The sequence below is a fragment of the Ahaetulla prasina genome, chromosome 6, assembly GCF_028640845.1.
Source record: "Ahaetulla prasina isolate Xishuangbanna chromosome 6, ASM2864084v1, whole genome shotgun sequence".
NCBI lineage: Eukaryota > Metazoa > Chordata > Lepidosauria > Squamata > Colubridae > Ahaetulla > Ahaetulla prasina.
The window spans coordinates 112454983-112526825 of record NC_080544.1 but is presented as its reverse complement, the minus strand read 5'-3'; the positions used below and the strand labels follow the sequence as shown (position 1 = coordinate 112526825).

The 71843-nt window shown below is 44.9% G+C and overlaps 1 protein-coding gene across 4 annotated transcripts; it reads left to right on the top strand.

Annotated features, from left to right (window-relative positions):
* Positions 1-17312: 17312 nt before the first annotated feature.
* Positions 17313-50561, top strand: BCL6 (BCL6 transcription repressor). 4 transcript variants are annotated; one of them, XM_058187891.1, is made up of 10 exons: positions 17314-17580; positions 30623-30756; positions 32874-33046; positions 34702-34923; positions 38677-39648; positions 41704-41885; positions 43698-43865; positions 46320-46450; positions 48433-48570; positions 49516-50561. In XM_058187891.1, exons 3-10 carry the CDS (start codon positions 32886-32888, stop codon positions 49657-49659), a joined length of 2118 nt encoding a protein of 705 aa, XP_058043874.1. In that variant the 5' UTR covers positions 17314-17580; positions 30623-30756; positions 32874-32885; the 3' UTR covers positions 49660-50561. The 4 variants fall into 4 exon arrangements, with proteins under 4 accessions (XP_058043878.1, XP_058043874.1, XP_058043877.1 ...); XM_058187894.1 differs by lacking the exon at positions 17314-17580 and adding an exon at positions 19646-20369; XM_058187893.1 differs by lacking the exon at positions 17314-17580 and adding an exon at positions 20491-21119.
* Positions 50562-71843: the final 21282 nt, after the last annotated feature.

Genomic DNA, 71843 nt, shown 5'->3' with positions numbered 1-71843 from the left:
GGGTGTTTGTATGTAGGTCTTTGGTTATTCAGGTTTTCTCCCGCGTAAAATTGGAAGTGTCTTGGCGATGTTTCGACAAAGTCTCATTCGTCATCTTCAGGCTTCAGCTTTGCTCCCAGAAGCACGAAGCTGAAGCCTGAAGATGACGAATGAGACTTCGTCGAAACGTCGCCAAGACACTTCCAATTTTACACGGGAGAAAACCCGAACAACCAAAGACATATATATATATATATATATATATATATATATTCTTCAAGATATGTTGTTTTATTTATGACAATGTTTGTGTATACTGTTGTGACAAAAAGAAATAAAGAAAGAAAAGAAAAAACAACTTGTCTCCAGAAGTTGTAAATGCTCCAAGACTGGAAGTTTTTAAGAAGAGGTTGGATAACCATTTGCCTGAAGTGGGTGTAGGGTTTCCTGCCTGGGCCGGGGGTTGGACTAGAAGACCTCCGAGGTCCCTTCCAACTCTGTTATTTGATTTGATTCGATTCGAGTCTAGTATAGTCTAGTCTAATCTATTATTATTTTCTATATTCTATTCTCAATAACACGGAGGCCAAATCCTGCAAAATCAGTTTGCTTTCAATGATCTTAAAACCCTTGGCAAACGCACAGATTTCATTACGCACCATCATGACAAGTTTGTTTTTGCCGATATTGCAACGGGTCACGTGAAGAACCCCGTTTCGCTCCTTCTTAGCCAAGGGAAAAAAAAGAAGGGAGCCAAAGAGCAAAGAGATGGTTAGCTTGATGACAATAAAAAAATAAAAAAAATAAACCTCCATAATTTTTTTTTTAAAATTACAAGCCCACGTGATGTTTACCAGCCCTAGAGCAAACATGCAGTGAACGTCTCAGTATCAAGCAAGATAAAATCTTTTTTAACACCTCCTGCAGCCTCTGGCTGATGTTTCCGATGCTACAATCACAGGGGACCAACGCACAAAAAGGTGTCACTTTCCCCCAAAGCGTGAAAGACACATCCTTTCCTCCTCTGAAACCCACCAGGGCGCTGCCAACAGTAACTCCAAATTCACCCTCCATCCCACCAAAGAACGGAGCCAAGTTTGACTTCTCGAAGAAGGGAAAAAAATTATGATGCTGCTTGGCTAAAATTCGCCGCGAGAACTACCACACAAAAAAAACACCAAACACAACCAGATTTAATTTGGAACCTCAACTACCCCAGGAAACATACATTATGAAAGCAGCTGAGTTGAAACACACCCCTCTGACGGCTTAATTGGCGTTGACGGGGGTTAAGAAGAGTGTGAGGTTTCATCCCATGTGCAAACTCCATGAGGTTGTATAATATTGCACGGATGGCGTTGGTTAGCAAACAGGACTCATATTTCTAGAGGAGAACGATGAAACTTTGGGGTTCTAGATTGAAAGAGAATAACAGGGCTGGAAGGGACCTTGGAGGTCTTCTAGTCCAGCCCCCTGTTTGAGCAGGACACCTTAAACCAGTGGTCACCTACCAGTGGTCCGTGGACCACTGGTGGTCCACAAGAAAATTTTGGTGGTCCGCAGAAAAATTATTTGCATTTTTTATATTGCACTAAAGACTATTTATCTTTTTTAAAAAATTCATATGAGTGGTCCTCGGGGATTTAAAATTATGAATTTAGTGGTCCCTGAGGTCCGAAAGGTTGGAGACCCCTGCCCTAAATCATTCCAGACAAATGGCTGTCTAATCTCTTTTTAAAACCCTCCAGTGAGGGAGCACCCACAACTCCTGGAGTGAAGTTGTTCCACTGGTTAATTGTTCTAACTCTCAGGAAATAAATAAAAGCAGCTTTTCTGTTTGAAAGTTTCTCGGCCAAGTTGCGAGCTGTGATTTGCGGCCCAGGCAGGCGTAGCACACGGCCTCTTTGGATGGCAATAATCAGGAGATGAGAATCCAGAAGTGGGTGAGAGGGGGCGTGTGTGTGTGTGTATGTGTGTGCTCGTTTGTGTGTGAAGTGCTATGTACACAACCCAATTTGGTTTATTGGTGGAAATGTACAGCGTGTCCATCAACAAAACACGAATCTCAGCTCACCCTGAACGGTGAATGTTTCCCTCCCTATAATAGTTTTAATTGAGCATGTTCCTAGCTGATTAAAAGACGTGTTTTTGGTTTAAGAGCAGGTTATGTGCCACGTAAAAGTTGGCCAAGGAAGAAAAACTGCCATTTAAGTCCTGACTCGTACCCTACCAAGACCGAGTGATTACATGTCAGGCAAATTGCATTTCTTTTCATTTTCTTTTTTCCTTTTTTTAAAAAAATGGCTTTATTGAAGTTCAAAAAAAAAAGTAGGAATGAAAGATAAATAAGGGGAAAATAGAATTGGAAGGAAGGGAAGGTCAGGAAGGAGGTGAGATCAAAGGGAAGAAAGGAAGGAAGGAAGGAAGGAAGGAAGGAAGGAAGGAAGGAAGGAAGGAAGGAAGGAAGGAAGAACGAAGGAAGGAAGGAAGGAGGGAGGGAGGGAAAGAAAGAAGGAAGGAAGGAAGGAAGGAAGGAAGGAAGGAAGGAAGGAAGGAAGGAAGGAAGAAGGAAGGAAGGAAGGAAGGAAGGAAGGAAGGAGGGAGGGAGGGAAAGAAAGAAGGAAGGAAGGAATACAAGAAGAGAGAAGAGACCGAAAGAAAAGAGAAAATGAAAAAGAGAGAGAGGGAAGGTTAAGGAGGGAAGGAAAACAGGAAGGAAGGAAAAAAGGAAGGAGGGAGGAAGGAGAAAAAAAGGAAGAAAAGTGAGAAAAGAGACAGAGAAAATGAAAAAGAGAGAGTAGAAGGAAGGGAAGGACGAAGGAAGGAGGGAGGGAGGAGAAAAAAGGAAGGATGGCAAGAAAAGAGAAGAGACAGAGAAAAGAAAGAAAAACAGGAAGAGGGAAAGGAAGGGAGGAGAAAAAAGGAAGAAAGGTGAGAAAAGAGACAGAAAGAGAAAAGAGAAAATGAAAAAGGGAGAGTGGAAGGGAGGGAGGGAGGAAGGAAGGGAGGAGGGAGGAGAAAGAAGGAAGGAATGCAAGAAAAGAGAAGAGACAGAGAGAAAAGAGAGAAAGAGAAACAGAGAAAGCGGAAGGAAGGAAGGAAGGAAGGAAGGAAGAAAATGAAAGGAAAAGGAAAAGGAAAGGAAAAGAAAAGAAAAGAAAAGAAAAGAAAAGAAAAGAAAAGAAAAGAAAAGAAAAGAAAAGAAAAGAGATCCAGATCAGGAGAGGTTTCTCCACCAACCGTCCTCGTGCAAACTCACTTCAATCCTTTGGAAGACTCTGAAGTGAGCCGGCTGGCACCCTCAGCCAGCCCTTTTAAGAGACGGTGCCCAAGGGCAAATCCGAAAACCTCCGATTTGACCAGCGGGCAAGGAGGCTTGGCAGCAGCACCCTGGTGTTGTTGTGTTGTTGTCGTTGAGGATCAGGCAGCCTGCCATGTCTTTGAGCCCCAACAGCTGACGGCATTTTGTGTCTCACACCCTGCGAGGCAATCCAAGGGCGCCAGTGGGACTCAGTGGGACTTGGCAACCCCACCCCACCCCCGTTTTCAGGAGAAACCAGCTTTGGCCATCAAAAGTGACAAACCTAGAGCCCACCCCAGATCCTGGCTTGTGGAAAATCACACTCTTTGGCTCCAGCAGAGGCCTGATCTCTCTGAAATCACTTTTGCCCCCAGAAGTTGTGGGTTGCTCCATCGCTGGAGGTTTTTAAGAAGAGATTGGACAACCATTTGGCTGAAATGGCATAGGGTTTCCTGCTTGGGCAGTGGGTTGGACTAGAAGACCTCTGAGGTCCCTTCCAACTCTCTTTATTCTGTATTCTGACAGGGGGTTGGACTAGAACAGGAGTCTCCAACCTTGGCAACTTTAAGCCTGGAGGACTTCAACTTCCAGAATTCCCCAGTCCGCCCCCCTTAACCTCTTAAAGCGGAGAGATTGCAGAGGAAGGGATTACAAGAGAGTAAGCTTTGCTGGCTGGGGAATTCTGGGAGTTGAAGTCCGCCAGGCTTAAAGTTGCCAAGGTTGGAGACCCCTGGACTAGAAGACCTCCAAGGTCATTTCCAACTCCCTTATTCTCTTATTCTGCTATTCTTTGTTGCTGGCTTCTGGGCATTGATTAGGTGCTACCCCCATGGCCTGTGATTCAATGCAAAATAAAGATTTTAAACCCACAACAACACACCTCCCTCAGCCTACAAACCGGAGCAAACGGGATTTAAAAAATTTTTTTTGCACCGAGCAGAACTGTTCGACAAGAGATGCTTCCATCCGTACTTTGTCTCATGCACTTCAGTTTAAATTTTAGCTGCATCACACGGAAGGACGATATTTCCCTTAGCAACCAACTTTTATGATTTTAAATCGGATGATACAGTTGGGCTTTTTTTATCCTTCCCTTCCCCACCAAAAAAAAACTTGACCCAGGTTTGCAGAAATGGTCCAGCCAGACGGTAAATATTTTAGGCTTAATTTAAGATACAAATGTAATGTGATGCTAATTGGCGAGGTATTAAAACAGGCAAAAATGTTGAATTGGTTGTCCAGATCAGGGGTCTCCAACCTTGGTCCCTTTAAGACTTGTGGACTTCAGCTTTGCTGGCTGAGGGACTCTGGGAGTTGAAGTCCACAACTCTTAAAGGGACCAAGGTTGGAGACCCCTGGTCCAGAGTCTATTTACCCCTACAGGAATTTTGATAAAACCAAATAAAATTCTCCAAAAAGGTTGATTCATAAAATAATATACCGGGATAATATAAAAGGGATTTTGAAAAACAAAAATCTCTTTTATATTATCCCGGTATATTATTTTATTAACCAACCTTGCGCGCTGCCCAGCTTTGCAAGGGCCCCCTCTTGCAATTTTGCATGCCCTTCAAAAGTTTGATTTGTGCCGTGTGCCAAGCCCAAAGCTGCCAAGGGGGTTGTTTGTTCTAAAAATCGTTTCCAGCCTTCACAAACTGCCCACCGAGACCATCAAGGACTAGCAGCTTAACCGAATTTTAACTGAGACTAATCAAGAAGAGCAGCCAAGAACTAAGGAGGACACTCCTGACCGTGAGAAGAATTAACAAGTTGAACGGCTTTCCTCCAGAAGTTGTGGGGTGCCCCATCCCTGGAGGTTTTCAAGAACAGTTTGGACAGCCAGTTGTCTGAAATAATATAGGGTTTCCTACTTGAGTAGGGGGTTGGGCTAGATGGCCTCCAAGGTCCCTTCCAACTCTCTTACTGTTTTGAAAGTTGCTCCAGAATTAAAACACCTTCCACGTGGTCCTTCCACAGCTGTTGGCTTGTTGGTTTGTTCCGAAGAAAATCTGATAATGATCTTGCCCCATTCTCTGGCAGAACTTCGCTCTTTGCTCTTTACCCAAATGGGAAACAGGTGGGGGTATTTTTTTCGGGGTGCGGGTGGGGTGTTGACTGAAGGCAAGACAACTTAATCCGAGTGGCAACACCGCAATATTAATTTATGGGCTGCTCCAAGCCAAAGGGCACCGAACAGAAGTGCCTACAAAAAAAAAAATAATAAAAGTGGAAAGGGACCTCGGAGGTCTTCTAGACCAACCCCCAGCTCAAGCAGGAGACCAGTGGTGGGTTTCAAAAATTTTTACTACCGGTTCTGTGGGTGTGGCTTGGTGGGTGTGGCATGGTTTGGTGGGCGTGGCAGAGAAAGGTTACTGCAAAATCCCCATTTCCTCCTGATCAACTGGGACTCGGGAGGCAGAGAATAGATGGGGGCAGAGCCAAACAGAAATTTTACTACCAGTTCTCCAAACTACTCAAAAGTTCCACTACCAGTTTTCCAGAACTGGTCAGAACTTGCTGAAACCCACCTCTGCAGGAGACTCTATCCCATTTCAGACAAATGGCTGTCCAGTCTCTTCTTAAAAGCCTCCAGTTTTGGAGCATTCGAAACTTCTAGTGGCAAGTTGTTCCACTGATTAATTGTTCTAACTGTCAGGAAATTCCTCCTTAATTCCAGGTTGCTTCCCTCTTTGATCAGTTTCCCTCCTTTGCTTCTTTGTCCTGCTTTCTGGTGCTTTGCAGAATAATTTGACTCCCTCTTCCTTGTGGCAGCCCCTCAAATATTGGAAGATTGCTATCATGCTAACCCTAATCCTTATTTTCATTAAACTAGATCCACCCAATTCCTGCAACCGTTTGTATGTTTTAGCCTCCAGTCCCCTAGCCATCTTTGTTGCTCTTCTCTGCATTCTGAGTCTCAACATCTTTTTTTATATCATGATAAGGGGGTGAAATCAATCTGGAAAGGGCCCCCCTCCTTTAAGAGAGAGCCTGGGGGCCTCACCAGGGCCACAATCCAACCACACACTCCAAATTCCCTGAATTTGCACCAAATAAGGAACTTGGTCCCACCAGTAACTGCATCTCCCTGATTGCTCTTTGCAGCCAAACGAGATTATTTCTCCATTCAGGTGCGTAGTGAAAAATCACTTTTTGCAAATCTAGAACGAACCCAGAAGGCCCCAATGCAAGAATGGCGATCTTTTATATATATATATATATATTGTTTACAAAAAAATATTGTTTACATGATTTATCCCGGGATAATTTGGCCTGCGATTTTTCCTCCCTCCACCCTCTCCTGGGTCATCTGATGTGCATTTTATTGAGGGAAGGGTTTTGAAGACCAGCATTTAATTGGGATTTGGTTCGGTCTCTGCAAAAAAAATGGATAAATGGAAGTGAAAATTTGGGGGTCATCCACGAACGCTGTGGAACACTGGAGCATTTGCAAAGCTAGAATTTTAGATTGCTGAAAACAAGGAGACAAATTTAAGTTCTGCATGCCAGATTAATTGCTATCTTTGCTTTAACCCACAGCCAAACCTCTCCGGATAGTTTATAATAAACCCTTAGAAAAGAAATTAAGAAAAAAACATACAATTTAGAACCTTAAATTAATTTTAACATTTGAATAGGACTGCTTTATGTCGTTTTTATATTGATTGCATGTTCTACCACCCAGGGGACCTCGCAGCCGAAGATGGGCGGCTTAAGAAATAGGAAATAAATAAGTAATTTCAAATCAGACTTGATTCAGAGTCTCATCTTACCAAATAGGCAGCAGCGAGGCGATAGCCAAATTTAAAATATTGCTCTAGAGGAGTTGAGCATTTGCAAAGCTCGGATTTTAGAAGAAGGTGATGGAAAATGGAAAATGTGAGCTCTTTGTGCCAGATTAATAGCTATAAATTCAATTGAAATAAAATTTTGAAGCTTAAATTATTTTGGGCCCAAATTAAATTATATATACAGGTAGTCTTTGACTTTACAACCACAACTTAGTCCAAAATTTCTGTTGCTTAGCAAGACAGTTAAGTGAATTTTGTTCCATTTTACGAACTTTCTAGCCACAGCTGTTAAGTGAATAAATGCCATTGTTAAGTTAGTAACATGGTTGTTAAATGAATCTGGTTTTTCCTCTAAAAGCCATATTAATTATATATAATATATAATATTGATATTATATGTTAATATTATATATATGATATTATGTAATTATATATAATTATATATATATATAATTAGCATGACATTTAGAGGTCTTCTGCGTAGTAGTAATAATAATAATAATTCAGAGTTTTGGACAATCATCCCCATCTAGATTTTTTCTCAATAATAATGATAATAATGTCATCATTCTTCATCAATATTTACTTTCAAATGGCAGTTAATGACAGGAATCACACTTTGCAATAGGTTTTTTTAAAAATTATTTAAAAAAGGCAGACATTTTGTCTACGGGTAAAATTAAAATTGAAAAAAGCAGGCAGTTGTTCACTTCGGCATGCGAAATGATTTCATTTTGGCTTTCTCCCCCCCTCCCCCCAGCTTGTTTTCATGACCAAAGTGCACATAATTATGGTAAGTTGGCTTATCCAGAGGTTTATGGTTAAGAATGGAAAGAAAAGCTTTTTATTGGGGCCGGAGTTTGCAAAACCTATTTTGCTATTTTACTCAACTCCACGATTCCACCCTCCAGGCAAATGGACGGATCCTCTAAGTGTTCTTCAGGAGCCTTAATTTAGAGTCGGAATCGTATGCCAGGATCTCAGATCTCTTTGCTGGATTACTTGCAAGGAATACGGAAACTGCTCTTAGGTGGAGATTGATTGGATGGAAAAATGTCCATAACAAGTTTTCCTCTTGCTCTCTGGGGCCCCCTCTGGCCTGCGTAGAAATTGTTTCTCTGGTCAGGTTGGTAAGCCTTCCATTCCGACACTTAAACGGATCCCATGAGAAGGGAAAGTCCAAGGCTGGGAAGGGAGAGGGGATGAAAAAAGCAGGAGACCATGAGTTCAAGTCCTGCCTTAACCATGAAACCCAGCTGGGTGAGATTTGGGCCAATCACCAGGAGATGGGGAGTTCTAGTCCTGCCTTAGGCATAAAAGCCGGCTGGGTGACTTTGGGCCAATCACCAGGGGATAGTGAGTTCTAGTCCCACCTTAAGACATGAAATCCGATTGGGTGACTTTGTGCCAATTACCAGGAGATGGGGAGTTCTAGTCCCGCCTTAGGTAACAAAAGCCAGCTGGGTGCCTTTGGGCCAGTCCCTCCCTCCCTCTCTCTCACCCCAATCCACTTCACAGGGTTAGTGTTGCAGGGAAAAGAGAAGGAGAAAGGCTGCACTGGGTATATTTTCTGCCTTGAGTTATTTGTAAAAAAATAATGAAGGCAGCATAAAAATTAAAATAAATAGAAATGCCAGTGTTGCAAACGAGAATTCCATGTCAGCTGGGGATTTCGAAGGACGGGCCCGCAGGAGTCCGCAGGTTGCAGAGTTCTGCAATTTGAGCTGGACACAGCTAGCGACTGGGCAAACTTCCTGGCACCAAGACAGAAACAGATGATATTTCTGTCTCCCTTCTGTCTCTGGGACATTTGTACAAACCCTCCTCTAGCCACCGGCGGTGGGATTTCCTGGTGGTGCCCCATCCGAGGCTTAACAGGGCTCAACTGTGCTTCGGTGGCTGAGATCAAACAAGGGCAGACCGAAGACAGATGAAGAGAAAATACAGACGAGATTTCTTGAGTCTGCCTGGCTGACAATTTCCTGTAGTCTGGCAGTAGGGAAGCCCAAAATTCAGTGGGCCAATAGTTCTCATCCTCTAGAGTTTTTCTGAGTAATAATACTCATCGTTCTTCGGTCTTTGGTTGTTCGGGTTTTCTCCCGTGTAAAATTGGAAGTGTCTTGGCGGCGTTTCGACGAAGTCTCATTCGTCATCTTCAGGCTTCAGCTTCGTGCTTCGTGCTTCAGCTTCCTGCTTCGAAGCTGAAACCTGAAGATGACGAATGAGACTTCGTCGAAACGTCGCCAAGACACTTCCAATTTTACGCGGGAGAAAACCCGAATAACCAAAGATCTACATATATATATATATATATATAGTTATAGTTATAGTTATAGTTATAGTTATTAAAAATGGGCAGATATTTTATCTATGGGTAAAGTAAAAAGTTAAAAAGCAGGCTGATTTGGTGTTTTTTTTTCTTCTCATTTTGGCATTATGAAATTACAACACGTTGGCTTTTTCCCTTCGGCTTGCTTTCATGACCGAAAAGCAAGCAATAACATTTAAGTCTTAACGCTTATCTGGAGGTTTAAGAATAGATGGAAAAGCTTGTGGGAAGCCCAAACTTAGATGCCAATGTTTGGATTCTGTCCAAGAAATGGAGGCTCTTATACATATTTTGTTCGTTAGGGCCCCGGCAGAGAGAAAGAAAAGGCGAAGGCCAAAAGCAAACAGCCACCTTGAAACGTGCAGTTGAATAAAGACGGCCATTTGGGGGGAAATCAGAATAAATAGGGTCTTCTTGCTATCTAAGCCTGCCTAGGCAAACAACGTTTAATGGGGTTCGTGTAAATATCGACTCACTCACAGATACAGAGAAAAGAGTGAGACAGAGAGAATGAGATAGATGATAGATGATAGATAGATAGATAGATAGATAGATAGATAGATAGATAGATAATAGATAGATAGATAGATAGATAGATAGATAGATAGATAGATGATAGATAGATAGATAGATAGATAGATGATAGATGATAGATAGATAGATAGATAGATAGATAGATGATAGATAGATAGATAGATAGATAGATAGATAGATAGATAGATAGATAGATGATAGATAGATAGATAGATAGATAGATAGATAGATAGATAGATAGATAGATAGATGATAGATAGATAGATAGATAGATAGACAGATACATAGATAGATAGATAGATAGATAGATAGATAGATAGATGATAGATGATAGATAGATAGATAGATAGATAGATGATAGATAGATAGATAGATAGATAGATAGATAGATAGATAGACAGACAGATACATAGATAGATAGATAGATAGATAGATAGATAGATAGATAGATAGATAGATGATAGATGATAGATAGATATAGATAGACAGATACATAGATAGATAGATAGATAGATAGATAGATAGATAGATAGATAGATAGATAGATGATAGATAGATAGATAGATAGATAGATAGATGATAGATAGATAGATAGATAGATAGATAGATGGATAGATGATAGATAGATAGATAGATAGATAGATAGATAGATAGATAGATAGATAGATAGTCAGTCAGTCATAGACAGGCAGACTAATATAGAGATAGATTGAAAGATGATAGAGAGCATGATGGATGGATGGATGGTTGATAGATTATTTATTTAGTGTATGGCATCTACAGATCTCATTCAATCAGATTTGCAACCCTAATAAACACATTATTCATACACACAAACACAGGAATGACAGACACAGATAGATGATACATAGATATAATAAATATATTTACATGAACTCTCTACACACACAGATACATACCGCTACGTAGACATTTTAGATCTGAAATTATATATTTATATCTATACACACACACACATATATATGGAGGCTCTATTAATATATACTTTTCATATATACTATATATATGTATATAAACATATGTATGAGATCATATAGCTATATATTTTATCTGTTTATATATATATATATATAGGTCTTTGGTTGTTCGGGTTTTCTCCCGTGTAAAATTGGAAGTGTCTTGGCGACGTTTCGACGAAGTCTCATTCATCATCTTCAGGCTTCAGCTTCGTGCTTCTGGGAGCACGAAGCTGAAGCCTGAAGATGACGAATGAGACTTCGTCAAACGCCGCCAAGACACTTCCAATTTTACACGGAGAAAACCCAACAACCAAAGACCTATATACAAACACCCGTGAAAACCTCAGAAAACAAATATATATATATATATATATATATAGGTCTTTGGTTGTTCGGGTTTTCTCCCGTGTAAAATTGGAAGTGTCTTGGCGACGTTTCGATGAAGTCTCATTTGTCCTCTTCAGGCTTCAGCTTCGTGCTTCTGGGAGCACGGCTGAAGCCTGAAGATGACGAATGAGACTTCGTCAAACGCCGCCAAGACACTTCCAATTTTACACGGAGAAAACCCAACAACCAAAGACCTATATACAAACACCGTGAAAACCTCAGAAAACAAATATATATATATATATAGGTCTTTGGTTATTCGGGTTTTCTCCGCGTAAAATTGGAAGTGTCTTGGCGGCGTTTGAAGTCTCATTCGTCATCTTCAGGCTTCAACCGTGCTTCTGGGAGCAATGTGTGACTGCAGCTGTTTCTTCCTTTTAACTGCTAGTGGGGTTTGAACTGATTGGGTGGGAGCTTGGCTGTGCTCTGATTGGATGTGGGTTTTGGTGCTCTGATTGGCTGGGGTGTGTCCTGTTTGGGTGGGGGCTTGGTTGTGCTCAAATTAGTCTGAGTTGCAGGGGATCTGAGCTGGTGAGCTGCACTGCTACTGTTTGGCTTCGTGTTCGTGGTGGTGCTACATCTTCGTAGTGGGTGTCAGTCTGCTGCATGTATGGATTGGAGGGTTTGAAATGGCTAATGTTGCAGCTGCGGTCTGGCTTCTGGTCCTTGGTCGTGCTTCCTGATCAGTGTGGGTTTGGGTGTGCTTTCTGGGTGGATGTGTGGTGGTGACATCCTGTGTGGACCTCGTGAGTGTGGGTCTGGTGTCATTCCTCGTGTTAGGGACACGTTTGTCAATAAGGGCAGGTTTCCAAATGGCTGGTAGGCGGAGGTATCAGCCATTTGGAAACCTGCCTTATTGACAAACGTGTCCCTAACACGAGGAATGACACCAGACCCACACTCACGAGGTCCACACAGGATGTCACCACCACACATCCACCCAGAAAGCACACCCAAACCCACACTGATCAGGAAGCACGACCAAGGACCAGAAGCCAGACCGCAGCTGCAACATTAGCCATTTCAAACCCTCCAATCCATACATGCAGCAGACTGACACCCACTACGAAGATGTAGCACCACCACGAACACGAAGCCAAACAGCAGCAGTGCAGCTCACCAGCTCAGATCCCCTGCAACTCAGACTAATTTGAGCACAACCAAGCCCCCACCCAAACAGGACACACCCCAGCCAATCAGAGCACCAAAACCCACATCCAATCAGAGCACAGCCAAGCTCCCACCCAATCAGTTCAAACCCCACTAGCAGTTAAAAGGAAGAAACAGCTGCAATCACACATTGCTCCCAGAAGCACGGTTGAAGCCTGAAGATGACGAATGAGACTTCGTCAAACGCCGCCAAGACACTTCCAATTTTACACGGAGAAAACCCGAACAACCAAAGACCTACATACAAACACCCGTGAAAACCTCAGAAAACAAATATATATATTTGTGCTCAAATTAGTCTGAGTTGCAGGGGGATCTGAGCTGGTGAGCTGCACTGCTGCTGTTTGGCTTCGTGGTCGTGGTCGTGCTACATCTTCGTAGTGGGTGTCAGTCTGCTGCATGTATGGATTGGAGGGGTTTGAAATGGCTAATGTTGCAGCTGCGGTCTGGCTTCTGGTCCTTGGTCGTGCTTCCTGATCAGTGTGGGTTTGGGTGTGCTTTCTGGGTGGATGTGTGGTGGTGACATCCTGTGTGGACCTCGTGAGTGTGGGTCTGGTGTCATTCCTCGTGTTAGGGACACGTTTGTCAATAAGGGCAGGTTTCCAAATGGCTGGTAGGCGGGAGGTATCAGCCATTTGGAAACCTGCCCTTATTGACAAACGTGTCCCTAACACGAGGAATGACACCAGACCCACACTCACGAGGTCCACACAGGATGTCACCACCACACATCCACCCAGAAAGCACACCCAAACCCACACTGATCAGGAAGCACGACCAAGGACCAGAAGCCAGACCGCAGCTGCAACATTAGCCATTTCAAACCCCTCCAATCCATACATGCAGCAGACTGACACCCACTACGAAGATGTAGCACGACCACGAACACGAAGCCAAACAGTAGCAGTGCAGCTCACCAGCTCAGATCCCCCTGCAACTCAGACTAATTTGAGCACAACCAAGCCCCCACCCAAACAGGACACACCCCAGCCAATCAGAGCACCAAAACCCACATCCAATCAGAGCACAGCCAAGCTCCCACCCAATCAGTTCAAACCCCACTAGCAGTTAAAAGGAAGAAACAGCTGCAGTCACACATTGCTCCCAGAAGCACGAAGCTGAAGCCTGAAGATGACGAATGAGACTTCGTCAAACGTCGCCAAGACACTTCCAATTTTACACGGAGAAAACCCAACAACCAAAGACCTACATACAAACACCGTGAAAACCTCAGAAAACATATATATATATATATATATATATATATATATATATATATATATATATATATATATATATATATATATATATATATATATATATAAACACATCTAAAATATAGATTCTCTGTATGTATGTATGTATGTATATGTTTGTATGTGTATATGTATACATGTATAAGTGTGTGTGTGTGTGTGTATGTCTTGGCATATTCGGGTCTTTTCCCGTGTAAGATTGAGAGTATCTTGACGTTTCGACGAGGTCTCACTCATCATCTTCAGGCTGGTGCTTTCAGCTTCATGCTTTTTGCTCGCACAAGCACGTCTCAACTTTGCATGGGAAAAGACCCAAATGTGCCAAGACCTACATACCGATACCCGTGAAAACCTACGAATATATATATTTGTTTTCTGAGGTTTTCGCGGGTGTTTGTATGTAGGTCTTTGGTTATTCGGGTTTTCTCCCGCGTAAAATTGGAAGTGTCTTGGCGACATTTCGACGAAGTCTCATTCGTCATCTTCAGGCTGGTGTTTACAGCTTCGTGCTTCTAGGAGCAATATTGTTTATATAAATACAGAGAATCTATATACCTTATCTGCTACATATTCATATGTATATGTATATATGGTCTGGTCTGGTCTGAACCCAGGGGCAACCCACCACTGATACATACATATAAATACATACATACGTATGTATGTATGTATATAGATATGTAAGTTTGAATCCAAGTAAGGGAATGGCTAGCTGATGAAAGCTAAAAAGCTTGAAATAGATCTATACTAGTCTCTCTTTATGTCTTTATCAGCAATATATATTTTATATAGAGAGATATATGTATCTTCGCACAAGCACGAAGCCGAAAGCACCAGCCTGAAGATGAGTGAGACCTCGTCGAAACGTCGCCAAGATACTCTCAACCTTACACGGGAAAAGACCCAAATATGCCAAGACCTACATATATATATGTATATATATGTGTGTGTGTGTGTGTGTGTGTATACATATACATATACATATATATATATATATATAGGTCTTTGGTTGTTCGGGTTTTCTCCCGTGTAAAATTGGAAATGTCTTGGCAACGTTTCGACGAAGTCTCATTCGTCATCTTCAGGCTTCAGCTTCGTGCTTCTGGGAGCAATGGGCTTCGTGCTTCTGGGAGCAATGCTCCCAGAAGCACGAAGCTGAAGCCTGAAGATGACGAATGAGACTTCGTCGAAACGTTGCCAAGACATTTCCAATTTTACACGGGAGAAAACCCGAACAACCAAAGACCTACATACAAACACCCGTGAAAACCTCAGAAAACATATATATATATGGATATATGGACATATGGATATATATATAGATAGATAAATTTAGGAAGAATTCTTAAATTTGCTGAGAGGCTGAGGTTTGGAGGAACTCTTAGTATGACTTAAACTATATGGAGAGATTCTCCTAATATATATAAATATATACATGTATTAGGGGAATCTCTCTCTCTCTCTCTACTGTATTTTAAGTCATCCCAGGAGTTCCTCCTAAATTCACCCTCTCAGCAAATCTGGGGGAAATTTGTTCCCTGAATCACCCGTTTATTTTTAACCGCCTTCTCCGAAACGGCCGGCTGGCAAAGAAAGTAGCCGCCGCGATTCCCGAGACTTTTGATCATCTGGGCTGAAAATAATAATAATTTAAAAAAAAAAAAACCAACCAAAAACACCTTTCTCTATTCCTCCCCCTCCCAGCCAGGGCTGCGGGCTGCCAGGCCGCTCCACGCGCCCCCTCCCCGCCCTCCAAAGAAGCGACCCCCTCGGGACTCCTCCGGCCCCGGTCCCTCCTCGGGGCGCCCTTCCCTCCCTCCCTCCCTCCCTTCCCCCCCTTCTGCCCGGCAGGGGAGGGGAAGTCGGCGGGTTATTTTTAGATCTTCCCATCATCTCGCAACAATGAAGCGGTTGACCGTCCCCTAAATAAACAAACAAGCCCGAAAGGGTCCGGATTCCGACGTGCAGCCGAGCCCGGCTCCAAGGGGGCAGGCGAGGGCGCCCGGGGAGTCGGGGAAAGCAGAAGAAGTCAGGAAAAGGGGGGCGCCTTCTTTCCCAGGTTCCACCTCTTCCCACCCACCCCCCTCCAAGACCCCCGGCCGACCCCCGAGCTGCCCCCTTCGGGCTGCCCCTCTTGCAAAGGGGCGCGCTCCAGGAACTCACCCATCCCCACGTTGCAAAGAGGGTCAGTGTCCCCCCCCCAAAAGTGTCTGAGCTGCCGGAGAAGGTTTCCCCCCCCCTCCGCCCCAAATCCCTTTGGCATTACCTTAAGCGCTCCGCGTCCTCCAAACGCCGTAGAGGCCATCCATCCGTGCCCCCGGCCGCCCTTCCATGGCTGGCACCCGGCACGGCTGGCCCCGCTTCCTCCTCCTCCTCCTCCTCACCCGGCGCCCCGTACAAAAGCGGGGCGAGGCTTCCAGAAAGGGCGGTCGTCGCTCCGGCCTGCTTCGCTCTTGCGTCCCCTCCCCGCTTCCAGATTCCACTCTCTCTACAAAACACGCGGGGTGCTGCGGCGGTGACCGGTCCCTTGGGAGTGGGATGGGGTGTGTGTGTCTCATCTGGTCCGACGAAGAAGACACGCGAATCCTTCGGGAAGTCCCACCACCACGCTGGGGTCTCCGCAGCTTCTTCTCCCGGGGTGGGCTTCGCTCTCCGACCGCCGAGCCCGACCGCCCTTCTTCGGGGAGGGAAATCTCTCCTCTTCTCGGCCTCTTTCTCTCTTTCTCTCCCCGTTCCCACGACCCTCCAAAGCAAAGCAAAGCCTCCAGGCTCCGTCCGTCCGTCTGCCTGTCTGCAGGCGGCTCCCGACAGGCGAAACCTCCCCCCCCCCAACTTCCCAAATAAAATCCCAGCCGCCGGAGCGGGGCCGATCCTGCGTCGGGTTTCTTTTCTTTCCTTGCCCAGGTCTGCGCGGATAAGGACTCCTTTCGGGGTTTCTTTGAACGTGAGAAGTAGCTTCCGACCAGCCTGGCTTCCTGCCTTCCTCCTGAAGCGCAAATCCGGATTTCTTTTCACCACCACCCGCCTCGCCAAGGGCAAAAAAACTCCCTCCCTACCCCGCACCCCCCCCCCCCAACCATCCCGCCGCTGCTTTCTCTCCGGGCGGCGGCTGCATTTGTTTGTCTGAACACGAATCCAAACTTTCTCTCTTCTCCCCCCCCCCACTCCAAGCCAAACCTGCCTAATTCTAGCCCCCCCGACCCCAGCTATCCCATGCCTTGTTCGGGACCCGCAGGAGCGATCTCCAGCCCGGAGGGGGGTCTTTTTAAAAAAAAAAAAAAATTAAAAGGGAGGGGAGTTTATGGGGAGAGGGGGCCCAGTATGTGTAGGGTGTCCGGGCTGGGAGTCGCCCCCGCCCCGAGGAAGGAGCCCGGATCCCCGGATTTCTGTTATGTCACCGAATTCGCAAATTAGTTCTCAGAATTCCGAGGAGGGAGGGGGGAGCAAAAAAGGAGGAGAGAATCGAACTCTGCAACATTGTATTCAGGCCGAGCCCTGACGTCACGGGAGGGAAAGCGCCACGTGACTCGGCCGGAGAGGAACGTACCACTAGGCGCGGGGGTGTCCGGGCCTCTTGGATTTCGACGCGACCTCCGGATCCCGGGATCGAGGGGTCTCCCCGGCTCGGTTTCGATGCGGGGTGGAGGGTAAAGATGTCGAAGCGGGCGCCAGGAGAGGTTTGGGGTGGTCTCGGGGCTTGCAAAGGCAGCCTTCCACCCCCGGACCCTCCCCGGGCTGCTCGGCGTGGTAGAGCCTCCAGCTCAAATTCCGAGAATTGAGCCGTGTTGATTCTTAGAACTGGCGTTCTTAGAAGTGGTGATGCAAGGAGTTTCTAGGAAAGCGCGCCGACCAGGTGATTCGCTCTCTCGCGCTCCGCTTCGCACTGCGACGGCCGGCCGGCCAGCCAGCCAGCCAGCCGGGGGATGCTTTAGGATAGCGGCTTGGGCGGGCGCGCAATTTGGGGATGCGGGGGGGGGGAAAGAGAGAGAGAAGCGGCTGCTTTGTGCGCGCTGCACCTTCCGCGGGCATTGAGTTGTTTTTTCCCCCCCTATTTTGGTGCGGGGGACACGTTCATCTCTCCCAAAACCCCGCTGGAGCCCCGGGCGGGATTTAGGCTTCCACGCTGCCTCCAACCCCCGTTCCCTTCTTCCCTTCCCTTCCCCGTCTTCGCGCAGCCTTGGCCGGGCTTCTGCCTTCCGCCTCCCGGGCCCCCCTTCCAGTCCCCAAGCGCGGCAGGTGGAAGGCGGCGGGCAGGGAAAGGAAGGAAGGAAGGAAGGAAGGAAGGGAGATACCAGCCATGGCCAGCGGTGCCCGGGCAGGGAAGGGAAGGCAGGCCGGCCGGCTGGCTGGCTGGTTGATCGGGGCCGGGGGTTGCTGGTTGATTGGGCGGCGGTGGGGAAGGGGGATTTAATTAATTTTTTTTTGGTTGTTTTTTTACCTGCCCGGTTTATCAATTCCTGCCGGTCCTTAATTGCACTCGCCTCATTTCGGCCTGGTTGCTCGGCTCGGCTGGGCAGTTTCGTTTCGGGGGCGAAGGCGGCTGGAGAGCCGAGGAACGCGGGGCGGGTGGTGGCGGTGCTGGCAGCGGCATCCGAGGGTGTTCGAGCCGAGCAATAAGGGGACCCAGCCGGCCTGGCACGGCAAAGCCAGCGGGCATATTATTTATTACTATTACTATTATTATTATTATTATTTGAAATTGGGTTTGCTATGCAAGCGGAAAGGCTTCCAAGCGTCGCTTTTTTGCAAAGCGGGGAAGGAAGCTGCGGCAGCGCATCCCACCCGGCCGGCCGCGGCCCTTCTTCCCCTCGCCGACAGCCGGCTGGAAGGGGCCCCGAATCCGGCGGCCTCCGAGCCGCGGCGCGTCGGCGCCTCTTCCCAGGACCAGGCGGCGTCCTTTGAGCCCGTGGCTGCGGCCGCCCTCTCGCCCAGGCACCTGCCCGCGGCCCTCGCCTTGCCCGCCCGCCCGCTCGCTCAGCCGGGAGAGGCGCCGGGGCGGAGAGAAGCCGGCTCGGCTGCCTCCTCCGGGCAGCCTCCGCGGCGGAGCTGGGCTGCTCGGGCCGGGCCTCCGCGGGGGCGCCAAGAGCCCGAAAAAGCGCTACGGCCGGAGGAGGAAGGGCGGGGGGGATTTTTAAAAAATCTTCTTTTTTAAAACATATTTTTTTGGGTGGGTGGGTGGATGAAATCTTATTCAAAGGTCTCTGGCTTTGGGAAGGTTGCACAATTGCTGTGCGCATTTCGGAGCGGAGCGAGCGAGGCGGCCGAGACGGGCAAGGTTTAGGATGCGCAATTAGGGAGCGCAAGTAGGGAATGTCAGCGGCCCTTGCAGTTGTAAGCCAAGGTTCCCTCGTTCGTACGAATCGCCCCGAGACGGAACACTCGTGTCCTCTCCACCGCCGATTCCCTGCCCCGAAGTATTTCCCAACTGAGCGGCTGCGTTCACACGACGCTGGGTTTTGGCTTCCCGGAGAAGCCCCGCTTGCACGGTCCGCGCAAGCGACCCAGCCGAGCGGGGTTGAAGGCCCCGGCGAAGCGGCCAAAGCCGGCTGCTGACCCTGACCCGCCAGACACCGAAGGCTGAAAGGAGCCGGTGTTAGGAAGGTCGTGTGAACCCAGCCGCTCGGGAGGAGAAGAGAGGGGGAGAAGAGTCCCGAAAGAGGCCTGGCGGGCGGACGGGCGGTTCCACGTGGAGGGAGGACCCGGGCCGAACTTCCCGGGCAGCCGTGGCTCGCGTTCCCACGTTTCTCTCCGCCGCAAGTCCAGATTGAGACCGAAAGAAGCGGTGGAAACCGGGGCAGAGAAGGCGGGGAGGGACCCCGCTTCGAAGCGGGCTTTCCAGACGGCCGGTGGGGGGGGGGCGCGTTGTAACGGGTGCAAGGGAGCGTCCCGGAGGCCGGAGCACCCGCCTTCGCTGCTGGCTCCCGATTTTAACTCCTGGTCCCGCTTAACCATGGTTAGCTGGATCGAATCAGTGTTTGCGCTCGGGGCTAGACGCCGCAACGATGCTCGGCTTTGCGCAACACGCCTCTGTTTTCCCCAGCCAGGCGTCATGAAGCGCTTCGGAGACGCAGCGCTTGCTGCGTTTCTGGATCTGAACACGCAACTGCCGCGTTCACACGACCCTTTAAACCGGGGGAGGGGGGGGAAAGCGAGGAGAAATCCTCTCTCGGCTTCCAGAGTTGTGTGAATGCGACCAAAAGAGGGTGAGAAGGGCTAGGAAGCCGGGTTCGTATAGCCCCTCCAAGACCTGCGACGGCCCTGGATACCCGGGAAGGTTGCACGTCTGGACGGGACCAAGCGGATGTTTATTCGGACGGGGTCTTTGGGTTCCCCGTCAAACGCGGCTTGGGAAAAGTTGGGGCTCCTGATTCGGAGGACGGGGAATACCCGGGAAAGCGCGATTTCCCAATCGGGCGCTGCTCCCGCTTCCCAAGCAGCCCTTTGACGAACGTGTGAAAGCGCCTTTTTTAAAAGCGACCCAGCCCGTCCGCAATTCGGGGCGGGGACCGCTCTCCGGCCCCCGCTTTTACCCCGTTTTGACGGCTGAGTCACTCAGGCGTGAGTCAAAAGGACTGGAGAGGAATCCGACCACTTTCTCCGCTGATGGAAAAGTTGCCCGTCTGAATGCCGTACACGTGAAATGTAAGGGAGGGGTTGGGGGTTTTCAATCGACCCTCTTGCAAACCTTGGGGGCGGGCGGGGCAGTTGTGCAAACTCGGGGAGTTTTTTCAAGCGGGAGGCGAGTGCGAGGAGCAACGCTGCCCTCTGGTGGCCGGGTGTGGAAGAACACCCTCTCCTGCCCTTTCGCTTTTCAACGCTTCGGGCCAAGAGGGGGAATTAAGTCCTTTCTGCCCCATTTTTCCCCCACCCCCTCCCCATATTTCCCCCACCCACGTGACCCCAGGAAAGGGATGTCAGGTGTGGAACATGGACCATTTAAAAAAAAAACAACAGAATTTCAGAGTTCCCTTAGAGGGTAATCGCAAGATGTTGGGGGCATTTATTGTAATTATCGCTTATTTATTAAATTTATATGTCGCTTATCTTAAATGTCCCCCTCTGGAGCATGATGGTGACTTTGTCCTCTTCCCCATCTTGATAAGCACGAGGGGGGGGGCTTCGGTTTCTCGGTCTGTCTGGCCCCAAAATACAGGGACTCCTCCTCGACTTACGAGCTGGCATTTCTGCCACAGGTTATGACGGTCATAAGTCGAGGCCTACCTGATTTTTGCTTTTTTATTCGGGCACTCGGAAAGCAACTCAGTGTAACCCTACGGGCGGCTTTTGCTGGAAATGGCCAGAAACTTGCAAAAAAAAACAAACCCCCAAAAAACACCACCCACCAGTAAATCACGGACGCTTGACCGCAGAACCCTGCAACTCGTCGTAAAGGTGAACCGGTTGCCAAGCAGTCAAAATTGGGTCATATGTGTGTGTGTGTGTGTGTGTGTGGACATGCAGCCATCACAACTCTGGATGTGGGTCATAAGTAGCTTTTGGGGGGGGGGGAAGAGAATTCTGTTGTAAATTTGCTAAGCAACTGGTCATTAAGCGAGGACTACCTGTAAACCCTTCGCTGGCGAGGGAAACCAAGGCTGGGACTTGCTCCAAGCAAAGGAGGGATTGAAGCAGTGGCTTGCCTTTTTTTAATGCTGGTTTATTCGAAGGACAAAGCTTGTTTCAAGTGGGTTTGTTGAGAAATGCGTGCGAGATCTGACCCAGACAATCCTCAAAATTCAGGATTTGATCTATAAAATCAGACCGGGGGTGGGGTTGATTCTCACTTCTGTTTTAAAAGCAGAACCAGATGTTCCTTTTGTCTTTTATATATTTCTCTCTATCTTTCTATCTCTCATTCTCCTTTCCTCTCTCTCTCTCTCTCTCCATCTCTCTTTGTCTTTCATTCTCTCTCTCTCTCTCAATCTCCCTCCCTCCCTCTCTCTTTCTCTCTCCATCTCTCTTTCATTCTCTTTCTTTCTCTCTCTCTCTCTCCCTCCCTCCTCTTTCAATCTCACTCCCTCCCCTCTCTCTTCCATCTCTCTCTCCTCTCTCTTTCTCTCTCTTTCTCTCCCTCCCTCCCCTCTCTCTTCCATCTCTCTTTCATTCTCTTTCTTTCCTCCCCTCTCCCTCTCCCTCCCCTCTCATTCTCTCTTTCTTTCTCTCCCTCCTCCCTCCTCTCTTTTATTCTCTCTTTCTCTCCCTCCCCTCTCATTCTCTCTTTCTTTCTCTCTCTCCTCCTCTCTTTTATTCTCTCTTCTCTCCCTCCCCCTCTCTCTCATTCTCTCTTTCTTTCTCTCCCTCCCTCCCTCTCTCTCTTTCTCTCCATCTCTCTCTCTTTCATTCCTTCTTTCTTTCTCTTCCTCCCCCTCTCCCTCCCTCCCTCTTTCTCTCTCTCTCTCCCTCCCCTCTCATTCTCTCTTTCTTTCTCTCCTCCTCCCTCCCCTCTCTTTTATTCTCTCTTTCTCTCCCTCCCCCCTCTCATTCTCTCTTTCTTTCTCTCTCTCCCTCCCTCTCTTTTATTCTCTCTTCCTCTCCCTCCCCCTCTCTCTCATTCTCTCTTTCTTTCTCTCCCTCCCTCCCTCTCTCTCTTTCTCTCCATCTCTCTCTCTTTCATTCCTTCTTTCTTTCTCTTCCTCCCCCTCTCCTTCCCTCCCTCTTTCTCTCTCTCTCTGTCTCCATCAAATCGAAATTCAGCCCGTGTGTCCTTTTGCTGAGGCTTTTAAATTTTTAATTGTCATTCAGGGTTTTTGTAGCCATCCAAAGACAGCCTAAAATACCGGCAGCCTCCAGAGTGGAAATTCATGAAATATTTAGTCCGTCCGACGGTGCAAAAATTAGGGAACGAGACGAGGGTCATCCTTTTATGTGTTTATCTGCCTTTTTTTAAAAAAAACAAACAAACAACAACAACAACCCATAATTTCTATTTCAGAAATACCAACCCTTTAAAAAAAAAAGGACAATAAACAATTTATGTATTTTAAAGCAGGCATAATTGTTCCTGCCTTCTTTTTCCCTTCTTTTTTCACAAGTACGTATGAACAGCCCAAGGGGGAGGGGGGGGAAAAACAGATCCGTTCGCCGGCAGGATTCTTTGCAAGTTTAAATCCGAAAGGAAGGGTCCCTGTGCAGTTAATTATCAGGTCTTGCAGGAACCGGTGGATCTAAATTAGCCGAGGGAAACCGTTCCTCGCTGCTTAACGATAAAGAAAAGGAGGGGGGGAAAACACACACAAAACCACTTATTTTAAGCCAGAAAAACAGCTTAGGGAACCGGTGTTCAAAAACCGGCAGAAATGCTGACCTATAATTTTTCTGTTAATTGGTTATTAAATTTGCGGCCCACGAATTTTGGTGGTGGGAACACCCAACGGTGGGGAAAGCAAAAAAAAGATGAAAAAGAACAGTCCAGAAATGGGAGTCGGTGGCAGGGAACCACCGACGTGTAAGGCGAGACGGGTATGTGGGACGGCGAGGATTTTGCTTGGGAAGTCACAACGCACAAGAGTCAAACTGGGTACTTCATCACTGGAGTCTTTTTTAAGAAGAGATCGGGCAACCGTTTTGTCTGGAATCGTCCAGGGCAGAGATCTCCAACCTTGGCAACTTTAAGCCTGGAGGACTTCAACTCCCAGAATTCACCATCTCTTGTTTCTTTTTCCTCTTAACCTCTTTAAAGCGGAGAGATTGCAGAGGAAGGGATTACAAGAGAGTAAGCTTTGCTGGCTGGGGAATCCTGGGAGTTGATGTCCTCCAGGCTTAAATCTGCTAAGGTTTAGGGTCTAGGGTCTCCTGCTTGAGCAGGGGGTTAGACTAGAAGACCTCCAAAGGTCCCTTCCAGCGCTATTTCTGATAATTGCACCGAGGGCATGGCGCTTCTGATTTCAGGGGCCAACCAACAAACGCACAACAGCCAAAGGGGACGAGATTTCTGGTTTTTTGAAGGATTTGTGCAGGCTGTGATTTAACCCGGTTGCCCACAGTTTGGGGTTAGTTTGGGAGGATCTCAGCCTTTAAGGCAGAGCCAGATTTTCCTCCCATAGATGCGGTAGCCAGAAATCGACTCCCAGAATTGGGTGGATTCGTTTGGTGGTATGGGGGAGAAGGAGGCATCTCACCCAGGGACACCTGGGCACTGATGTTAAGCCATTTTCCAGCTCTGTAGCTTCCAAGGGAGACGATGGCTTAAGTCCTCTGTGGAAGGAATTCAGATTTCCCGGAGTAAAATTAGATGGGATTATGGCGGGGTGGGTGGGAGTGGAGCTGGTTATGACCCTCAACCTGACAGGGAAACTGAGGGCCGTTGGATCTATCTGTCTGTTTGTCCGTCCATTCATCTTCATCCATCCATCCACCTATCCATTTGCCTATTTACCTATCCATCCATCCCCATCTATCCGTCCATCCATATCCATCCATCTGTCTGTCTGTGCCCATCCATCCATCTATATCTATCCATTTAGCCATCTATATCATTTTATTCATCTCATATAGATATCTGTCTGACCGTCTGTCTTTCCATCCATCCATCCATCCAGGCTTCCTTCCATCCATCCATCCTACATCTACCTATCCATTTAGCCATCTATATCTATCTATCCATTGATATCTGTCTGTCTGTCTGTCTCCCTCCTCCCATTCTCTCTTTCCTTACATCCATCCATCCATTTAAGCCATCTATATCAATTTATTTATCTCATATAGACATCATCTGTCTATCTGTCCGTCCGTCTGTCCTTCCATCCATCCATCCTACACCTATCTATCCATTTAGCCATCTATATCTATCTATCTATCCATCTCATCGATATCTGCCTGTCTGTCTGTCTGTCTGTCCGTCCCTTCCCCTTCTCTCTTTCCTTCCTTCCATCCATCTCTATCTATCCATTTAAGCCATCTGTATCAGGGGTCTCCAACCTTGGCAACTTTAAGCCTGATGGACTTCAACTCCCAGAATGCTGGGAGTTGAAGTCCTCCAGGCTTAAAGTTGCCAAGATTGGAGACCCCTGATCTGTATCAATTTATTCATCTCATATAGACATCATCTGTCTATCTGTCCGTCCGTCTTTCCTTCCATCCATCCTTCCTTCCTTCCTTCCATCCTACATCTATCTATCTATCTATTTAGCCATCTATATCTACCCATCTTATTGATGTCTGTCTGTCTGTCTGTCCCCTCTCCCCTCTCTCATTCCATCCATCCATCCACCCAATTTCTACAGCCATCCACCTCAGATCAATGATGGACAGACAGCTCACGATTAAAGAAATCCACACATCATTTATTCCTAAACTCTGCTTTCAGGAGGGTAAAATCCAGCCCCGAGGCCGAGAGAGGAGCTGGCAGGTGAACCATCAATGATAGGTAGTCCTCGACTTAACGACCACAATTGCATCCAATTTTATGACTTTTTTTTTTAGCCACAGTTCTTAAGCAAATCATAGCAAAGGGAATTGTCAGGTTGTTGAGTGAATCCGGCTTCCCACATTGACAATGGCGATCACGTGACCCAGTTGTAAATACATGCCTGTTGCCAAGCTCCCAAATTTTGATCACATGACCACGGGCAGTGGGGTTGGAGAGGACGTTGTGACGGTCATAACTTTGAGGACCGATCGTGAGTCATTTTTTTTTCACCGTCGTAATTTTTGCACACTCGCTAAGCGGATGGCTGTAAGTCTTGTATTTCTATTTATAGCCCACTGAATTCCCAAAGACTCTCCAAAACAGGGGTCTCCAACCTTGGTCCCTTTAAGACTTGTGGACTTCAACTCCCAGACTCTGGGAGTTGAAGTCCACAAGTCTTAAAGGGACCGAGGTTGGAGACCCCTGCTCCAAAACGTTTATTTTTTCTGCATTCATCGCCCCCCAAAAATTTTCCTTTGGTTTTGGGAGGAGCTCGGGGGAGTCAGGGTCACTTGTTGCCGGGCAGAATTGTGGCGAGGGGAGGAAATGAGGTGCTTTGATAAATTGAATTAAACTTTGATGAATTAAACTAAAACTCTCAACCATTAAGTTTTTTCCCATCTCTAGAAGTTGTGAGTTGTAGCTTTTCCTCCAGATCAGGGGTCTGCAAACTTGGCTCTTTTAAGACTTGTGGACTTTGCTTCTAGAATCTAGGCTGGCTGAAATAAACTCTGGGAGTTGAAGTCCACAAGTCTTAAAAGAGCCAAGTTTGCAGACCCCTGCTCCAGATCAACTTTTAAGATGGGTGGATTTCAACTCCCAGAATTCCCCAGCCAGCCTAGAATTCTGGGAGTTGGAGTCCAAACCCATCTTAAAAGTTGGCCAGGTTGAGAAACTGTTTCCTAAAATTCCCGGAGTTAAATTCGTGACAAGCTTTTTTCTTTCTTCTTGACAGTTTTGGACAGTTCCGATTTATGCTCAAACCTGTCAATTTCTAGGAGGGTTTGAGTCGGGGTGAGTGGGTGTGGGAGGGTGCATTTGTGGTGAATTTTTCAACCCATGAACTGCAGGCTTTGAGATTTAAGCTCTGATGTCTATATATAATTGCTTGGATTGCAATTAAGGTATGAATATGCTAAGGCTTGATGGACCAACTCTCCTGGCTGCGTTCACACAACCTGTTCAACCAGGTCAACCAAGGAACCAGTAGCTGCATTGATTCCTTACTCCAAGCCTGATTAGCATCGGTGGTGGTTAATTTTTTTGAAATGTTTGGTTCAACCCTCAACCATTCGTGGTTCGGGGCCTTGGTTTAGGAATGAGCGACTGGAGCAGGATGTGAAACGTGTTGAGCGAATTGTGAGTCTAGGATGAGTTGTGGCTGATGGGTGAGGGGGTCTGGGCGCACAACATTAGCATCCTTCTTTTGCGGTCTTCCTGAGCAAAAGAAGCTACTTGTTGGTCCTCTTGCCATGGCTTCTCTTGGGTTATTTTGCAACTTGAGATGCATTTAGTGAGACAATCATCGTGGAACATCGGCTGCATTTGGGTTTCCCGTGTGCATGGATTACTACAATGCGGTTACATGGGGCTGACCTGGGAGACTGTTCGGATGGTTTGGATGGAATGTGGTGGCACAGCTATTTAGGGTCAGGCCCTGCCATGTCCATGTGTGTTACACATTTGCTATGGGTTCCACAGGTTGCTAGATGGGAGTTGAAGTTCACGTAGGCTGGCTAGGGAATTCTGGGAGTTGAAATTAGTCTTGCTGGTTGGGAAATTCTGGGAGTTGAAGTCTATTCTTCCTGGCTGGAGGATTCTGGGAGTTGAAATCTATTCTTCCTGGCTGGAGGATTCTGGGAGTTAAAGTCCACTTATGCTGACTAGGGAATTCTGGGAGTTGAAATCTATTCTTCCTGGCTGGAGGATTCTGGGAGTTAAAGTCCACTTATGCTGACTAGGGAATTCTGGGAGTTGAAATCTATTCTTCCTGGCTGGAGGATTCTGGGAATTAAAGTCCATTTATGCTGACTAGGGAATTCTGGGAGTTGAAATTAGTCTTGCTGGTTGGGAAATTCTGGGAGTTGAAATCTATTCTTCCTGGCTGGAGGATTCTGGGAGTTGAAATCTATTCTTCCTGGCTGGAGGATTCTGGGAGTTAAAGTCCACTTATGCTGACTAGGGAATTCTGGGAGTTGAAATCTATTCTTCCTGGCTGGAGGATTCTGGGAGTTAAAGTCCACTTATGCTGACTAGGGAATTCTGGGAGTTGAAATCTATTCTTCCTGACTGGAGGATTCTGGGAATTAAAGTCCATTTATGCTGACTAGGGAATTCTGGGAGTTGAAATCTATTCTTCCTGGCTGGAGGATTCTGGGAATTAAAGTCCACTTATGCTTACTTGGGAATTCTGGGAGTTGAAATCTATTCTTCCTGGCTGGAGGATTCTGGGAGTTAAAGTCCACTTATGCTGACTAGGGAATTCTGGGGGAGTTGAAGTCTATTCTTCCTGGCTGGAGGATTCTGGGAGTTGAAGTCCACTCATCTTAAACATTGCTACACTGGAGAAACACCCCTTCAGATACTTGAAGAAAAATCTTTTGTGCCCCAAAATATTTCAAAAGCGAAGCCCACGTATCTCCTCCCCTCTCTCTATTTTAGCCCCCCCTCCTGACAGAAGGAAGCTGTTAGCACCTTTTCTGACTCACAGGGTTTATTCCAAAGCTGCAAGAAAATTATTATTATTATTATTATTATTACTTCTGCTGGGATTGGAAAAATCAACTGCAGTCCACCTCGTCCCATTTGCTGATTCATATTCAGCATGGGATCGATTCTGCTGCTGGATTCTGATTGTTTGATGTGAAACGTTTCCTCTTATTAAATGTTGCCTTTGGGTTTGGTGAAGGTGATGCCTTTGTAGAACGAACAAGCTTTTCACCCAGGTCGTTAACAGGGTGGTTCCTTGACTTACGACCACAATCGAGCCCCGAATTCGGTGGCTAAGTGAGACAGTTGTGTGGTTCTCCTAACAGTGAGAGCAATTAACCGGTGGAACGGCTTGCCACCAGAAGTTGTGGGTGCTTCATGACTGGAGGATTTCGAGAAGAACCTGAAGAGCCATTTGGAATGGGATAGGGGCTCCTGCTTGAGCAGGGGGTTGGACTAGAAGATCTCCAGGGTCCCTTCCGGCTCAATTCCGATTGAATGGAGTCTGAGCCCATTTTACCAATGTTCTTGCCACCGTTGTTAAGCGAATCGCAGCAGTCGTTAAGTTAGTCGCACGGTTGTTGAGTGAATCTGGCTTCCCCATTGACTTTGCTTGTCAGAGGGTTGCAAAAGGGGGGGGGGTGTCACGTGACCCAGGGGACACCCCCCCCCCCCGGGCTAAGACATACTATTTCCATGTTATTCTGCTTCCATCGAGTCTTCAGGTGCCGAGTTCAACTCAAGTCTTTTGTTTGCATCTGGTGGGCAGCCGATGACGGGCACAGATAATTTAATTTATATAATCGTCTATACAGGGGCGCCCTCTTGTGGACAGAAGCACCACTGCAGCCCAGCAGGCAGCAGTTCTCGCTTTGCGGATGAGGTTTTTTGTTTTGTTTGTTTAATTTCAATTCTTCAACAGAATTGAAGGCAAACAGGACAAGTTGGTCCCGAGTGCGAAAAGCGGGGGGTGGGGGTGGTGCGGAAGCAAACAATTATTTGGAGGGGAAGTTGGCTAGAAAAAGGAAAGTTTTCGTCTGCAATAGAATAGAATAGAATAGAATTTTTATTGGCCAAGTGTGATTGGACACACAAGGAATTTGTCTTGGTGCATCTGCTCTCAGTGTACATAAAAGAAAAGATACCTTCATCAAGGTTCAACATTTGCAACACAATTGATGGTCAATATATCAATATAAATCATAAGGATTGCCAGCAACAAGTTATAGTCATACAGTCATAAATGGAAAGAGATTGGTGATGGGAATGATGAGAAGATTAATAGTAGTGCAGATTCAGTAAATAGTCTGACAGTGTTGAGGGAATTATTTGTTTAGCAGAGTGATGGCCTTCGGGAAAAAACTGTCCTTGTGTCTAGTTGTTCTGGTGTGCAGTGCTCTATAGCGTCGTTTTGAGGGTAGGAGTTGAAACAGTTTATGTCCAGGATGCGAGGGGTCTGTAAATATTTACCCAATTGACCCTCATTGGAAATGCAGAATAAGAGAGTTGGGGAGGACCTTGGAGGTCTTCTAGTCCAGCCCCCCCTGCTCAAGCAGGAGAGCCTGCCTATACCAGGGGTGAAATCCTGACAGGTTCTGGAGAACCGGTAGCGGAAATTTTCAGCAGTTCAGAGATCCAACAAATACCACCTCTGGCTGACCCCAGAGTGGGGAGGGAATGGGGATTTTGCAGTAACCTTCCCCTGCCACGCCTACCAAGCTATACCCACCAAGCCACGCCCACAGAACCGATAGTAAAAAAAAATTGGATTTCACCACTGGCCCCATAACCTTTCAGAACTTCACTCAGGTTGGCTGGGGGATTCTGGGAGTTGAAGACTTTCCTTTCTTTCTTTCGTTCTTTCCTTCCTTCCTTTCTTCATTATTTTCTCTCTTCCCTTCCCTTCCCTCCTTCCTTCCTTTCTTCCCTCCCTCCCTCCCTTTCCTTCTTCTCTCCCTCTCCTTCCTTCCTTCCTTCCTTCCTTCCTTCCTTCCTTCCTTCCTTCCTTCTTTCTTTCTTTCTTTCCATCCTTCCTTTTTCTTTCTTTTTTTCTTTCTTTCCTTTCTTCATTATTTTCTCCCTTCCCTCCTTCCTTCCTTTCTTCCTTCCCTCTCTCCCTTCCCTCCCTCCCTCTTTCTTTCCTTCCTTCTTTCTTTCTTTTTTCTCTCCCTCTTTCTTTCTCTTTCTTTCTTTCTTTCTTCCCTCCCTCCCTCCCTCCCTTCCTTTCCTTCTTCTCTCCCTCCCTCTTTCCTTCCTTCCTTCCTTCCTTCCTTCCTTCCTTCCTTCTTCCTTCACATTTTCAACTGTCCATTTCTCTCAGATCTTTAGAGTATTGCCACTCTAATGCAGAGATTTGGCCTTAACATTGGTCTACAGGGAATCCTCGCTTTACGACTGTTCGTTGACCGACCATTTAAAGTTGCAACAACACTGAAAAACAGTGACTTACGACCAGTCCTCGCCCTTAGGACCATCGCAGCTTTCCCCGCCGTCACATGACCAAAATTTGAGGACTTGGCGAACGGCATGTAGTTACGACAGTGGCGGGGGTGGGTGGGTGAGTCACGTAATCTCCGTTTGTGACTTTTCCAGCTGGCTGTGACATGCAGAGTCAATGAACGGAACCGGATTCGCTTAATGACCGCGCCATGCCTTTGATAGCGACATGCTCGGGCCATGAAGCTGCTTTCTCCAAAGCGACTCTCAAGTTTGGAGCAGGTTTTACGTGGCTCGTTTCTGACCATTTTCCCCCCCCCTCTGCTTTTTCTAATTTGCGCAGGTCCGAAAATACCGTCGGGGCTGTGATTCGAAGCCCGAGCGAGGGATGGTCTTGGCGGTCCATGTTTTGCCAGCCACGTCGCCAATCCTGCCCCGTGCAATATTTCCTTAGACGCAGCTGGGAACCGTATCCAGGTGGGCACAAGAGGGCAGGGACCAAACCCTCTCTCCCCCCACCCCCACTTACAGGAAGTCCTCGACTTACAACGGTCACGTAGGGGCGGTTCGAAGTTACGACGAGCCTGAAAGAAGGGGCTTACGACCGTTCTTCAGACTTAACAACCGTTGTACCGCCATCCCTATGGTCACGTGATCCAAACTGGCAACTGCCTCCTGTTTAGGATGGTTGCAGTGTCCCCTGTGTTTGTGTGTGTGTGTGTGTGATGATCCCCTTTTGTGACCTTCTGCTGAGCAAAATCGAGGGGGAAGCTGGAGTCCCTTAAGAACCGTGTTGCTAACTTAACAAGGTTGTGAAACGGGGTGAAATTCACTTCGCTGTCTCATTAGCAATGGAAATTTTGGGTTCGGTTGTGTGGTCGTAAATAGCCGAATAAGGATTCCCCACCACCACCCCCGGGCAGTTGTGTTCTGCACACCCAACACAAACACCCAGCTCCTCTCTAACCACGTTGGGGGATGGGGTTGGACTAGAAGACCTCCGAGGACCCTTCCAACAGAAGGGAGACAACGTGAAGCCTAATTCAGTGCCCGGATGGCTGTTTGAACACTTTGCCGGAGGAAAGTGGCTGGAATTCTAATATTGTGGAAGCTACTTAAATCGTCAGAAAGTGGAAGGAATACCTGCCGCTCCAGATTAATTATACTCGTACAGTGGCATGGGAATTGGGTGTAGATTTAACCGATTAACGGAATAACAGAGCTGGAAGGGACCTTGGAGGTCTTCTAGTCCAACCCCCTGCAGGAAACCCTGTACCATTCCAGACAAAACGGCTGTCCAATCTCTTTTTAAAATGCTCCAGTGTTGGAGCATTTACAACATCTGAAGTTCCACTGATTAATTGTTCTAACTGTCAGGAAATTTCTCCTTAGTTCGAAGTTGCTTCTCTCCTGGATTGGTTTCCATCCGTTGCTTCTTGCTCAGTCTTCAGGGGCTTTGGAGAATAGCTTCATCCCACTCCCACCCTCCTTTGTGGCAGCCCCTCAAATATTATTATTATTATTATTATTATTATTATTATTATTATTATTATTATTATTAATAATAATAATAATAATAATTAATGGAAGGAAGGGCGGTGAACAGGCAGATAAAATAATACATTACAATAAAAAACATATTTAAAAAACTTATTCAATAAAGCCTAAATTTAAAATACAATACAAAATATAAAATAAACCCCAATAAAATCCATGTTTAAAAACCCTATTTAAGCCAGTCCTGCTCGGAAGAATAGATATGTTTTAAGCTCGCGGCGAAAGGTCCGGAGGTCAGGAAGTTGTCGAAGTCCTGGGGGAAGCTCGTTCCAGAGGGTAGGTGCCCCCACCGAACCATGCCCCACACTTTAGAAAACAAGGTCCACGAATGTACAGCAATACATCATGTGCTGCACCCTCAAAATAATATCCATGATTTGTATTTTGCAAGGAAAACATTGTTGGTCATGGTTTTTATATAGAATAGAATAATAATAATGAATGGAAGGGAAGGGAAGGGAAGGGAAGGGAAGGGAAGGGAAGGGAAGAGAAGAGAAGAGAAGAGAAGAGAAGAGAAGAGAAGAGAGAGAGAAGAGAGAGAGAAGAGAGAGAAGAGAAGAGTAGAGTAGAGTAGAGTAGAATAGAATAGAATAGAATAGAATAGAATAGAATAGAATAGAATAGAATAGAATAAGAGAATAAGAGAAAGGAGAAGAGAAGAAGAGAAGAGAATAATAGAAAGGAGAAGAGAAGAAGAGAAGAAGAGAAGAGAATATATAGAATAGAGTAGAGTAGAGTAGAATAGAAAAGAATAGAATAGAAAAGAATAAGAGAATAGAATAGAATAGAATAGAATAGAATAGAATAGAATAGAGTAGAGTAGAATAGAAAAGAATAGAATAGAATAGAATAGAATAGAATAGAATAGAATAGAATAGAATAACAGAAAGGACCTTGGAGGTCATTTAGTTCCGCCCAAGCAGGAGACCCTTACCCCATTTGTGACAGATGGCCGTCCGGTCTCTTCTTGGATGCTCAAAGGATACTCAAGATCTCCTCTCCTCCTCCTCCTCCTCCTCCTCCTCCCTCCCCTGCAGGACACAGCCAAGATGGCCTCGCCGGCGGACAGCTGCATCCAGTTCACCCGACATGCCAGCGACGTTCTGCTGAATCTCAACCGCCTTCGGAGTAGGGACGTCCTCACCGACGTGGTCATTATCGTCAGCCAGGAGCAATTCCGGGCCCACAAAACGGTGCTGATGGCCTGCAGGTGAGAAGGAGCCGATACCCCCCCCCCTCTTCCCCCCACATCTTCACCCTGGGATGTTGTAGCCTTTCCCAATTGGGGCGACCCCGAGGCTGGGCAGCCCCTCTTTTTATAGGTATTGGATACAGGGAGTCCTCCACTTATAACACTTCATTTAGGGACAGTTCAAGGTTACCCCAGCATTGGAAATAGGGGCTTGGGACCGTTTTTCACACTTACGACCGTTGAGGCATCCCGCTGGCCACGTTGTTCAAAAGTTCAAGAAGGGCTGGCAACTGGCATGTACTTAATGACAGTTGCAGGGCTCACGTGATCCCCTTTTGCCACCTTCCGGCAAGCCGAGTCCACGGGGCAGCCGGGTTCACTTAATGACCTTGTGACTCACTTAACGGCTGCAGGGATTCACTGAACCGCGGTGGCAAGAAAAGTCCTAGAAGGGGGCAAAAACTCACTTAACGGCTGTCTCACTTAGCAATGGAAATTTTGGGCTCCGTTGTGGTCGTAAGTCAAGGACTCCTCGTATTCTACCAGTGTACGGGAAGAAAATTGAAGCTAGTTTGGATTTCTAAACACATCTGAGGTTTAGAAATTATAGAATAACAGAGTCGGAAGGGATCTCGGAGATCCTCTAGTCCAACCCCCTGCTCAAGTAAGAGACCCTGTACCATTCCAGATAAGTGGCTGTCCAGTCTCTTCTTAAAAGCCTCCAGTGATGGAGCAACCACAAGTTCTAGTGGCAAGCTGTTCCACTGGTTAATTGTTCTAACTGTCAGAAAATTTCTCCTTAATTCCAGGTTGCTTCTCTCCTTGATTAGTTTCCATCCCCTTCCTCCCTCCCTCCCTCCCTCCCTCCCTTCCTTCCTCCCTCCCTCCCTCCCTCCCTCCCTTCCAAAATCACAGGACTGCAAGGGATCTCAGAGGTCCTCTAGTCCAACCCCCTGTCGAGTAGGAGACCCTGTACTAGCTCAAAGAAATGTCTGTCCAGTCTCTTCTTAAAAGCCTCCAGTGATGGAGCAACCACAAGTTCTAGTGGCAAGCTGTTCCACTGGTTAATTGTTCTATAACTGTCAGAAAATTTCTCCTTAATTCCAGGTTGCTTCTCTCCTTGATTAGTTTCCACCCATTGCTTCTTGTCCTGCCCTCAGGTGCTTTGGAAAATAAGTGGACCCCCTCTTCTTTGGGGCAGCCCCTCAAATATTGGAGCACTGCTATCATGTCCCCCCCATTTCTTCTTTTTATTAGACTAGACCAGGGTCTGCAAACTTGGCTCTTTTTAAGACTTGATGAATTAAACTAAAACTTTCAAGCATGAAGTTTTTTCCCCCCCTCTAGAAGTTGTGAGTTGTAGCTTTTTCTCCAGATCAGGGGTCTGCAAACTTGGCTCTTTTAAGACATGTGGACTTCAACTCCCAGAGTTCCTCAGCCAGCTTTGCTGGTTGAGGGACTCTGGGAGTTGAAGTCCACAAGTCTTAAAAGAGCCAAGTTTGCAGACCCCTGGACTAGACAGTCCCAATTCCTGCAACCGTTCTTCCTATGTTTTATCCTCCAGTCCCCCAATCCTCTTGGTTGCTCTTCTCTGCATCCTTTCTCGGAATCTCAGCATTTTCTTTTTTTTTAATATCGTGCTGACCAGAATTGTCCCTTTGGCTTCTCCACAGTGGCCTTTTCTACAGCATCTTCACCGACCAGCTGAAGTGCAATCTGTCTGTCCTGAACTTAAACCCGGAGATCAGTCCTGAAGGATTCGGGATCCTCCTGGATTTTATGTACACCTCTCGTCTCAACCTACGGGAAAGTAATATCCTGGCGGTGATGGCCACAGCCCTCTATCTGCAGATGGAACATGTGGTGGACACCTGCCGGAGGCTGCTGAATTCCAGGTAAGGCTCGTGACAGAAGCAGGAGTAGACCCGAGGTGGGATTCGAATGTGGCATCCCGTATCTTTCTGACGAGGGGGGATTTCTCATCTGTTGTGACTCCCCCCCCCCAGCCTGTCTTCATGGAGGAGAGTGACTCGGAGAGTGAGGGGGAAGAGCCAGCAAGGCCTTCCTCTCCAGGACCCTCCTCTTTGGCACGGCCCCAGGTTCCAGCTGCAGGCCAGGTGGAGGAGCTGACAAGGCCTCCCTCTCCCTCACCCTCCCTGGCAACGCCTCAAGTCCCAGCTGCTGACGATCAATCCTGGATTGATCCGAGGCAGCGACGAAAAGATAAGCGTGCGCAGGGTATAAAGTGGGTGGAGCTGCCATGTGGCCTGCCGAACGCTGAGGAATGTCCTGGCATGCCTCAAGGCCCCAGCCCTGGCACCATGCCCAGACAGGCCGAGCAAGAAGAAGGGCCTGACGTGCCTCCAGCCCCCAGCCCTGGCTCCATGCCCAGGCAAACAGAGCAACTAGACCCCTCCCCCTCCCACACAGCATGTGAGCCTGAGGAATGTGAATTACCAACAGCTGGAGCCTGGAGAGATCCTCGCTTCAGGAGAATTGATAGGCGACGTCAGCAAAAGGAAGGGAGGGGCAGGCCTGGATAAGTGCTGAGTCATGGAGCCACACCCCATGGCCTATATAAAGGATCTGCTTTCTGGCATTCTCTGAGTCAGGCAAAGTCTACCTTATATTGCTGAAGTCACTTCCTGGTCTCCTGCCTGCCTTGAGAACTTTGCTAGGACTTTGGCAGAACTGCTGAGGCACACTTGATACGGACTTCCCCAACCCGGCCGTCAGCGGAGGAGTGGGACACGACAGTTGTCTTCTTCATCCATCTCCTAATTTCTAGGATTAATTCCCAGCAACTTAAGGCGGTGCTTCATGAGTGGTGTGGTGGAGCTCTCGCCTCGCTATCCGGAGGCTGTGAGTTCGATCCTAGGTAGAGGCAGATATTTCTCTCTCGGCACGATGAGAATATATCTGCCGAACAAAACTCCGCATTGGCGACAGGAAAGGCATCTGGCCATTAAACACTCAGCTCCATTCAGTTGCCCAGAACTCCACCCCGCAAGGGATTATGGGGTCATTAAAAGATGATGATGGTGATTCCCTTCACTGAGTGGGGCATAGCCTAAAGGTGGAGCTCTCCCCTCACAATCCGGAGGCTGTGAGTTCGATCCTAGGTAGAGGCAGATATTTCCCTTTCTGGGCACAATGAGAATATATCTGCTGAAAAAACAACTCCTCATTGGCGACAGGAAAGGCATCTGGCCAGTAAGCACTCAACTCCATTCAGTTGGCCAGACTCCATCCAGCAAGGGATTATCGGGTTGTTAAACGATTATGAATTTAAGGCAGTGTTTCTCAACCGTGGCCCCTTGAAGACGTGTAGGCTTCCACTCCCAGAATTAAGGTTGAGAAACACTGTCTTAGACAAATCTTACTGCTCTTTTTGGGACCAAGAGACGAGATTAGTAGATTGAGGGAATGCTGTGGATGTAATTTACCTTGAAGTTCACCCATACTGGCTGGGGAATTCTGGGAGTTGAAGTCCACCCATCTTCAAGGGAGCACGGTTGAGATACACTAACCTAAGGGAAATCTGGGTATTAGAAAGCGCTGGGAGTCTACTAGAGATTCCACAGCCACCAACTTTGAGGGCAAAATCTCCCATCCCAGGATTAAACCAGGTTTAACTCATCTTAGCTATTGGAGAGCTTCCAAAGTCAGTTAGGTGCAGAGGGATAGAATCAAGATCACGTGAAGTGCTAGTACCACTTTATAATGCCTTGGTAAGGCCACACTTGGAATATTGCATTCAGTTTTGGTCGCCACGATGTAAAAAAGATGCTGAGACTCTAGATAGAGTGCAGAGAAGAGCAACAAAGATGATTAGGGGACTGGAGGATAAAACATATGAAGAACGGTTGCAAGAACTGGGTAGGTCTAGTTTAATAAAAAGGAAAAGGGGAGACAGGATAGCAGTGTTCCAATATCTCAAGAGGGAATCAAACTATTCTCCAAAGCACCTGAAAGCAGGACAAGAAGCAATGGGTGGAAACTAATCAAAGAGAGATGCAACTTAGAACTAAGGAGAAATTTCCTGACAGTTGGAACAATTAATAAGCGGAACGAGTTCCTGCAGAAGTTGTGAATGCTCCAACACTGGAAATTTTTAACAAAATGTTGGATAACCATCTGTCTGAAATGGTGTAGGGTTTCCTGCCTGGGCAGGGGGTTGGACTAGAAGACCTCCAAGGTCCCTTCCAACTCTGTTATTATGTTAAGGTGCTGCCCTCTGCTGGACGTTTGATGAATATTGTTAAGAAAGTACAAATGTAGTGTAGACACAGGTCGTTCTTGACTTACAACAGTTCGTTTAGTGACCTTTCAAAGTTACAACGGCACTGAAAAAAAGTGACTTATGACCATTTCCCCACATCTACGATCGTTGCAGCCTCCCTGTGGTCGTGTGATCACAATTTGGCAACTGACTCGTATTTAACGACGGTTGCAGTGTTCCAGGGTCACGTGGTCCCCTTTTCGGCCACCTGACGTGCCAAGTCAGTGGGGATTCACTTAACGACCGTGTGGAGGGGTTCGCTTAACAGCGGTGGCAAGAATAGATTTTCACCAAACTGTCTCACTGAACAACAGAAGCTCAATCGTAGTCGTATGTCAAACATGAGCTGTGTAGATATGAGTGTAGATATAGTTGCTTAATGACCGTTTGGAGTTACGGCGGAATTCCCTGGGGGGGTTGACCCCATTCTAAGGTTCCAAGAGACCTCCCACCCCATGGTAGGTGACCACAATTGGTCTGCATTTGTTCCGTTCTCAGCTGACCATGTTTTGGCTGAAAATTGGTGTTTACTTCTGGTTTTTGGCAAAACCAACCTACGGTGAACAAACTGGGCTTACTTCCCCAGTGCAGATTTTGCTTAGTGACCGCCACAAAAAAAGGTCACAAAATTGGTCATGTGGCTGATCTGTTTTGTGTACCGTCACAATTTAATGACCGCAACAGGCAGGGCCCATTACAGTCGTAAGCAAAGGCGGTATTCAGCCGATTTGGCCCAGTTTAGCCAAACCAGGAGTAGTGATCTGCGGGTGGACCCACTTGCCCGGGCGCAATCCCATCCTATATCGCTGTGTTTTCGATGCCGTACGCATGTTTGGATGGTGCGTGGAAGCGAAGTGCTCACATTTCCGGTACTGGGCAAATCGGTAGTAACAGTATGTGAAGCACACCTCTGGTCGTAAACTAAAGATTACCTCTATTTCAACCAACCAGGAGGGAATAAGTTAGAGGTAGTCCTTGATTTAACAACTATTTGTTTAGTGACCAAAGTTACAACAACACTGAAAAAGCGACGTAGGGCCATTTTTCACACCTATGACCCTTGCAGCATCCCCACGGTCACATGGTCAAAATTCAGACGCTTGTCAATTGTCTCATATTTAGGACGGTTGCAGTGTCCCGGGGTCAGCAGAGTCAATGGGGAATCCAGATTCACTTAACAACCATGTTCCTAACTTAACCAGTGCAGTGATTCACTTAACATCTGTGGCAGAAAAAGGTCGTAAAATGGGGGGCAAAATTAACTTCATAATGATTTTGCTTAGCGGTGGAAGTTTTGGGCTCCGTGACGGTCGTAAAGTCGAGGAACTTAACCTGCATTGTAACGTCCCTTTTTCTCTGGCTTCAGTGAAACCGAAATGATCTCGGCTGCCAAGACCTCCCGGGAAGACTTTCTAGCCAACCAGATGCTCAACCAACCAAACATGATGGCTTACAGGAGCCGAGATATCTCAGAAAGCAGCTTACCTCTTCGGAACGGCCCCATTTGCGACGGGAGAGCCTTCATGCCCGGTTTGTACAGCAGCGTGTCGGGATCCCCCATTTCCTACACTAGCTACAACACTGTGCCCATCGGCGGGTACCTCTACTCGGATGAAGAACTACGAGACGCAAGGATGTCCATCTCAGAGGCGTCGAGAGGGCACCTCTTTTCACGAGAACGTGCAACACCCTGCAGCGTGTCTCGAAGTAGCGCTTCTGAGTTTACCAGGGCGGTGGCGAATATCTCGCCCAGCTTGTGCCGCCCCGCTGTCTACTCTCCAAAGGAAGAGACAGACAAGGAGAACAAAACTGATGTCCGCTACAGCGCCGCTACGGGTCCTGACCCTGCACCCCCTCTGACTCACAACAGCGCCTATTTTGGGTGCAACAAAACAAGCAAGGAAGAAGAAAAGCCCGCCGCCGAAGCCAAGCGGTTCGAGCCCACCAATGCGCCCATGAACCGGAAAGTGGTGACCAGTCCTCAGAGCCCCCAAAAGTCGGACTGCCAACCCAACTCGCCAACCGAGTCCAGCAGCAGTAAGAACGCCTGTATCGGCCCGAGCGCAACTTCCACGAAGAGTCCCACTGATCCCAAGGCCTGCAACTGGAAGAAGTACAAGTTTATTGTGCTCAATTCGCTCAACCAGAACGCCAAGGAGGATGTGCCGGAACACTCCGAGGCTGGGACGCTCTCCCCGCAGCCGTACGTCCCCTCGTTGACATGTCAGCAGTCCCTGGAGCCCGAGAACATGGATGTGCAGTCCCCAACCAAGCTCAACATCAATGGGGAAGACTCAACTATCCCGCAAGCGAGCCGCCTAAACAATATTCTTAACAGGTATGGACCGGTTCCTTCTTGTGTCAGTAGTGGTTGTGCGTGTTGGTCTGCATGTACGTGTAGATCTGGATTTTACTAGTGGTGTCTCATCCAAATTCTCACCTGGTCTGAGCTTACTGACCACTGGGTGCTAAAATATATTATGAGTGAGGGCCGTGTTTTACAACTTTAGCAACTTGAAGAGGTGTGGACTTCAATTCCCAGAATTCCCCAGCCAGCCACCATTTTAGGAGGTGAAGTCTGCACGTTTTTGAGTTGCTGCAGTTGAGAAACGCTGAATTAATTTAATCCAACTATCTCTTCCCAACCCTGTACCCTCCAGAAGTGCTTTTCTTGAGAGTCAGTGTAATCTATACACTGCTAAACTCGTTCTGACCTTTAATTGAGGGGAAACGGTGAGTCGCAAGGCAACTATTTTTGAACCAAGGTACCTTGAATGGACTAGCTTACAGAATACATTCAAAATTTGGGATCCATGATTCCCGAGGGATGACATTTGGAGAAGTTGTGGAAGTTGCTGCCCTACTGGGCTGTTGCCACAATCATATGATTTTCAGCTTTGATGTTCCATGACAGTTTCCCAGCCATTCTAGTAATCCCTTCCTCGGTCTTCCACCAAAAACCACTTCCCTACCAGCAGGGCAGGGCAGGGAAGAGCAGGGAAGGGAAGAAGAAAGGAAGGGAAAAAGGAAGGAAGGAAGGAAGGAAGGAAGGAAGGAAGGAAGGAAGGAAGGAAGGAAGGAAGGAAGGAAGGCAAGCTCTTGGTTATTCTGTTTTCTTGTTTAGGTTAGGAAATATTTTGAAACACTTACTGAACAGGGCACAGGTTATCTAGTACCTACTTAAAGTCATTTTAGCTATGGGTAAATCGTGAGGGGGGGGAAATCTTCCAGATTCTGATAGCTCCATGAATTTAATTGTGTCTGGCTGTTGTGAAGCCGGCCAGAACTTCCTCTGTCATGCTATAGTTGTATTTTCACAGCACCCCTGTCCCCGGGTCAGCTAGAGAGCAAATGCCTGTAATCGTGAGAGATGCTAAATGAGTTTTAGCATTGTGTGAACTTAGGCTTAGGAGTTGTGTGAACTCAGCCCTGCTTACTGGGTTTAGGGTTCGGTGTACAACTGTTTGTTTGTAGTAACTGGGTTAATTTGGGGTGTCTGGAGGGCACATAGGCTTGAACAGAGTCCCTGGATGGCTTGCCATTGGCCAGCATATTAAAACCAGCAACCTGTTGCTAAATCTACACTTCAGGCAGTTTGATTAACAGGGATACAAACCTTAGTGAGTTGTAACAGGACAAATATTGGTTTGTACATCTTGGTTTGTGGCGTAACCCAACAGTTCTCAAACATTCCCGGGATTCCTTTATCTTAAAAATGATTGAGGAACCCAAAGCGTTTGGCTAAGGTGTATTATATCTATCAATATTTACTGTGCTAGAAATTATGGGTGGTCCTTATTTAGTGACCGTTAAAAGTTACACTGAAAAAGTGACTTATGATGGTTTTTCACACTTACGGCCGTTGCAGTCTCCCTGTGGTCACGTGATCAGAATTTAGGCCCTTGGTAACTGGCTCATATTTATGACGGTTGCAGTGTCCATGGGGGGTCGTGTGATTCCCTTTTGCGAGCTTCTGACAGGCAAAGTCAGTGGGCAAGCCAGATTCACTTAACAACCGTGTTACCAACTTAACAACTGCAGTGATTCACTTAACGACGGTGGCAAGAATGTTCGTAAAATGGGGCAAAATTCAGATAACGTCTGTCTTGCTTGGCAGGAGAAATTTTGGGCTCGATTGTTAAGTTAAGTTAAGAATTATCTGTAAAACCGAGACGTATTAAAATATTTATATAGTTAACTTCATGGAAACTTTGAACAGGCCTCAGGGACCCTTTGTGGTTGCCAAATTCACTTGAAGAAGCTCCGGCCAAATGCGATCGTCGAGTCGAGCAATAGCAGAGTAAGAATCTGTGGTTTAACTCAGCCCCAGATGAATCAAAGGGCAGTTTCCCACAAGTGGAGGTTAGTCTTAACCCAGTTTCTTGCTCTTTAGATCACTTGATGGTTCTCCTCGGAGCAGCGAGGACCAGTCGCCGTTGTACCTGCATTCATCCAAGTGCAGCTCGTGCGGTTCTCGATCCCCGCAGCATTCGGAAATGTGCCTTCATACCTCGGGATCCAACTTCGGAGAAGAAATGGGTGAAACCCAGTCGGAATATTCAGATTCCAGTTGTGGTAAGTCCAGAAAAAAATGTTGATGCTTTTCGGGGCGTTCTTCCATGTTGGTTAAAGCAGTGATTCCCAAACTGTGAGCCGCGGCTCCCCAGGGAGCCGCGCTATCGTCATGGGGGCGCCGCGGAATATCTGCGCCCGCTGGGTCCGGCGCTGATGCGCCATTTCTGGGGCGTCTGGTGCGCATGCGCAGTTGCAGGTCAGATTTCCGGGGGAGCTGCGGGCGCGTCTGGTGCGCATGCGCAGTTGCAGGTCGGATTTCTGGGGGAGCCGCGGGCGAAAAAGATTGGGAACCTCTGGGTTAAAGGATGGCTTGACTCCTTGCCTAGATATACGGAGCAGGCGGAAGCTAATTTGTGCTTAAAGATAGACTCTGCTGAGCGAGGGAGGCTCGTCTGTTGCAGACGGGGTCAGTTTAATGCAGGTAGTCCTCGAATTACAACCATTTGTTTAGAAGACCGTTTTAAGTTCCAGAGTTCCAAAAATAGCGATTTATGACTGGATCTCATGATTATGACAGGGCGTTGCACATATGACTGGATCTCATACTTATGGCCATTGCAGCAGCCCCATAGTCACATGAACGAAATTTTAACTGCTTGGCATTATGAATGTATTTATGACAGTTGCTGAGTCCTGGGGTCACATGATCGCCATTTGCGACCGTTCCAGATGGCTTCCGACCGTCAGAGGCAATGGGGGAAGCCAGGTTCATTTCTGATTCCTTTAAGGACTGCAGTGATTCGCTTAACAACCATGGCAAAAAGGGCCACAAAGTGGCTCGCAACTCATATTTATGACGATTCCAGCATTCTGGGGTCATGTGATCCCCTTCTGCAACCGTCTGACTTCTGCGGTGATTCACTTAAGAACAGTGGCAAGAGAGTTCATAAGAGGGAGCGGAACTCACTTAGCAACTGTCTTGCTTAGCGACAGTAATTTTGAGCTCCATTGTGGTCGTAAATCGAGGAAAACCTGTATGTAAAATTAGATACAGAAATCTTGCTCTTTCCGTATGATTTGGCTGTAGCTTGAAGAATATTAATATAATGGTAGTCCTTGATTTACAGTAATTCATTTAGTGACCGTTGAAAGATATAGTGGCGCTGAAAATAATGACTTATGACCATTTTTCACACTTACGGCATTTGTAGCATCCCCAGGGTCACGTGATCAAAATTCAGATGCTTGGCAACTGGTTCATACTTATGACGGTTGCAGTGTCCAGGCGTCTCTGATCTCCTTTTGCGACCATCTGACGAGCACAGTCAATGGGGAAGCCCGATTCCCTTAACAACCAGGTTTCTAGCTTAACAACCGCAGCGATTCACGTAACAGCTTTGTCAAGGAAGGTCGTAAAATGGATCAAAACCCTCTTCACAAATGTCTCGCTTAGCAACAGAAATGTTGGGCTCCATTGTGGTCGTAAGTCGAGGACTACCTGTATTATTATATTCCATTTTATATTAGATAATATTATACCCCAACATTTATTGGTGCTGTTCCGTCACATGGTGCTGTACAAACAGTTTCTGCATTCTCACCACGCGCCTTAACCGAGTTTGTGACTGGGACAGCTACGGGTTGGAGGTGCCCCTCGCCCTCGGGCACCCCAAACAAACCAGGATTAATTAAGATCGATCTCGTGTCTATGATCGACCTCGCGTCTGCGGTGCAAAACTGGACGCCGGCTAATCCTGGCTTGCTTTTTGGTGACGAGGTGAGGCGAGCGGGGTTGCCTGGTTTGAGGGTGTCCCGGCATAACGCGGTGCTGCGCGATTCTCACCCGCGTCCCCTCCTCTTCCTCTCCGACAGAAACCCGGTCTTTTTTCTGCAAAGAATGCCAGTGCCCGTTCTCGGAAGAGGCCGCGTTCAAGAAACATTCCCTGCAAACGCACAGTGACAAACCCTACAAGTGTGACCGTTGCCAGGCCTCGTTTCGCTACAAGGGGAACCTAGCCAGTCACAAAACTGTGCACACAGGTACAACGTCCCCCTCCGGGGGAGCACGGGAGACGGGCTGGCGCGTAACTGCGGGTCTCCGGAGTGCCGTTGAATGTAGTAGAGAGGAGGGGAGGGTTGAAGGGCCCCAATCCACAGGCAGCAGACCGCCATGGCAGCAAAGAAATAAAATAAATATGGCCACTTGCAAGAAGTCCTCGACTTACGACCATTTGCTTAGCGACCGTTTGAAGTTACGACGGCGCTGAAAAAAGTGATTGAGGACCCGTCCTCCCACTCGCAAACAGCTGCTTAGTGACCAAAGTGGTGAGGGCGCTGAAAAATGTGACCCGGGACCAGTCCTCACACTTAAGGCCATTCATTTAGTGACCAAAGTTACTAAACAGCACTGGAAAAAAGTGACTTAGGACCAAGCCTTGTGCTTACGACCAATCTTTGCACTTACGACCATTCATTTAGCGAGCATTCAAAGTTACGACAGCAGTGAGAAAAGGGACTTGGGACCAGTCCTCGCATTTACGTCCGTTCATTTAGCGACCAAAGTTACAACAGCGCTTAAAAGTGACTTAGGACCAAACCTTGCACTTACAACCAATCTTTGTTCTTATGACCATTCATTTATTGGGGATTCAAAGTTAACGATGGCTGAAAAGTGACTTGGGACCAGTCCTCACACTTACGACCATCATAGCAACTGCAGGCGTTTGTGATCAAAATCCAGGCACTTGGCAACCCAAGCGAAGTCAAAGGAGGAGCCAGATTCACTTAACGACCACATGATTTGCTTAATGACCATGGTAAAAATGTCATGAAAATGGATCAGGCCGAAATGATGATTTGCTTACGATGGAAAATCTGGTCCCAATTATGGTCGTAAGTCGAGGACTCCTGTAGCTGCCATCAGAAAGCAGACATTCCAGTGTCAAAATGGAATGGAGGGCAGGTAGTCCTCAAGTTATTGCCAAACTCAAACCCCAAATTTCCGTTGATAACCGAGCCACAGTCGATAAAGTGAAGTTTGCCTCATTTTGCGAGCTTTCTTGCCGCAGTTGTTGAGTGAATCACTGCAGTTCTTAAGTGAGTCACACGGTTGTTAAGTGAATCTGGCTTCCCCCCGTTGGGTTTGCCAGTCAGAAGGTCGCTAAAGGGGATCACGTGACCCCGGAACACTGCGACCGTCGTAAATACGAGTCAGTTGCTGAACGGCTGAATTTTGACCATGCGATTATAGGAATGCTGCAAGGGTCGTAAGGGTGAAAAAAAGGTCACAGGTCGCTTTCTTCAGTGCCGTTGTAACTTCAAGTGGACACTAAACAGATCGTTGTAAATCGAGGACTACCTATAAAATAGACAAAGCAGTATATGCCACAGTTGTGGGTTGCAAACTCCACTCCTGTGATACATGTGATGGGTGAGGGGGGGAGATATCTCACGCATGCCAGAAAAGGGCCATAGTTTGCTCCCGGGAATTGAGGAGGGGTCTTTCAACAGCCCCCTCTGAGTCAATTATGGGTCTCTGGCAGGGGATTCCAGGAAATTTCATCTCCTTCCTTAGAAACAGCCTGGAGTATAGGACTTTTTTTGGGGGTGGGGGAGTTGAGCCATATATTTTGTAGAGCAGGGGTCTCCAACCTTGGCAACTGGAAGACTTGTAGACTTCAACTCCCAGAATTCCTCAGCCAGCTTTGCTTACTCTTTTGCAATCCCTTCCTTTGCAATCTCTCCACTTTGGCGGGTAAGAGAAAAAGAAACAGACACGGCTGGCTGAGGGATTCTGGGAGTTGAAGTCCACAAGTCTTCAAGTTGCCAAGGTTGGAGACCCCTGTCGTAGAGCACTCTGGGATCTGTGACCCCCCTGAGACCCTCAAATATTGGCTTGAATAGAACAAAATGGAGTCGTAATTGGCCCTGTTGAAACTTTGGCCAACTCGGCTGGGAAAAATCTGGACACGTGGGACTTCAACTCCCAGCAGCCTCAGCTAGGAAAACCTTTGGAATCCTGGGAGTTGAAGTCTTGAGGAAAGTTAATCCTAGACGACTCTGGGGATCCAATGTTTGTGGTATCCCGTGAGGATTAGATGGCCTAAACTTTGAAAAAGGTGTTATTAGAAGGGGATGCCAAATTTGTGAGTTTTGTAGAGCCGTTTTTCTCAATCTGGACAACTTTAAGAGGAGTGGACTTCAAGTCCCAGAATTCCCCACCCAGCTGGCTGGGGAATTCTGGGAGTTGAAGTCCATCCCTCTTAACGTTGCGGAGGTTAAGAAACAGTCTTAAACAAATCTTACTGCTGTTTTGGGGACCAAGAGGCCATATTAATAGACTGAGGGAACGTAGTGGATGTAATTTTCCTTGAAGTTCATCCATACTGGATGGGGAATTCTGGGAGTTGAATCTTGATTCAAAGCTTTGTTGTTTGTTTGGGTGCAAATAACTTTGTGATGCTAAAAATGTGCCGTTTTTGTTGGTCACCACAGGTGAGAAGCCCTACCGTTGCGGCATCTGCGGGGCGCAGTTCAACCGTCCAGCCAACCTCAAGACTCATACGCGGATCCACTCTGGGGAGAAGCCTTACAAATGTGAAACTTGCGGAGCCCGCTTCGTACAGGTTGGTGTCTCTCGGCGTCCAAAGATATTTGACCCGCCTCTGAACAAATCTTTAAACCTTTTTTTTTTTTTTTAAAGAGTGGGCCTACTGTTGTCCCCCCACTCTTGTGAGATGCGGTAGGAGCTGCGGAGGCTTCCTCAGCTCAAAGACATCAAGAAGGCGGCTGCAATGAAGGAAGAACTTTCCAAAATGTCACGTTTGAGAATGAGTTAGAGGAATATGAGGGAGATTGGTTGTTTCTAAATTTCTAAAATTTAGATGATAGATAGATAGATAGATAGATAGATAGATAGATAGATAGATAGATGATAGATAGATAGATAGATAGATAGATAGATAGATAGATAGACAGACAGACAGACAGACAGACAGACAGACAGGATAGATAGAGATGAGAGAGAGGGAGGGAGATGATAGAGATAGAGAGATAGATAGATAGATAGATAGATAGATAGATAGATAGATAGATAGATAGATAGATGATAGAGATACGATAGATAGATGCATAGATGATAGAATAGATAGATATATAAATATGATTGATAGACAGACAGAAGGACAGACAATAGATAGAGATGAGAGAGAGGGAGATAGATAGATAGATAGATAGATAGATAGATAGATAGATAGATAGATAGATAGATAGATAGATAGATAGATAGATATGGATGGACAGATAGATGAAGATAGATAGATAGATAGATAGATAGATAGATAGATAGATAGATAGATAGATAGATAGATAGATAGATAGATGATAGATAGGTAGGTAGGTAGGTAGGTAGGTAGGTAGGTAGGTAGATAGATAGATAGATAGATAGATAGATAGATAGATAGATAGATAGATAGATAGATAGATAGATAGATAGATAGATAGATAGATAGATAGATAGATAGATGATTTATTTATTTATTTTATTTTATTAAATTTTTATACCGCCCTTCTCCCAAAGGACTCAGGGCGGTGTACAGCCGGAATAAAATACAAAATATGTACAATTAAAAGAAATTAAAATAAATATAGATAGATACTAGTAGATAGGTAGATGATAGATATAAGATAGATAGATAGCATAGATGATAGAATAGAGAGAGAGAGAGAGAGAGAGAGAGAGATACTAGTAGATAGATGGTAGATATAAGATAGATAGATGCATAGATGATAGAATAGATAGATAGATATGATAGTGAGATAGAGATGATAGATGATTGATAGATAGATAGATAAATAGATAGATAGATAGATAGACAGACAGACAGACAGACAGACAGATAGACAGTAGATTGATTAATAGATTATAAATATTGATACATAGATACAATTGATGATACTATAAATAGATAACAGATATATGGTAAGTGGTTGATTGATGATAGTTAATAGCTGATAGATAAAATTGATTGATAGATCATAAGTAAATGGATGGATGAATAGATGATGATAATGACAGATAGAGACTTAGATAAATAATGCATAGATATAGACAGACAGATAGACAAAGAAGGAAAGATAAAGTAAAATAATAATAATAAAAAAACCATCAACAAATTGCAGCTTCCTTCAATAACACCAGCGGAACTGCAAAAAACTGGGCTACTTGGAACATCGTACATCTTAAGAAGGTACTTGGTTGATACCTAGGATGCTGGCAGCAACCCGTATCAACCATTAGCACCAGTCAATGGTATTTGTGACGCATTTCTGAATGTTCAGTTGACTTGAGTTTCATGTTTAATGAATAAAAGAGATAATAATAATAATAATAATACATTGAAAAGAAAACAAAAAGAGAACGGCCAAATGGCCCACCGGGTCAGTCTCTGCCATCCATTTTAATATGTTTGAAAGGGCCAAAATGTGGATCAAGTGATCCATTTGCTCTCGGCTCCCACTGTCTATAAACTTTTTTTCACGAGGGTTCGGAGGGGAGGGGAAAAATGGCCCCCAGGATACCCGTCTGACTCTCCTCTGCCTTTCCCAGGTGGCTCACCTCCGAGCACACGTGCTCATCCACACCGGGGAGAAGCCGTATCCGTGCGAAATCTGTGGCACTCGTTTCCGACACCTGCAGACCCTCAAGAGTCACTTGAGAATCCATACCGGAGAAAAACCCTACCATGTAAGCAAAAACTCCCTCCTTTGCTGTGTCCGTTTGCATAACAACACACACACACACACACACACACAAAAACCCTTCACCTTTACACAAGCACAGAACTTAAGGGAAAATTTTTATAAGATGTTTTATAGATGGCACTTAGATCCCAAAAAATTATCATGTATGTATCCTGATATCCAAGCGAAATGTTGGAGGTGTGGTTGTGATGACGCTACATATTTTCATATTTGGTGGACTTGCAAGAAAATTAAGGCCTTTTGGATAAGAATTTGGTGGATTATTCAAAATGTCCTGAAGAAGAAGATAAAGTTCCTGCCGCAATTTTTCCTTTTGGGAATTATAACGGATTGTACAGGGATTGAGACTAAATTGATTCTGAATTTAATAACAGCAGCAAGACTGTTGATTGGACAATACTGGAAGAAAGAAGAGGTACCTACAATAGAAGAATGGATACTGAAAGTCATTAATTTGGCTGAGATGGCTAAAATCTCAGCTTTTTTAAAAGACAATACGCAGGAAAGATATTTAATTGAATGGAAAAAATGGATTGATTATCTACAAAACAGATATCAGATTAAGAAATATCAGATCGCCTTTGAATAGTTAGGAAGTATTATTTTATGTAATGGGGAGGGGGTTGGGAGAGGAAAAGATTTGGATGAGGTTAATTGGATTGGAAGGGAAAAATTTTACTCTATGTTTGGTTTATGTATAACAATACCTTGTGATTGACCCGGGAAACCAGGGGGGGGAAGGGAGGGGGGAAGGGGGTTTTCTGGGAGGGAAGGGGGGAAAAATGGGGGAGAAATCTGTTTTTGTTTTTTTTAAAAAAAAAATTCGTTTCAAGCGTTTCCCCCTTTCCTTTCTCGGTATCTGTGGCTCCCGACAAATGACACAACTGACGTTGCAATCCACTTCAATGGCCTCTTTTTTCCCCTCCAGTGTGAAAAGTGCAACTTGCACTTCCGACACAAGAGCCAACTCCGCCTGCACCTCCGGCAGAAACACGGCGCCATCACAAACACCAAGGTGCAGTACCGCCTGTCGCCCGTCGACGCTCCCCCGGAACTCTCCAAGGCATGTTGAGGACTAGCGGCGTGAAACGGCGGACGTAGCCAAGAGGCTTCTTCCGGAAAAAGGGCGGGCCAGGATGTGCAAAAGGACGCTTCGATCACTTTAGGGAAAAAAACAAAAAACCCCGTTGTCGTTCTTGCTGTTTGTGTTGTTGTTGTTGTCGTAACACATCGGAGTGCCTCTAGAAGCCCGGAACGAAGGACAAGATGGGATGCGAGAACAGACACATGTTTTACGTTCAGTTTACGTTGATCGGTTTTGTTCCCCTAAGTTGTGTAAACTTCACCATCGGACGACTTGTGCGTGTGTGTGTGTTTGTGCGTGTGTGTGTGTGTGTGTGTACGTGCAAACAGAAGAGAGGGTCAGTGACTTTTTCTTAACAATGTCCGTGCGAGAGAATGTTGAACAATCTCGTCCCTCCCCCTCCCAAAAAAATATTGAGGAATGTATATCGTTTTACGGGAGCAAGCAAAAGTGTATATCTTTTTATGCAAAGGAGTGTGTATGTGTGTGTTTCACAACAGAGAAAGAGATTGCATAAGGCAGGGGTCTCCAACCTTGGCAACTTTCAGACTTGTGGACTTCAACTCCCAGAGTTCCTCAGCCAGACGTGTCTGTTTCTTTTTCTCTTACCCCCCCCAAAGTGGAGAGACTGCAGAGGAAGGGATTACAAGAGAGTAAGCAAAGCTGGCTGAGGAATTCTGGGAGTTGAAGTCCACGAGTCTGAAAGTTGCCAAGGTTGGAGACCCCTGGTATAAGGGATACGAAAGGGGAGGGGGCTTTCAAACTTTCTAACCAAAGGTGAAGGAATTTATGGCAGAATTGTAAATAGATGAATATACACGAAATATATATAAATATATGTGTGTGTATGTATGTGTACATATATATATATATATGTGTGTGTGTGTGTATATATATATATATATATATATATATATATATATATATATATATATATATATATATAGGTCTTTGGTTGTTCGGGTTTTCTCGCGTAAAATTGGAAGTGTCTTGGCGACATTTCGGCGAAGTCTCATTCGTCATCTTCAGGCTTCAGCCTGCTTCTGGGAAGCTCCCAGGAGCAGAAGCTGAAGCCTGAAGATGACAAATGAGACTTCGTCGAAACGCCGCCAAGACACTTCCAATTTTACGCGGGAGAAAACCCAAATAACCAAAGACCTACATACAAACACCCGCGAAAACCTCAGAAAACATATATATATATATATATATATATATATATATATATATATATATATGTATGTATGTATGTATGTATATGTATATATATATATATATATATATGACATATATATATATATATATATAAATGAATACACACACACATATATATATATGTGTGTGTGCCTTTAAAAGTTATGATATATACATATATATGTATATGTATAAATGCATTGAAGTCTCGTGTTTAGTCTCTGCAGGCAGAGAGCTGATGGGAGCCTCCATTGCGGAAAAAAAGGAGCACTTAACAAGATATTTTAAAAAAATAAAAATATTCTGCATCCGTCTTGGTGAGAAAATATTTTGTCTAAGAGCATTGAGTGTGTATTTGTATTTTTTTGCAAGTGAAGGTTTACAATTTACAAAAAAAAAGCGTGTATTAAAAAAACAAAAACTAAAGCTGCAGAAGGAATTTAAAATAATATAAAAGTGTATTTTTTTTCCCCAGTCTGTATATAGATATATATAGATATATATAAATATAAATATATATGTATAATGTTTGTTTGGGGATATTATTTTTTTGATGTCTTTCACAGTGCCTTTCTTTTCGACAAAACTGAAATCCGGTACGGTTTAAGAATTGTGAAAGAAGGGAGATCGGGGCAAACGCTGGATGGGGTTGTGGGGGGGTTTCATTCTTTTCTTTTTAAAAAGAAATAATACGAATAATTTGGTCTCATTTTATACACTTGCGTTACAATCGGTCGATCTCGGTGACAGGGTTTGGGGGTACATCAAACTGCATTAATGCATTCTGTAAAATATCGCTGTACAAATCCAAAAAAATAAAACAGCAGAACCAGGAACCAAAATGTGCGCGAACTTATTTATTTATTTTATTTGTCACAACAATATACATAAGCATCACACAAAAGATTATATAGTAGATAAACATATATATGAGGAAATATAAGGAAGTATAAGCATATATATATATAAGAAGAAAAAGAAAAACAATAGGACAGGAACGGTAGGCACGTTTGTGCTCTTATGCACGCCCCTTATGGTCCTCTTAGGAATGGGGTGAGGTCAATAGTAGAAAGTAATAATAATAATAATAATAATAATAATAATAATAATAATAATAATAATAATAATAATAATAGTAATATCAGAGTTGGAAGGGATCTTGGAGGTCTTCTAGTCCAACCCCCTGCCCAGGCAGGAAACCCTACACCATTTCAGACAAATGGTTATCCAACATTTTCTTAAAAATTTCCAGTGTTGGAGCATTCACAACTTCTGCAGGCAAGTCGTTCCACTGATTGATTGTTCTAACTGTCAGGAAATTTCTCCTTAGTTCTAAGTTGCTTCTTTCCTTGATCAGTTTCCACCCATTGCTTCTTGTTCTACCCTCAGGTGCTTTGGAGAACAGCCCGACTCCCTCTTCTTTGTGGCAGCCCCTGAGATATTGGAACACGGCTATCATGTCTCCCCTAGTCCTTCTTTTCATTAAACTAGACATACCCAGTTCCTGCAACCATTTTTCATGTGTTTTAGCCTCCAGTCCCCTAATCATCTTGTTGCTCTTCTCTGCACTCTTTCTAGAGTCTCAACATCCTTTTTACATCGTGGGGACCAAAACTGAATGCAATATTCCAAGTGTGGCCTTACCAAAGTGGCATTAACACTTCACATGTTCTTGGTTCTATCCCTCTGTTTATGCAGCCCAGAACTGTGTTGGCTTTTTTGGCAGCTGCTGCACACGGCTGGCTCGTATTTAAATGGTCGTCCACTAGGACTCTGAGATTCCCTCACAGTTACTACTATTGAGCAAGGTACCACATATCCGGTAACTGTGCATTTTGTTTTTTTGGCCTAAATGTAGAACCTTACTTTTTTCACTGTTGACTTTCATTTTGTTAGATAGCGCCCAATGTTCAAGTCTGTCAAGATCCTTCTGTAATTTGAGCCTATCTTCTGGAGTGTTGGCTATTCCTGCCAGCTTGGTGTCATCTGCAAATTTGATGAGTTCCCCATCTATCCCCTTGTTCAAGTCATTGATGAAGAAGAGTACTGGGCCTAAAACAGAGTCTTGGGGTACTCCACTGCATACTTCCCTCCATGTGGATGTAGTTTCGTTGAGGACTACACGTTGAGTGCGGTTGGTCAGCCAGTTACGAATCCATCTGGTGGTGGTGCTGTCTAACCCACATTTTTCTACTTTATCTACTAGTAGGTTATGGTCTGCTTTATCAAATGCTTTACTGAAGTCCAAGTAAATTATATCGACAGCATTCCTCTTGTCCACTAAGTTTTTGATTAAAGCTTTTGGGATTATGGGAAGAGCTCACAGAGTCAGGTAAAGTATTCCAAGCACTGATGATTCTGTTACAGAAGTCATATTTTCTGCAATCTAGATTAAAGCGGTTAACATTAAGTTTAAATCTATTGGTTGCTCTTGTATTATTGCAATTAAAGCTGAAGTAGTCTTTAACAGGAAGGACAGTATTTGACAGTACTGTCAATAGAATCATCTATTGACAGTATCAATAGATGATTCTATGAGTTAAACTTTGGTCTTGTCGAAGGCAAGAACTCATTATTCCCCCAAATGACTTCCTCCATCAATTAAGGAATTAAAGGGCAAATGCTGTGCGACAAGCTGGAGCGGGGGAGAGCGGGGGTGGGTGGGATCTTCCTTGTTAAAGCTCTGGTCTCCCAACTTGGCAAGTTTAAGGCTTGTGAACTTCAACTCCCAGAATTCCTTAGCCAGAATTCCGCCATGCTGGCTGGGGAATTCTGGGAGTTGAAGTCCACAAGTCTTAAGGTAAGAGGGAAGGAGAGGGAAGAAGGAAGGAAGGAACAAGGAACAAGCTGAAGTCAGAAGAGGAAGGGGGAGGGGGAGGGAAGGAGGATAGTAGAATAACAGCTGGAAGGGACCTTGGAGATCTTCCAGTCCATCCCCCTGCTCAACTAGGAAACCCTGTACCACTTCAGACAAGTGGCTGTTCAGTCTCTTCTTGAAAACTTCCAGTGATGGAGCACCCACGACTTCTTGTGGCAAGTCATTCCACTGATTGCTTATTTGTACCCTATGGCTATCATTAAGTGTTGTATCTTTGAATTCTTGATGAAGGTATCTTTTCTTTTATGTACACTGAGAGCCTATGCACCAAGACAAATTCCTTGTGTGTCCAATCACACTTGGCCAATAAAGAATTCTATTCTATTCTATTCTATTCTATTCTATTCTATTCTATTCTATTCTATTCTACTCTACGCTACTGTCAGGCTGCCTCTGATTATATTTAGGAAAGAATACACCTTGACTTCATTTGCAAATAAAGAAAAGTACTTTTACTAAATACATCCGGACTGCAGCAGTATAAAGTTGGATCTGAGACAAAATATGGCGAGACAAAATATGGCTAACATTCCATATCCCATCGTTAGTCCCTCCTCTCCCCAAGAAGTCAGCAGGACTGGCCCAATGCCAGCTCCTTCTTGGGGGGGGCCCCGTGGTAATCTTCTTCCGCAGGTCTCTGGCTGTAAATCATCTCAGGAATGCAATGTCTGTTGAAAGCCCGCTCTAACATTCCTGCTGAATTCAAAGCCTCAATCTCCCCTCCCCTTGATCTCATGTCAGACGACACTCTTAAAGGGCCCTCTCTACTTAACCCGAATCCATGAGCTATTTACATTACACATAAAACCCCATTGCAATCTAACTACTGAATATAAAGAGTACAAAAGGATGTGAGGATTGGAGTGGAGGCTGACAGCTACTCTATTCTATTCTATATTCTATTCAACTCTCATTTTCTAAATTCTATTCTATTCTATTCTATTCTATTCTATTCTATTCTATTCTATTCTATTCTCACTGTCAGGAAATTTCTCCTTGGTTGCTTTTCTCCTGGATTAATTTCCTTACTGAAACTAATAATAGTAGTTCAGAAAGAAAGAAAAAGGAAGGGAGAGAGGGAAGAAGGGAAGGGAGAAAGAAAGGGAAAGGAAAGGAAGGAAGGAAGCAAAAGAAGAAAGGAAGGAAGAAAAGAGAAAAAGAAAAAGGAAGATTTAATTTCTGATTGAACTGCATATCTTTCTGAGCCCTAAATGGCTGGAAAACACTTGTCCAGTATCCCCAATCAGATTCTAATACAAATAATTCTAATTTCCCATTCAAAGAAGACCCAATCCATTTGTAGCTCATATTTGGACAACTCGGGGTCACCTGGTGAAAGAGTTCACCCAGGTTTTAAAGGTTCACCACATACTCTGAGCCATCAATGAAGCCACGATCTGAGAAATCGCAAACAGGACTATTAACCAGTCATCCAGCCAGCTTTCGTGCCTAAAACTAGAATTCACTGTCTCCTAGTTCAAAATCAAGAAAACCAGCTGAATTTCATGCCTAAGGCAGGACTAGAACTCCTCGTCTCCTGGTGATTGGCCCAAAGTCACCCGTCCGGCTTTTATGCCTAAGGCGGGACTAGAACTCCCCGTCTCCTGGTGATTGGCCCAAAGTCACCCAGTGGCTTTCATGCCAAACGCAGGACTAGAACTCCTCGTCTCCTGGTGATTGGCCCAAAGTCACCCAGTGGCTTTCATGCCAAACGCAGGACTAGAACTCCTCATCTCCTGGTGATTGGCCCAAAGTCACCCGTCCAGCTTTCATGCCTAAGGCGGGACTAGAACTCCCCGTCTCCTGGTGGTGACTGGCCCAAAGTCACCCGGCCGGCTTTCATGCCTAAGGCGGGACTAGAACTCCCCGTCTCCTGGTGATTGGCCCAAAGTCACCCAGTGGCTTTCATGCCAAACGCAGGACTAGAACTCCTCGTCTCCTGGTGATTGGCCCAAAGTCACCCAGCCGGCTTTCATGCTTAAGGCGGGACTAGAACTCCCCGTCTCCTGATGATTGGCCCAAAGTCACCCAGCCGGCTTTCATGCCTGAAGTGGGACTAGAACTCCCCATCTCCTGGTAGTGATTGGCCCAAAGTCGCCCAGCTGGCATGCATGGCTAAAGCGGGACTAGAATTCACCATCTCCTGGTTTCTAGCCTGATGATTGGCCCAAGGTCACTCAACTGGCTTTCATTTCTAAGGTGGGGCTAGAATCACCACATCCATGCCTGTGGGGTATCTCAAGGTTCTGTATTGGGGCCAGTACTCTTCAACTTCTTCATGTACAATTTAGATGAGGGGATATGTGAAGTGTTAGAACTGCTTTATAATACCTTGGTAAAGGCCACACTTGGAATACTGCATTCAGTTTTGGTCACCATGATATATAAAAGATGTTGAGACTCTAGAAAGAGTGCAGAGAAGAGCCACAAAGAGGATTAGGGGACTGGAGGCTAAAACATATGAAGAACGGTTGCAGGAACTCCGTATGTCTAGTTTAATGAAAAGAAGGACTAGGGGAGACATGATAGCAGTGTTCCAATATCTCAGGGGCTGCCCCAAAGAAGAGGGAGTCGGGCTGTTCTCCAAAGCACCTGAGGGTAGAACAAGAAGCAATGGGTGGAAACTGATCAAGGAGAGAAGCAACTTAGAACTAAGGAGAAATTTCCTGACAGTTGGAAGAATCAATAAGTGGAACGACTTGCCTGCAGAAGTTGTGAATGCTCCAACACTGGAGGTGTTTAAGAAGAGACTAGAAAACCATTTGTCTGAAATGGTATAAGTATGAGGTCTCCTGCTTGAGCAGGGGGTAGGACTAGAAGACCTCCAGGGTCCTATGAGATCTTAACATTCTATGATTCAGGGAAGAAAGGAAGAAAGGGAGGGAGGGAAGGAAAGAAGGAAGGAAGGAAGGAAGGGAGGGAGGGAGGGAGGGAGGAAGGAAGGAAGGAAGGAAGGAAGGAAGGAAGGAGATGGATGGATAGATAGATAGATAGATAGATAGATAGATAGATAGATAGATAGATAGATAGAGCTCCATCACTGGAGGTTTTTAAGAAGAGACTAAACAGGCACTTGTCTAGAATGGTATGGATAGATGGATAGCTGGATAGATGGATGGATGGATGGATAGATAGATAGATAGATAGATAGATAGATAGATAGATAGATAGATAGATAGATAGATAGATGTAGATAAATGTAGATAGCTAGATGTAGATAAATAGATGTAGATAGATAGATGTAGATAGATAGATAGATGGTCCCTAACCTAACCGTCCACTAGTGGGCATTCCAGCTTTCATGGTGGGCGGCGGTAGGGGTTTTCTCCAATACTGAAGCACTTTCCTTTTTTTTTAATTTGACTTTTTAAAAAAATTTCATAGCATTATTTAAAAACATTTTCATTAGGTTTTCATAAAATTCCCCGTGACAATTTAAATTTCTGAAAATATACTGTTTGTATCTCCCGCGCGTAAGTTTAGTTCAACTAAATGGCGCTATAGTGCGACCGCAAACGAAAGAGCCCCATCCCAGAATACCTCGCACATCTCCCGCCACACCACCCAGCTGTAACACACAAGCAGAGCTGGTAGCCGGCGCCCCCACCCCCAAACCCAACCCACGATGCGCGAGAGGCATGCGCAGATGACGATACACGGCGCATTACTGTGGAACCGGTGGCCGGTTAGAACATTTTACTACTAACAGAGATGCAAAAGTGGGTGGTAGGTATAAAAAGGTTGACTACCCCTGGTATAAGGTCTTCTGCTTCGGCAGAGGGTTGGACTAGAAGACCTCCAAGGTCCCTTCCAACTCTGTTATTCTGTATCCCTCATTTCTAAAGCTGCAATTCATTTTTGTGTTAATTTCTGTTTTCACCACACGGTGGGAGGGCAGGCTAGGATTTGAGCATCTCACAGTGAAGAATGTTTTTGAACAATAAAACAAGCAGAAAACTATTTCTTTTTATTTATTTATTTATTTTGTCACAACAATATATGTAGGTATCATACAAAAAGATTATATAGTATATAAACATATATATGAGTAAATATAGGAGGTATAAGCATATATATATATATAGGAAGAAGAAAAGAAAAACAATAGGACAGGAACGGTAGGCAAGTTTGTGCACTTATGCACGCCCCTTATGGTCCTCTTAGGAATGGGGTGAGGTCAATAGTAGAAAGTTTTTGGTTAAAGCTTTTAGGATTATGGGAAGAGACCACAGAGTCAGGTAAAGTATTCCAAGCACTGATGATTCTGTTACAGAAGTCATATTTTCTGCAATCTAGATTAAAGCGGTTGACATTAAGTTTAAATCTATTAGTTGCTCTAGTATTATTGCAATTAAAGCTGAAGTAGTCTTTGACAGGAAGGACATTACAATAGATGATTCTGTGAGTTAAACTTAGGTCTTGTCGAAGGCGACGGAGTTCCAAGTTTTCTAAGCCTAGGATTTCAAGTCTGGTGGGATAAGGTATTTTGTTGTTTTCAGAGGAATGGAGAACTCTTCTTGTAAAATATTTCTGGACACGTTCAATTGTATTGATGTCAGAGATGTGGTGAGGGTTCCAAACAGGCGAGCTGTATTCTAGAATTGGTCTAGCAAATGTTTTATATGCTCTGGTTAGTAGTGTGGTGTTTTTGGAAAAGAAGCTACGCAAGATTAGGTTTACAACTCTTAGAGCTTTTTTTGCTATGTAGTTGCAGTGGGCTTTGGCACTTAGATCATTTGACATGAAAACTCCAAGGTCTTTAACAGGGTGGGGGGTCATCTGTAAGGTAATGTCCATCAAGTATGTACTTAGTGTTTGGGTTCTTTTTTCCTATATGTAAGACTGAGTATTTGCTGGTTGAAATTTGGAGCTGCCAAGTTTTAGACCAAGGGGTTAGATGATCAAGGTCGTTTTGAATGGTAGATGTATTGTCTGTGGTGTTAAATAGTTTGACTCCTGAGGAACGGCCTGTAACACAATTCCAACACAACAATTCAACCCGAAGGAAAGAGCATTTTGTGAACAGCCAAGTTGCAAAGGCATGTAGACAAGGCCATAATGGAAGACCAGGTCAAGAGATGCTGCTTAGAGCAGGGATCTCCAACCTTGGCAACTTTAAGCCTGGAGGACTTCAACTCCCAGAATTCCCCAGCCAGCTTTGCAATTCACTTAACAACGGTGGCAAGAAGGGTGGTCGAATGGGGCAAAGCTCACTTAATGACTGTCTCGCTTAGCAACAGAAATGTTGGCCTCCCTTGTGGCCGTACGTCGAGAGGACTACCTGAAAAGGGCGGGGCCCAAAGACCCACAGCTTCCTTTTCTGAAGGACATCCCATAATATCGCAGTTGATGTGTGTGTTTTTTTAACACGCCTTGAAATTTGCTCCCAAATTGTGACCGATTTGAGCTTTGTGAAGATGAGGCAAGCCACTTCTCTTGAAGCCTGACAGGCAGTCCTCGACTTACGACCAGTTCGAGGTTATGACAGAAACCCCAAAAGGTGCTTAGTTATGAAATTCTGACGGCCGTCTCCCCCACAAATCACACAACCACAATTCACGCTTACACCTGTTTGCAGCATCCTGTAATCATCTGACCATGTTTTCTGATATTTTCCCCTAAATCTGGCATCTGTTAAAAACCACGGCACAGCAAACAATGGATTTGCTTAACAACTTCCTTATTTGCTCAACGACCACTGGGAAAAAAAAAAGGTTTATATATTCATATATCATATATCAAACTTTTTGATCGTCCATCTCCCTTGCAGAGGGGCTCTGCGGGTAGGGCCTTGTGAAATTGGAGTTGGTCAAATAATAATTGCCACGACTTAATGACTGTAGAGGTCAGGTTCCCATTACGGTCATAAGCTAAGGACTCTCTGTACTGTATAGTAAATAATTGGAGCCCTGGTGCAGGAGAAACTGTAGAGGGAGATATTACACAGTCTGAAAATATTTGCAGATCCCTCGCATCCTGGACATAAACTGTTTCAACTCCTACCCTCAAAACGACGCTATAGAGCACTGCACACCAGAACAACTAGACACAAGAACAGTTTTTTCCCGAAGGCCATCACTCTGCTAAACAAATAATTCCCTCAACACTGTCAGACTATTTACTGAATCTGCACTACTATTAATCGTTTCATAGTTCCCATCACCAATCTCTTTCCATTTATGACTGTATGACTATAACTTGTTGCTGGCAATCCTTATGATTTATATTGATATATTGACCATCAATTGTGTTGTAAATGTTGTACCTTGATGAAGGTATCTTTTCTTTTATGTACACTGAGAGCATCTGCACCAAGACAAATTCCTTCTGTGTCCAATCACACTTGGCCAATAAAATTCTATTCTATTCTATTCTATTCTGTTGCTTCGCCTCTTCGGGAAAAATGTTCAAGAAAATGTTGATATTTATTTGGACAACGAGAATACTTGTTTCTTTTTTTTTGTGTGTATATTTTTATATCATTCAAAACAAAGTTAAAATACAAAATTAAAAAAAAAATATCCAAGAAGAGAAAAAAGAAAACACACCCAAAACAAATCAAAGCATTAAAAATGGAGCATTAAAAAAAAACACCACATTATGCACATATTAAACCCTCGAGCTGAATATTGATTAATAAATTTGCCGTTTGTCGGAAACGGTGTGGAGGTCTCCTGCTTGGGTGGAGGGTTGGACTAGATGACCTCCGAGGTCCCTTCCAACTCTGTTATTCTATATTCAATGGAACAGAAGTGGCCTTTGGAAGTTATGGGAGCTTCATCCCTGGAAGCTTTCAAGAAGAGACTAGGCTGTCATCGGTCTGAAACGGTGTAAGTCTCCTGCTTGGGCGGGGGAGGGGGTTGGATTAGATGACCTCCAAGGTCCCTTCCAACTCTGTTATTCTATATTCAATGGAACAGAAGTTGCCTTCAGAAATTGTGGGAGCTTCATCCCTGGAGGCTTTCAAGAAGAGACTGGGCTACCATCGGTCAGAAATGGTGTAAGGTCTCCTGCTCGGGTTGGAGGGTTGAACTAGATGATCTCCAGGGTCCCTTCCAGCTCATCTGTTAATTGGTTAATATTACTACAAGACTAGTCCCCACCCATTGGGAAACAGGGCCTCCCCAAATTTTGAAACTTTACAAACTGAAACTCTAAATCTCTTTGCAACTTGTTGACCTGTCTTCTCTCAGTTATATTAATGACAGAGCAGTGAACATGAAGAACAATCATCGTGAAACGGAGCAAAATGAAAGTTTTGAAACTTTCATTTTGCAACTTGAACCCGAGAGCGGCTTGTTTCCCTCCTGTTCCGTTTATGCCCAATAGTTCTTTCCTTTCTCCGAATTAAGATCCCGCAATCCTACAAAAGCCAGTGGGCGATTTTGGCTGCTCCGGTTTTTACCCATGTGCCTCGTCTGGACTACAGCTCCCATCGTCAACAACCGGAATTGGATGCAGGCAAGTCTGCCTGCTGCCCATCTCAGGAGGGAGAGGTCATGATAAGACCGTCTTAACTTTGCTTCCAGCATCCAGGAGGATGTTTTCGATGCCCCCCCCCACTTAATAATTAGAACGTAGGATCTTAGAGATGGAAGGGACCTCAGAGGTCATCTAGTCCAATCTTCCCCCAAGACAGGAGACCTTAGGCCATCCTTCCTCCCTCCCTTCCTTCCCTCTGTCTTCCTTCCTTTCTTCTCTGTTTTTTTCTCTTCTCTCTCTTTTTATCTTCTCCCTCCCACCCTCCATTGTCCTTTCTTTCTTTCTTTCTTACTGGCTTGAATTTTTAAATCTTTTAGCTGATTTTATGGGTTTTAAATTTTTATTATTTTTATAGGGTTTGATTGTATTTTAAAATGCGGCCAAATTTAATAAGTTTTTTAATGTCTGTTTTTAGTATTGTATGTGTTGTTGCTGTATTTTATCTTGGCTGTAAACCGCCCTGAGTCCTTCGGGAGAAGGGCGGTATATAAATTAAAATATTATTATTATTATTATTATTATTATTATTATTATTATTATTATTATTATTATTATTATTATTATTATTATTATTATTATTATTCTTTCTTTCTTTCTTTCTTTCTTTCTTTCTTTCTCTTTCTTTCTTTCTTTCTTTCTCTCTCTCTCGCTTTTCTTTCCTTCTCTCCCTCCCTCCCTCCCTCCTTCCTTCCTTCTTTTCTTTTTTTTATTCAAAAAGTTTTACAAAAAATTCCTTCTTTTCTTCTTTCTCTTTTCCTCTCTTCCTTTCTTCTCTCTTTCTCTTCTCCTTTCTCTCTTTCTCTCCCTCACAATCTCCCTCGCTTTCCTTCCTTCCTTCTTTCTTTCCTTCTCTCTCTCTCTCCCTCCCTCCCACCTTCCCTTCTTTCTCTCTCTATCTTCCTTCCTCCTTCCTTCCTTCCTTCTCTCCCTTTTTCTCTTCTCCTTTCTCTCTTTCTCTCTTCTTCCTCCCTATCTCCATTGTCTTTCTTTCTTTCTTTCTTTCTTTCTTTCTTTTTCTTTCTTTCTCTCTCTCTCTCTCTTTTCCCCCTCCTTCCCTCCTTCCTTCCTTCCTTTTTTCTTTCTTTCTATCCTTTTCTTTTTCTTTCTTTCTTTCTTTTTTTTTCATGTCCTCAACTTCAAGCCACTTCAAGGGGTTTGATTGTATACATCACAGCAAACTCCAAAACTTTAAATTCACTTTTGTTTAAGTTTGATGCTCTGCAAACATGTTTGACTTCAGTGTAATGGTGCCTGCTGGTTATATAAACCTATTTTCTGATGCAGGAATTAACGTGAAAATATTTTTTCCTACTTTCTCCCAGCTTAAGAAACAGGTACAAGTGTGTAGAGTTGAACTCTAATGTACCCACTGAGACAGACATAAACACAAAGGATCAACACCAGATAATATAAAACATTTGCTAGACCAATTCCTGAATACAGCTCACCTGTCTGGAACCCATACCACATTTCTGGCATCAATACAATTGAACGTGTCCAGAAATATTTTACAAGAAGAGTTCTCCACTCCTCCGAATATAACAAAATACCTTATGCCACCAGACTTGAAATCCTGGGTTTAGAAAACTTAGAACTCCGCCGCCTTCGACATAACCTGTGTTTAACTCATAGAATCATCTATTACAATGTCCTTCCTGTCGAAGACTACTTCAGCTTCAACTGCAACAATACATGAGCACACAATAGATTTAAGCTTAATGTTAACCGCTCCAATCTTGATTGCAGAAAATATGACTTCAGTAACAGAGTTGTTAATACTTGTAATACACTACCTGACTCTGTGGTCTCTTCCCAAAATCCCCAAAGCTTCAACCAAAAACTGTCTACTATTGACCTCACCCCATTCCTAAGAGATCTGTAAGGGGCGTGCATAAGAGCACAAACGTGCCTACTGTTCCTGTCCTATTGTTTCCTTTCATTACATCCAATTAATATAGTTATTACATACTCATACTCATATATATGCTTATATATTGTATAGTTATTTCATGCTTATTCTTATATACACTGTGTGACAAAATAAATAAATAAATAAATAAACACGTATCAGGGTTAGTCAGACTAGATTGATCAATGGTGTCGAAAACAGCGCCATGCTTTGCAATTTATCTGCTTATTGGGGTGTCAGCCAAGCAAGGTTAAAACTCATCCAAGATTGCAGGTTGTGTGCCAATACCTGCCTGATCTGGTTAAGCACGTAGGAATTAATATAAGTAGGTTTTTCCCCTATCCATTCAATGTGGTCTTGATTCCCAACTTAGCTTATTAAAGACCTGCAAATGTTTACATACCGGTATGTTTATTAAACATTAACGTAACCAACAAGACAATCTCTTAAAGATGAGCCAGTCATGTGTGGCAACAGCCAAAAAAGCAAATTCAATCCTTGGCCATTTATAAAGTGGAACTAATCCTAAGGCCACACCTGGAATTCCCCATCCAGTTTTGCTCACCACATTACAAAAAAGATGTCGAAACTTTGGAAAAGGTTCAGAGAAGAGAAACTAGGATGATTAAAGGCTTGGAGACTAAAACAGATGAAGAACAGTTGCAGGATTTGGGTTTGGCCAGTCTGGAGACAAGAAGGATTGGGGGGGATATGATAGCAGTCTTCCAATATTTGAGGGACTGTCCCAAAAAAGAGGGGGACAATCTATTCTCCAAAGCTCCAGAAGGCAGGACAAGAAACAAACGATGGAAACTAATCAAGGAGAGAACCACTTAGAAATAAGGAGGAACTTCCTAACAGTGAGGACAATTCATCAGTGGAACAGCTTGCCACCAGAAATTGTGGGTGCTCCGACACTGAAGGTTTTTAAGAACAGCCACTTGTCTGGAATGGTATAGGATCTCCCGCTTGAGCAGGGGGTTGGACTAGAAGACCTCCAAGGTCCCTTCCAGCTCCATTCTGATCGATCGATCTACATGCTGGCTGGGAGACTTTGGGCCCCTCATCAGGAGATGGTGAGTTTCTAGTCCCGCCTTAAGAGCCGAAAGCTGGATGGGATGGATGGGCTTTGGGCCCCACCTGTTTCTCCTTTCCGAGCATTTAGTCATCATTTCGTATTCCGTTCTCACCATTTCTGATCATCCAAAACAATGATTCAAGAGGTCGGTTGAAAAATAACCCGGTGCACCGAAAGCCACAATTTGTGTGTGTGTGTGTGTGTGTTTTTGTGACGTTCACACTCCCAAAAACCCTGGTGTAATCCATCAAGTTGAAGTCATTGTCTTCTTAAAAGGACTCTGCCTTTTTCGTCTTCCGAAATGATTCCCACTGTCTTCATCTGGCATTTCTGGTGTCAAGTTTTGTTGCAAAATGCTTCGGTGTTGCCGAGCCAAAATGCAAGATTAGCGCCGCCGCTCAGAAGCCTGAATCGTCTTAAGCATTGTTCTCGGTGAGTGTCGGAATATAAATTGATATTTTCCAGTTTCGTGGCCACGGATTCGTGTTGTGTACCTGCCCTACAAAGAGCCTGTAATATTTTAACAGCCTCATTTTCTAAAATTTAAATCATTCGTGTGGTATTTATTATATCGAACGCCTGTGGCTTTGGGGTTAGCGATATTTTCCAAGGGTCCTTCCCTTTCCTGGAGGTCTTGTCTTAATTTAGTCATCAAACTTCAACAAATTGAAGGGGTTCTATTCATTTTTATTATTATTATTTTGCAGTTCTATGTATTTTGACAAGTTTCTCGGTCTTCTTTTTTTCCCCTCGCGACAAAAATCTTTGCTTTCTTTGAATGTGAACTCAACATAAACGTTTCTCTTGATTTCTCTTAATTTTCCTGAATAAAGTTCTTGTCTTTCCTATTTGAAGAAGGCCTGATGACTGGACTGGGGAGTGGGGGGAGGGGCAGATAATCTGAAGAAGATTTATCTATCAATAAAAGAGAATATTTGCAGTTCTAGGTTGAACTGTGGCACTTGCAACTGATGATGTCACCTAGTTGGGTCATGAAACATCTGCAAGAAAGCAACCAAGGCCAGGATACACTAAAAACCTTACAGTCCTCCTAATTAACAGAGTTGGAAGGGACCTTGTAGGTCATCTAGTCCAACCCCCCACCCAAGCAGGAATCCCTACATCATTTCTAACAGAGGGCTGTCCAGTCTCTTCTTGAAAGCTTCCAGGGATGAAGCTCCCACAACTTCTGAAGGCAACTTCTGTTCCATGAGTTGATTGCTCTCACTGTCAGAAAATTCCTCCTTATTTCCAGGTTGAATCTCTCCTTGATCAGTTTCCATCCATTATTCCTTGTCCGGCCTTCAGGTGCTTTGGAGAATAGCTTGACCCCCTTCCTCCTCACTGTGGCAGCCCCTCAAATATTGGAAGGCTTCTATCCTGTCTCCCCTGGTCCTTCTCTTCACTAGACTAGCCAGGCCCAGTTCCTGCAACCATTCATCGTAGGTTTTAGCCTCCAGTGCCCTAATCATCTTGGTTGCTCTTCTCTGCACTCTTTCTCGAGTCTTTTTTATAGTGGGGTGACCAAAAGTGAATGCCATATTCCAGGTATGGTCTTAGTAAGGCTTTATAGAGTGGTATTAGTACCTCCCTTGATCTTGATTATATCCCTCTGTTAATGCAGTTTAGGATTGCATTGGCTCCTTCTCCTCCCTGCATACCCTACTCCCTTCTAGCACTGATGATACTACCTAGTTGGATTCAACGGACATAATAATAGTAGAATAATAGAAATAATAGTAGAAATTACAGTAGAAAAGTAGAATTACTAGGACATAATAATAACTTGCTATTTCTCTTCTGTAATAATTGCTTTCCTCCTGTAAGAATTAGAATTGCCCTTTGCCATTTTGCCTCTACCAGTGATCTAACGCCGGTTATCTTGTTTTTGTTTACAACTCAGTGCCCGGTGCGGGGTATGTCATGGCCTGGCAGGGTTACATTGGGCAAATATCATTGGTGTTGCTAAGCACCCAGCCCCTCTGTTGCTAAGCACTCAGCCCTCCTGTTCCTTGCTGCACGGCCAATGCATTTCGGGACCTTACAGGGTCATGAAACATCTGCAAGAAAACAAGCAAACTCAGAAGGCACCAAGGACCCTACAGTTTTCTTCCTCCTCCTCCTCCTCCCTCCTCCTCCTCCTCCTTCTCTCTTTTTTTAATTTAATTTTGTCACAACAGTATACACAAACATTGTCATAAATAAAACAACATATCTTGAAGAAAATATATATATATATATATAAGTAAAAAAATATGCATCAACTATATTAATTTGATATAATGAAGGGAACAATAGGACAGGAACAGTAGGCACTTTTGTGCTCTTATGCACGCCCCTTATATCCTCTTAGGACTGGGGTGAGGTCAATGGTAGACAGTTTTTGGTTAAAGCTTTTAGGAGTTGGAGAGGAGACCACAGAGTCAGGTAGTGTATTCCAGGCATTAACAACTCTGTTACTGAAGTCGTATTTTCTGCAATCAAGTTTGAAGCGGTTAACATTAAGTTTGAATCTATTGTTTGCTCTTGTATTATTGCGATTGAAGCTGAAGTAGTCTTACAGGAAGGACATTGCAATAGATGATTTTGTGTGTTAAACACAGGTCATGTCGAAGTCGACGGAGTTGTAAGTTTTCTAATCCCAGGATTTCAAGTCTGTCGGTATAAGGTATTTTGTTGTTTTCGGAGGAGCGAAGAACTCTTCTAGTAAAATATTTCTGGATGCGTTCGATTGTATTAATCTCAGAGATGTGGTATGGGTTCCAGACAGATGAGCTGTATTCAAGAATAGGTCTGGCAAATGTTTTGTATGCTCTAGTTTGGTAGTGTAGCGTTTTTGGAAAAGAAGCTGCGTAAAATTAGGTTTACAACTCTTAGAGCCTTTTTTGCTATGTAATTGCAGTCGGCTTTGGCATTTAGGTCATTTGATATGAAAACCCCAAGATCTTTGATAGGATGGGGGGGTCGTCAGTAAGGTAATGACCATCAAGTTTGTACTTGATGGTACTTCCGAACCAGTAAGGAAGGTAAGTAGATTTTTCACCCCTGCTTCAATCTGTTCCTTCTCTTTACGACATACTTTTACGCATGAAGCTAAGTTTGAGTCTTGCTTGTCTGGGGTTTTTTTAAAAAAAGTTCTTTTGTTTAAATTGCACTTGTACAATACAAGGAGGGGGTCGGGGGTCGTGGCCTGAGCTTCAAAAGTTGGCATGAGTTCGTGTCTTTGCTGGGAGAACGGAACTCAGCCTTCTGTACCTAAGCAGTCTGAATGGGCACTGAGTCCTTTCGATGATGGCCACTTGTTCCCGTTGAAGTGGTTGGAAGCAGGTAATGGCTGTAATGAAATATTTCTTGGCACAATGGCAGCATCTTCTTCCTTAGGAGAGGCCCTTGGTGCTTGCTGGCTGAGGAACTCCTGGAGTTGAAGTCCACAAGCCTTAAAAGAGCCAAGTTTGCAGACCCCTGGTATAAGCCATTGCAAAAATGGATGCTGCGGAAATATAATACAGTGGGGAAAAAAGGAATTTCATTGACATTTCATGTTATCTACTGTAGCTGTAGAAAAAGGTGGGTGTTGTGGCTCCAGCCCCCCACCCCGCCTGGCCTGGCCCTCTGCCAGAAAGTGACTCAGAGAGTGAGGGGGAAGGGTCGTCAGGGCTCCCCTCTGCAGGGCCGGCCTCTCTGGCTCAGCTCCAGGAGCCAGAGGCAGGCCAGGGAGAGGAGGTGACGAGGCCTCTGTCTCCTGTATTTCCCCCAGGCAACGCTTCCAGACCCAGCTGTGGACAATCAGTCCTGGTTAGATCCCAGGTTTCATAACATAACATAACATAACAACAGAGTTGGAAGGGACCTTGGAGGCCTTCTAGTCCAACCCCCTGCCCAGGCATGAACCCTACACCATCTCAGTCAGATGGTTATCCAACATTTTCTTAAAAAATTCCAGTGTTGGAGCATTCACAACTTCTGCAGGCAAGTCATTCCACTTATTAATTGTTCTAACTGTCAGGAAATTTCTCCTTAGTTCTAAGTTGCTTCTTTCTTTGATCAGTTTCCACCCATTGCTTCTTGTTCTACCCTCAGGTGCTTTGGAGAACAGCCCGACTCCCTCTTCTTTGTGGCAGCCCCTGAGATATTGGAACACAGCTATCATGTCTCCCCTAGTCCTTCTTTACATTAAACTAGCTATGCCCAGTTCCTGCAACCGTTCTTCATATGTTTTAGCCTCCAATCCTCTAATCATCTTTGCTGCTCTTCTCTGCACTCTTTCTAGACTCTCAACATCTTTTTTACATCGTGGCGACCAAAACTGGATGCAATATTCCAAGTGTGGCCTTACCAAGGCATTATAAAGTGGCACTAACACTTCACGTGATCTTGATTCTATCCCTCTGTTTATGCAGCCCAGAACTGTGTTGGCTTTTTTGGCAGCTGCTGCACACTGCTGGCTCATATCTAAATGGTTATCCACTAGGACTCCAAGATCCCTCTCACAGGTACTACTATTGAGCAAGGTACCACATATACCGTATACTATTGAGCAAGGTACCACATATACCATTTCGTAGACAAGAGAAGTGGGAACAACAAAAGAAGGGGTGGGGCAGGCCTAGGGAATGCTGAGTCACGGAGCCACACCTCACAGGGTATAAAAGCAGGAGGGGCTGCTCTACTACTTCATGATGGACAAAACAAACTGACTGGAGAAAACTTGAGCTGAACTATTTGACTGAGCATTTGGCCTGGATTGCTGTTTGTTCCTGACTTCCTGGTTGCTCCGGTAATGAACTTCTGTGACACCGGCATCAGGGAAGATAAAGAAAACCTTGGCAGACGATCGCTGGTTTGCTGCCAGAGCTGATAGCTGCCGTGGACTAAATTGCTGGCTAACTGAGTCAGTTCACGTGTCTCCCGGACTGAGGACAGAACAGTGGGCCTTAAAACAGGTTTAGCTCAGAGGTGGCTTCAGCCAGTTTGCACCAGTTCAGGCGAACCGACTGTTAACTTTTTGCCCAGTTCAGAGAACTGGCCCCGCCCACCCCTCCCCTCCTAGGAATCCCCCCCCCACACTCCATTTTGGCTTCTAGGGTGGTGCAGGAGGCCTTCCAAAAGTGAGCACCGGGGGGCGTTGTGGAGTCCCACACACCTCATTTTGACTGGCAGAGTGCTGCAGAAGGCTGAGTGCTACGTCAACGCAGCTGGTCATTAGAGCAGAGAACCGGTTGTTAAATTATTTGAATCCCACCCTTGTTCATTACCCAATTAGGTCACGCCATCAGTGCTAGAAGGGAGAAGGGTTTATGGAGAGGAAGAGGAGGAGGGAGGAGGACTGTGGGATCCTTGGTGTTATCGAGGGGGAGGGCCTTCTCTGTGGGGGCTCCTACCCTGTGGAACGAGCTTCCTCTCGGGCTTCGACAACTACCTGACCTTAGGACCTTTCGCCGCGAACTTAAAACCTATTTATTTCATATGGCTGGACTGGCTTGAGTTTAATTTTAAATTTTAATTGAATTTTGATGGGTTTTAAATTTCTGTAATTTTATGGGGTGTAATGTTATTTTAAATTTTTTGGCAAATTTAATCAGTTTTTTAAGGGTTGTTTTAATTATTGTGTATGTTTTGTTTGTATTTTATTTGCCTGTTCACCGCCCTGAGTCCTTCGGGAGAAGGGCGGTATACAAATTAAAACATTATTATTATTATTATTATTATTATTATTATTATTATTATTATTATTATTATTATTATTATTATTATTATTATTATTAATCTGAGCTTGGTTGTTTTCTTGTAGACGTTTCATGACCCGATTAGGTAACATTATCAGTTCAAGCAGCGGAAGGGGTTTGTTCCCTGTTTATATAAACTCCCTTCTCCCACTAGTTGGGATAACCAAGCTCGGAAAGTGCTAATGACCTGTCGTTTCAAACATTCTCTTTTATCAGCTTCAACTTGCCCCTTGAAGTTGTGGGTTGCTCCATCCCTGGCGGTGTTTAAGAAGAGATTGGACAACCATTCATCTGAAATGGTATTGGGTCTCCTGATTAAGCAGCGGGTTGGACTAGAAGACCTCCAAGGTCCCTTCCCACTCTATTTTGCTATTTATTATTTATTTATTTATTTATTTTGCCGCACAGTATGTATAAGCATAAGCATGAAATAATTACACAATATATAAGCATATGAGTATGTGATAACTATAGTAATTGGATATAACGAAAGGAAACAATAGGACAGGAACGGTAGGCACAGTTGTGTTCTTATGCACGCCCCTTACAGACCTCTTAGGAATGGGGTGAGGTCAATAGTAGATATTTTTTTATTTATTTAATTTATTTATTTTGTCACACAGTATATATAAGCATAAGCATGAAATAACTATACAATATATAAGCATATATATAAGTAAGAGTATGTAATAACTATATTAATTGGATTTTTTTTTTATTTGCATTTATATCCCGCCCTTCTCCGAAGACTCAGGGTGGCTTATACTATGTCAAGCAATAGTCTTCATCCTATTTGTATATTTCTATACAAAGTCAACTTATTGCCCCCCCAACAATCTGGGTCCTCATTTTACCTACCTTATAAAGGATGGAAGGCTGAGTCAACCTTGGGCCTGGTGGGACTTGAACCTGCAGTAATTGCAAGCAGCTGCTGTTAATAACAGACTGTCTTAGCAGTCTGAGCCACCAGAGGCCCTAATGAAAGGAAACAATAGGACAGGAATGGTAGGCACGTTGGTGCTCTTATGCATGCCCCTTACAGACCTCTTAGGAATGGGGTGAGGTCAATAGTAGATATTTTTTTATTTATTTATTTTGTCACACAGTATATATAAGTATAAGCATGAAATAACTATACAATATATAAGCATATATATAAGTAAGAGTATGTAATAACTATATTAATTGGATTTTTTTTTTTATTTGCATTTATATCCCGCCCTTCTCCGAAGATTCAGGGTGGCTTACACTATGTTAGTAATAGTCTTCATCCATTTGTATATTATATAGAAAGTCAACTTATTGCCCCCAACAACAATCTGGGTCCTCATTTTACCTACCTTATAAAGGATGGAAGGCTGAGTCAACCTTGGGCCTGGTGGGGCTTGAACCTGCAGTAATTGCAAGCAGCTGCTGTTAATAACAGACTGTCTTAGCAGTCTGAGCCACCAGAGGCCCTAATGAAAGGAAACAATAGGACAGGAATAGTAGGCACGTTGGTGCTCTTATGCACGCCCCTTATAGTCCCGTTAGGAATGGGGTGAGGTCAATGGTAGATAGTTTTTGGTTGAAGCTTTGGGGATTTTGAGAAGAGACCACAGAGTCAGGTAGTGTATTCCAAGTATTAACAACTCTGTTACTGAAGTCATATTTTCTGCATCAAGATTGGAGCGGTTCACATTAAGCTTAAATCTATTGTGTGCTTGGGTATTGTTGCGATTGAAGCTGAAGTAGTCTTCGACAGGAAGGACATTGTAATAGATGATTCTGCTACTGTCTTCCTTTCTGTGTTCACTTTTCATTAAAGAAAGACTAGGGGGTGACACGACGGACTTCCAATATCTAAGCAGTTGCCACAAAGAAGATGGGATCGACCTCTTCTCCAAAGCACCTGAAGGCAAGAAA

Excerpts from the sequence above, each read along its gene's own strand:
- BCL6 (XM_058187891.1), top strand. The coding sequence starts at position 32,886 with ATGGCCTCGCCGGCGGACAGCTGCATCCAGTTCACCCGACATGCCAGC. Across the intron at positions 41,886-43,697 it reads ATATTCAGATTCCAGTTGTG|AAACCCGGTCTTTTTTCTGC; the intron begins GTAAGTCCAGAA and ends CCTCTCCGACAG. Across the intron at positions 43,866-46,319 it reads TCACAAAACTGTGCACACAG|GTGAGAAGCCCTACCGTTGC; the intron begins GTACAACGTCCC and ends TGGTCACCACAG.